Raw genomic sequence first — 71,723 nt, 5'->3', positions numbered from 1 at the left:
AATGTCACCACCTAGTGTCCATTTCTGATAATGTGGCTGTTTTTATACATCAAATGTTGCTGCATGAGATATGCACAGGCCTTTAAAAAGGACTTTACTCACTTAACAGAACTCTTGAAATACATGCCATGTTGTCATCATAATGGAAAGGTAAACAAATAGTAAAGTTTTACCAGTCATCTCAGTTTACAGAGACGGGCATAAATGCGGGCCTTGATACCAGCATGATTCATTATTGTAGTTCTCTACTTCAAAATACAATACCCAAAATACAATGACTGCAAAGCTAAGTTATTAATGGTTATGGCCATTTACTTATCTGAGATTCCAATGGATAAACCCTTGGAATTTTGAGGTCTTGGCATTTTCATCATTTTAATCACTCAAGTAAGAACAAACCCCATTTTTTTAATGTATATAAAGTGTCCTAACTCTTTGATGTATTTTAGAAATTTTCATTTTATTTGATGTCTTGACTAATTAAATGAACCTACATTCCACACAGGTGTTTTTCCCTCTCGTATTATGTGAAATGTCATTGAGTCCTAAATCGATACATTGTTGCACATCGTTTTTATATAATTGACAATAACACAGTATTTTTTTTATTTATTTCGATAACAAAGTGTCCGGAATCAAAACTCCCAAGTCTGATTGTTTCCAGTCGGCTTGTTTTTGGTAACGTACCAGTCTCGCCCAACAACGAATTCAACGGTAAGATTAATGGGGTAGTTGTGTGATAAATCATCTAAGCCTCCCTTTGAAATGTCTATTTTTGCTTTAACGATATGTGCTTTCTTGAAAGTATGGCGTTTATATAAAAAAAAAATGACATGACACTTTTTATCGTCTGTCGCGACTAGCCAGCTAAGGTTAGCCACTTCATTTCCTGAATCAAGCGAACTTGAGCTACCTCATAGATTGTCGTCGCGTGTTTTGTATTAAAGATAATGGACTTCCCTCCTTGTCTTTCTTTAAAAGCAGTACAGCAGAGCATCAATAAATAGTCATTCGTAGCTGTGGCATTGTGAGCTCACCAGTCCTCAGTGTTTAAAACAACTAATCTTCTTTCTCTCCCCTGTGACTGATGTGTCTCTTCTTCAGGTCAGGTCATGGAGTTTGCAGAGTTGATAAAGACACCCAGGGTGGACGGGGTTGTCTTACATCGGCCTTTTATGCCCACTGTGGAGGGGACCCTGTGTCTGACTGGTCATCACCTGATCCTGTCCTCCAGACAGGACAACACAGAGGAGCTGTGGCTGCTTCACTCAAACATTGACTCTATAGAGAAAAGGTAATCTGCGCTTCAATGTATATGAACTTTAATAACCTCATCAGCTAAACACAGGCGGGGAGAGACCACATTAATCAACCACGGATCCCCTCTGATCTCTATTTCTTCTGGTAGCCTTCAGGATATTCAAGTGACGAACATGCTGTTTTACTATTTCATTGTTTTTAGGATGCTTGCATTTTTAAATATATTTGTACAAATGATTGCATCTAAAATATGAAGTGTATGGTTTCACTATATCAGCCTTTTGATGGATAAAGTATGGTTTTTTTTTGTTTTGTTTTTAAGACAGCTCACCTGCTCATGTTGTAACATTCCTGACGGTGGCATCATAGGATCATTCATAGCGTGATGGTTTGAAAATCTGTCCCTTCAGACCGAAGCTTTAAATGTAGCATATTTACAGTTGATAGAATCAATCCTGGTTTTTGGCATTACTTTGTAGATATTGATTATATAACGTGTCACTGATAATGAAAGAATCGTGGTTATGACTTTCTTGTTATGACACAATAACGCCAGAATCACAAATGCATTGGTGTTAATAAAACTAGTAAGCTGACTTGCACACAGTCATTATAATGAGATTTTATTTAGGCTGATCAAAGAAACGGCAAAGGAGGTCAGTGCATTATCAAATAGTCTGTTCTTCTGCTTTATCAATGGGGTGATGACAGTGTAAATGACTTATTTTAAATCACACAGGGCTGAGTTAATTATCTCTGACAGCTGTTGGTTTGTTGAACACTGCCCAACCCAACTGTAAAAAAAAGTGCTTTATTTTTTTAAAGGAGTCCATTCCATTATAATTGGTGAAATACTTTTGGCAGGAGGACATAGAGTGAAGTAGAAATGTGTTATGAGGGTAACATTTGTCTTTAGGGTGTAACTCCTGTGGGAACCAGATAGAAGCATTTCATATTTTTGGATCGTTCTCCTACTCTTGTCTTCAGCGTGAAGAGAGGATCTGAAACTGTTTGGCAGGAACTTTGATTCTGACTGTGTTCTGTTATTACAACAGAGTTTCCCGCACGTTGGGAATCCACATTTTTGTGGTTGAGATGGGTGTGAAGCAGTCGATGACTCTGAGAAGGCACCTGTTGCAACATATGAAACCACGCACATTCAAATCTGGGAAGACACAATGTGTGAACGCAGTCTTTTCTTACAAGCCCATCCACTTGCTAATAAAGCTGAATACTAGACCATCTGTATTCGTTGTGAAAACCTCTTCCATATATTCCCTTCATATCTCATAACTCCACAAGGGGACTTGGTCAGGCTCTGGGGCTTGGGGTTTTGGCTGAATACAGGCATGAGCACTAACAGGAAAGCAACACAACATGAAGTGAACATGCTTAATCTACTGCATAGAAATGTCACAGCAGGAGGCAACAATGCAAGCATCAAGCCTTCTGTCCTTACATTGATCTTTGACTCCTCTTTCCAGATTTGTTGGCTCTCTGGGAAGCATCATAGTGAAATGCAAAGACCTGAGGGTGATTCAGCTAGACATCCCAGGCATGGAGGAGTGCCTCAACATTGCCAGCTCTATTGAGGTCAAATCATTTTAAAAGTGTGTTTTATTTTTCAGTGTCAAAGAATCCTTCATGTATTGTACTAAAATATATATGAATATTTCCTTTCTAGGCTCTATCCACACTTGATTTAGTCTCCCTGATGTATCCTTTCTTCTACCGGCCCATGTTTGAAGTCATAGAAGATGGCTGGAACTTATTTCTTCCAGAGGATGTCTTTAAAGATTTGGAGTCCATGGTACGGACACAGCTGATTAAAAAAAACAGAAAAACTTGGACTTAACATTCTCTAAGCTGTCACGTGTGCTTCCTTTGTACCCTTCTTCTGAACTGTCTTTATCTCTTATTTTAGACAGACGAGTGGAGACTGAGTGAAGTCAACAAAGACTTCGGTGTGTGTCCGTCATACCCCCCTCTAGTGGCCGTACCCAAAGATGTTGACGATGAAACGCTGAAGAAAGTAGCTACCTTCCGACATAGTGGCCGCTTTCCAGTCCTGAGCTACTACCACAAGAAGAATGGCATGGTGAGCACCTGGGAAATTAGTTTTTTTTTTTTAATAGTTGAGGAATAAAATTGTATTTGTGAAGTAAAACTGTGTAATTGCTAGACACAGTGTGTAAATGTGGTTTTAGTTATTTTTTGTATGGAAGTCGTATTTGAATCACTTTCACTTTCAGGTAATGATGCGAGCAGGGCAGCCTCTGACCGGCACAAACGGGCGACGGTGTAAGGAAGACGAGAAACTCATAAACGCCACCCTGCGGCCAGGCAAACGTGGCTACATCATCGACACGCGCACCATCAATGTCGCTCAGCAGGCCAAAGCTCGAGGCGGAGGATTTGAGACCGAGGCAAACTACCCACAGTGGAGGAGGATCCACAAGGCAATCGAGAGGTGAGGTCACCGAGGGCTTTTCTGGCCTTTTCTCTTAAAATCTGTATTTATGTTAATCCAAAACTTTTAGAAATGATGCACTTGAATGCCTGAACATTTCTGTCACTTCAGGTCTAACATCCTACAGGAAAGCCTGATCAAGCTTGTAGAGGCGTGTAACGACCAGTCCCACAGTATGGACCGCTGGTTAAGCAAGCTGGAAGCTTCCAACTGGCAGACTCATGTCAAGGAGATCCTCACCACGGCCTGCCTGGCTGCCCAGTGCATCGACAGGTCAGGGAAACAATGCTTCATAGTGTCTTTTTGTCTGCACATTTTCAGTCTTTCATTTTTACACTGTTAAGTTTTCCCGATGTTTGTGAAGCAGTTTGGTCAGTCCGTGCTATTTTAAACGTACTATATCAATAAATGTGACGACTTTAAGAATCGTAGACAAGGTATTAACAAGCAAAGAAAGCCAAAACATCTCTGTGATTCTGCAGTATAGACAGCTGATTCTGTGATTTCTGAATTATAGCAGAGTCCAAGTTAACATTGTGAATGTAATCCTGTGTGTATGTTGCAGAGAGGGAGCCTCAGTGCTCGTTCATGGCACAGAGGGCACAGACTCCACCTTGCAGGTGACCTCTTTGGCACAGATAATCCTTGATCCTGCCTGCAGGACCATCAGAGGCTTCCAAGGCCTGGTGGAGAGAGAGTGGCTCCAGGTGAGCCTCTCTGACCTTTGAAGTACAGCAACAATGTACTCCAAAGTACTTACTGAGAGTGATCCTGAATTGTTTTTTAAAGCTTGAAATTTCACACACTTTAGTCAAAAGATTGTTATTTAGATGTTGGTCATACAAGGAAAATAATGTGCATTAGCTTATGCTTAGTAAAGAAATAAACATCGTTTTTTGTTTGTATCCCAGGCGGGCCACCCGTTCCAGCAGCGCTGCGCCCAGTCTGCCTACTCCAACAGCAAGCCTCGACAAGAGGCGCCTAGCTTCCTGCTCTTCTTGGACTGTGTTTGGCAGATCCTCCGCCAGTTTCCTTGCTCCTTTGAGTTCAGCGAGAGCTTTCTGGTGCTTCTGTTCGAACACGCCTATGCTTCTCAGTTTGGCACCTTCTTGGGCAACAGCACAGCTGAGAGGTAATAAATACTGATTAACGTAAAGGAGCAGTTAATGCTCATCCATTCTGTTTGATTTTGTGTTTTGATTTTCAATATAACAAAATGAATAAAAACATATATAATATAATGTACTCAGACTTATTATGCATACCATACAACCTTTATAAAGCTGCATCACAGTATTTAGGCCATTAGTGTGCCTGTTAGATATGGAGCCTTGTCCTTCACATTCTTATTCACCGCCCACTAAGCAGCTTTACTAAAACGGTTGTGGAAGAGCTGACTTCTCCAAAGTCAATCAAGAAGTTTCCCTTTAAGGAGATATTTCCAACATGACAAAGTCCAGCTTAGTTTCATTGTACAGGTTACAAGCCTATTTTGACAACCTGCGAGAAACTACCGTTCTGATGGTTAACCCCTCATCATCTCACATTTCACAGAACCAAACTGTCTCTGCCTGAGAAGACCGTGTCCCTCTGGTCGTGGGTGAATCGGCCCCAAGAACTGGAGCGTTTAACCAACCCGCTCTTCGAGGCCAACAGTCTTGTGATCTGGCCCTCTGTGGCCCCTCAGAGTCTGCTGCTGTGGGAAGGTAAGAGGCGGACACAAAAAAAACATGCAGTGTCAGAAGCATTTGCAAGTAAGTGACAAAAAAAAGTGTCTGTATCAGAGAGAGGATGATCAGTCTGTCAAACTTCTGTCACTCTGCATTGAAAAATGAATCACAAAAAAAAACATTAGCTTCAGTTGTACTTGATAGGGAGAAGACTAAATGGTTCTTGATATAAATTATTAAAACCTTAACATAATTATCCCTCAATACCTCGGATGATAAGTAAGCAGGTGATGATATAGAACATGTGAAAATACACTCAGAGGTCACTCAGAGGCGGCAACAGCTGCAAAACAGGCTGTGATGGCTTCATCCGAGTATGTCCAATTAAAGCGCTTGGTTTCTCCGCTGGCAGGCTACGATTGTTTGGTTTGGCAAAATATTTTCAAAAGAATCCAGACCTGTTTCACAACTCTTACTCATATTGCCACTGTCAATTTCCTGCAACACCCCAACAACAATTTCCCTAAACCGTGAGATTACACAACGAGACTCCTCCTGAAGTGAGATTTTGATCCTGGCTAAATAAGACGGAGCCTTGAAGATATTTATTATCTGTAGAGAAGTTACAGTCACAGTTGCCTGCAAGCATAACATTGCAGCTATTGTGGCTTGTTTCATGGTTGCCTGCAGGCGCCAGGTTAGAAAATATGAGTACGAAGAAATTTCAGATTTCAGTGGTTTAAAAAAACCAGAGAGTCAGATATTTTTTTTTTTTTTTTTTTGAGAGATTATTGAAGTAGAGCTTTGGTTTGATAGGCTTGCACAGATGAGCAGAGAGTTGAGTAAATACATACTAAAATCCTAAATACTTAAGAGGTGCCTTAAAGTATTGCTCAAAGTCACACTAAGGTTAATATACTGTAACCTTTTGTCAACTCTGCATGATGTCTCATCATCAAGTATTTGAACATGTTACCTGTACATTGTTACATGCTTTTAAGTGCCTGTATATAAACACTTTAAGTGCTGCCAAAGAAGCCTGGGAGAAGTCTTGAAACTGTTCTTGATACAGAAAGATTCAGTGTGCCTAACCCAGCAGCATGTTAGTTTATGTGATTCTGAAGGCTTGCATCATATTTGCGGTCGGTTCATGTTTGGACTGAAGACAGGCCCTGAAACCAGTCTGAGTAACGAACGCCTAAATCAGTTTCAAGCGAGGGTTGGGAAAAGTGCTGTGACGGCCACAGGAATGCAGCCAATTATAGTTTGTTATATCATCTGCAATTATATTTTTGGCCCAGACAGACAATTCATGATGTTACCAGAAGGGGGCGCCATTGATTACATCATTTTTTTGACCTGATGAACTAAGTGACCCTGTAAGCCTAATACTCTAACCTATATGAATGCAGGTGTGCATACACATATTTAGTCAGGAGTTGGTAGCATTTACAGTGAACCCACTGCTGCCCTCTTGGCCAGGTCACCCTAGTGAAAGAGATCTTGATCTCAATGGGTTAATTACCTGGTTAAATAAAGGTTAAATAAAAAAATAGAACCCAGTTATCTTGATGTAGTGTCCACTTTTCCAAATGCATGACCTTTTGACAAAACATGACATCATAACCAAGTAAAACACATAAATACTAAATAACACAAATGATAAATCGTCAGTGTAAACAAAACATTGTCTTTCCTCCCCCTAGCTCTAAAAACAAAGCACAAGCAGCATGTTACAGAACAGGATCCAACACTGTGTTGCCATTGAGCTCATATGACTTGACACAGCACCTTTACATTTTCAGCATTCCTTCTTGGGCTACTTCAGGATGTGTTTGGCTGCTGTGTTGGTCTTATTATAGGCTGCACAGAGGGTTCTGTATCTTCACTGAAACTAGAAACCTGGTGTGTGACGGTGACTGGGATAGTTAACTGTTAGTTAGCAGTTAGCAGTGAATGCTAACCAAAGTCCTGGGGCTCGCTTTATTCTTGTCTTGCGAGCAAAGGTCTCTTCTTATTAATTAACAAATTGAAAGCTTGAGTTCCAACACAGAAAATGTAGCAAAATGACAAAATGAACTGATAATTGACTCAAGAATGTTACAAACGTGATCAGCTTAAAGTTAACATTGTGTTTGTTTGAAACAAACTGCATACACAGTGAGCAGTGACGCAGGCATGATTTGAAGTTGCTTAATAAAATCTGTGTGGGTGAAGTGAATGCATTCTGCACTTTCAGCTTTGAGCTTTCAGTTACACTGTGAGCATGGGATTGTATCAGGATGCCTGAAAGATGTCAATATAAAACATAGGTTCATTGTTGAAATGTCATTGTTGTAAACGTGTGAATCAAAAATGACCATGAATTGATTTAAAGCCACAATATCTTCTACTGGATGTTTAAGGTCCAGCATATCGCGAATCCTGGGAATTTAGATGACTTAGTTAACAATACATTAAATAGTCAGGCTGAGTTGCTTTGGCAAAATGATGTCTCAGTATTTTTTTTTTTTTTTTTTTTTTAAAAGACAAGAAAGCTGTTAATTTCGCTAATTGTGGGTTGAGGCACTTAACCCACAATTACAATAGTAAAAACCTGTGTGTGTGTGGGGGTGGGGGTTTGAACTTGCAGAGTGTCGAATCAGCTCAAAGCATTCAGATGCCACATTAAGTATCTTCAGCTGGATGTTAAACGTCCAACACAAAGTGAATCCTGGGAATTGAAACAAATATGTCAAGTGAAAAAATACAATGAAATTCATTTCTCAGAAATTGTTTAAGTAATAAAAAAAATGTTTATAACAATAAATGTGGGTTGAGAGACTCGTAAAAAGTCCTGGGAGGGTGTGGGGTGTGTGTGTGGGGGGATTGTCTGTGCTTGAACTTGCAGAGTGTCGAATCAGCTCAAAGCATTCAGATGCCATACATAATGAAAAGTTGGGGGATGGGTCTAGACAAATGAGGGGGTCATTAGGTTCAACGGGTCCGTCCTATGTGAGGGGGGGGCCCCCGTCCTGCCTTTGGCCTCAGAGCCCCTCCCTCTTTCTGTTTGAACGTATGTGAACAACCGGAGCACGTGAAAAGCAGCAGACCTCCCGCTTACGCAACCTTTTCAAAGAGTGACGCACACTCCCTTGAACCCCATGGAGGTCCAGATCTACCAGTTGTTGATGTTTACACTAACTCTGACTTATGTGTGAATCATGTCTTTATAGAACAGCAACAACATGCTCCCAAAGTTTTGACTATAGCATGTGACAATAGTTGCTGAGTCATTTGGAATGAAGTACGGCAAGATTTGTCATAAAATGCGCTGTAGTGGGAATCTCAGGCTGCCGTAGTATTTTTAATCTGTAAATCAGAAACAAAGAACATTTGATTCAAACTCAACAACCATCCTCCAGGTGCCCCCTCCCCTCCCCCTCCCCCCCCCCCCCCCCCCCCCCCCATTGTCTCCTACTGAACTGGAATGACAAAGTCAAGAGACACAACTTCTAATTTAGAGAAACTAAATAATGTGCATGTATATTAATTCAATATGAATTGCATGAAGTGAAATAAATGTTCTAATTACCTTTTATAAACATGATACAATTCTTTTCTTAAATTCAATAAAACAACTTGACAAAATAATCATGATCCTAATAATGAGCTAAACCCTTGAGTTGTATCCATATTGATTGCCCACACTTCCTTGTTGTTGCACACTCGCTCACATATTAGCTGAAAGGTCGCCTCCTTTTGTGTCATTAAGACGTGTTTCATTCCAGATATGCAGCACAGCTTTGTGGTCACACTTGTATTAAAAGTATATCAGTCTCGCACGTCTCTCTGTTAAAGTCCACCACCCACATAGAGATTCATAGAGTGGGAAGGGAAGGTTTCACTGTCAGTGCAAACAATCAGCGCTCTCTTCAAGTCTGTCAAACCTCACTGACTGCACATTCAGACTCTTTCACTTTTTATGTGCAATTTTCACACTCACACTCGTTGCTGCTGCTCGCTCATAGCTGCCACACTCGCACTGCAAATTCATTGTCGAGAGATCTTTGTTGCAGCATTAAGCTGCACTAGTACATGTGTCCATCCATGGTTACTACACCCTGAGGTATAATTACCAAATATACCCCTAAAAGCAATATCCTTCCCATCAGCCTTTGCTGAAATGATGCATCAAGTACCGTGAGAAAATGATGTTATGCCAACATGCCAATTATAAGGCTGACCATGATTAACATTGTTCATACTGTGTCACCATTTTGCATTGGGATTGCACTGAGCTGCTAGCAGAACTTAGGACAATAAAAGAACATGATTTGTTTTGTACCGTAATTCATTTATTACTTAATTATTGTCTGATTACAGGCGTGTTCCTTCGCTGGAACCGGTCCTCCAGGTGTTTCGATGAGGCCTACGATGAAATGGTTCATATAATTGAATACAACAAGGAACTTCAGAGCAAAGTAAACAGCCTGCGCAGGCAGCTGGCTGAGCTCGAAACTGAAGATCCTCTGCTACAGACGCCATAGACGGAGAAAGAGAGAGAGGAAGATGTGAGAGGTAGAAAGTGTGACATTACACAGAAATACACATAAAGATCAATGTCAAGCTGATTTGAAGCTTTGCTTCAGTTTAAAATTTTCCTTAAAAAAAGGGTGACATTTTGATTTCCTGCACTGACAAAAAAATGAAATTGAACAACCATAAGCCCAGTCTAACTTCAAAATCCATCATGCAGTTATCTTTCCTATATCTTTTACGCATACACATGGTACAACAGTTTACAAAAAGTTGTGAGTTGCATCCCTACTCTAATGTCTTTATTGCATTCTGACCTTTGTGTACCATTTTACAGTGTTACGCCTCAGCTCATATCACACTGATTGGCTCATTTACATCACAGATATCTCAAAAGTCAGTTTCCTCCAAATGAATTTGCATAGATTACCATAAATGTTGGAGCATTGATCTTGTTTAGGAAAGAAAACTGCGACTTTGAATGTTAATTCACTGCATGGTACCACACTTTTTCCTCATACATCCTATATATATATATAGATATTCCACGGAAGCACTGCAGAGTAACTATGGCAACATATAGGGTGCTATTACAAAGTGTGTGACTTTGCTGCACGTTGAGATGACATAATCAGCGTAGGTAGGGTCAGCGCCTACTCTTCTGTAGAATGAGATGGGCTGATGGTTTAATAAGGATCTTACCAAAATATCCTGATTCTTGTGTTTATCAGATTCTAACTTGACATTCCAGTGTGTGATGTAGCCAGGGCCATGAAGCAAGATTTGTATAACACAACATTATATAAAGATTCAATGTGCCGGCCTGATAATCTCTGGTTAGGTCAATGTCACTATGTGAAATAGTGAAGAACAGTTATTTTGTTAGTCATTAAAAAAAAATGCATATCTGCTGTTTTTGAAGTTAAAGATCCAAATCTATTGCACTTTGTTATTAAGGCATTATCAATATCAGAAATGTACAAATGGAATTGTCATTCTTGTACTATCATTTTTGTTGTTCATAGTCACCAGCTGCTGCAGGTTAAGACAAAACAAATGTACATATGTCCCACTGACTGGTACTCAGACTAAGTTAGCTCAATGACACAGACAGTGTGTCATGGGAACATTGACATCAGTGTCAATGTTTTGCACCCAAAGGTCATGTTTTCTTCAAAGAAACACAAAAACATATTTGACGTTTCTTTAATAAATCACCTACATTTTCTCTGCATACTGATGGCACAGGTCATCTTCAATGCTGTCTGTAACTAGTAGCTCTCACAAGCATCTTATACTCTTGAGAAAGCACTTTAAATATATAAATATATATATAAATGGAACGTTGAGGGCAAAATGAAATGCAGTGTTAATCCTTTGATAATTGTTTGTTTTTACCTGTAAAGCTATGTTTTCTCTGCTTGTTACCATGTACTCTTAAACACTTGATCTGCTTCAGAATGCTTCATAATCACACTAAAATGAAATAACTTCAGCCACTACATAAAACTTTTCTTAAAGAGATAGTTGCAAACAGCTCTATATTATACATTTGTTTCCTTTTGCCAAAAGGACATATTGCCTACTGTTATTTGTGTGCATGAATGACACAGTTAGTTGAGTCAGTGTAAAGATGTGAGTTGCAGTTGTACTAATTTCCTGTATCTGCATAATCCATTAGATTATCCTTATATAATCACTGCTTTGTCAAAGTCAATTAAAGCCTGAAAGACTGTCAGCACTGTAGACATATAATGCGTTTGTCTGTTGTTGTGTTGTGAGCTTTATGCAATGCCTTACTGCATATAAAGTGAACAGTTCTATTATCACTTCAGATGCCTGTAAAGTTATATCAATGTTTTTTGGTTTTTTTTAAGATTTCAAGCCATTAAAGATTATAGCACAAAATATATATATTCATTTTTTGGAAATCATTCTTCTCACATATAAATGTTCCTCTGAATGAATGGCCCATTTCCCCCCCATCATATTATTCCATGAACTTTAAAAAAAAATGAAAATCAATCCGATAACTTTGCCATATGAAACAGACCGTTTTAGTGTCTTACAGCTCATTGTTTTGGTTGTACATTTTTGGAACTCAAATTTTACTGTTAGGTTTTTTTTTTTCCCACTGCTCTCATCAACCCATGTTTTACAAAAAGCTTGAAAACCCCAGCACCAACATGGCAGACAGATAACTGACTAGCTGGTATTTAGCAACTAATGAGCTCGATATGCTAAAAGGTTCTCCATAACAATAAAATATGCTAATGTAATTAACTTCCCTGATGTGGCCAACAATTAATAATCCTGCTTTAAACATATCAGGATTGGTTATTTTTCATTACAACAATACATTCTTAAAGCGGTTTTACATAAAATGCCAACTTAAAGTCTCCATTTATTTTCCCAGCTCTAGTGACGTCAATCACTGCCCGTGACAGAGGTCCATGTTTCCATTATAATGGCAGGTGACTTTGTATTCCTCCCATACACAGCGACCTCATGAGACATGTTACTCGTGGCTGTGACGAAAGGATCATCTGCTAAGGCGATCGGGCCATCAGGCCACGGATCAGATGTTTCATGGAGGCATGTTGGCAGCCAGTCTTTTCAGTGCTACTACAGTGTCCATAATAATGTGTCCTTGGATCTGTCACAATCCTGACTGTGTACGTGGGAGACTTGCTTAACACAACCCTCCTGGAACAATGGAGGACTGCATGTGCCTTCAGTCAGGTGTCTAGTGGAAATAAGGTTTTCTCTTTATACCGTCCTCATTTGAATCCAGTCTGTGATATTTGGGAATGTATGTAATCAGTGTTTCCTGAAAGGTATCCTGGTTTTGTTTCTGGCAGAACTGTGTCAGTTTACATATTAACTTGTTTTTGAGCAGGTCATTTCCTCACCCGTGTTGACAGTCGTGGGGGTGTGCATCGGTCCTCCACTCACATTTCAGCACGGATCTTTTACACACCCTTCAACCTCTTTGGCCTTCCCTCATTTTACTACAAACAAAGCTCAAAGTCAAACAGAGGCTGCTTATATACTCGCATCAAACCTCTCCCTTGATAAACATGAGACATCCGTGACTTTTAACACCACTGCTTACTGGCACGTCACAAAAAACAGAAGTGCAGGCAGTGATTTGGACAGTGAAGTGCCTTCTCAAACAAAACCTAGCTGAACATCACACTTGTTTGATTACATAGGTTTGTTATACAGAAGCTATGTTTACATTACTCACTGACTTTTATCACTTTGTATAGACCTTTTATATCAACAGTTTAGACACGTGAGCTTATTTTGGCCTACTTGGCTCAAGCTCAGACTGTGCTGCCAAATAATCAAACCCCAATCAACTTAAGTTACCTGATTTAACAAAAACACATGTATGCTTTTTATTGAAATATGTTGGAAATAATACAAAAGTCCTCTAGAATATTTCCAAAGTTAAAATTATTTCCTCGGCATAAACATCCCAGCTTGAATGATGAGTTGGAACAAGGTAATGCAAGGTATTCATTGTATTGCATTGTTAGACTGTGTTGAACAAGATAAAGACAAGGTATTATTTCAATTATTTATGTAGATAAATAGATACAACCAGTCTAGGGAACATAAAGTTGGGTGTCATCTGCATAACAATGAACAATGGTTTGGCTAGATAGACTGATCAAGTCAAATAAAATGTGTGAAACATTTGATTATTTATACTTTGAGTTTTAATAAAAGTTTGAAATTGCTCTATGCTTAAAGGAGGGGTTGGTAATTTTTGAAAACTAGCATGATTTTGAAGTAGCATTCTCTCAGTGCTCTGTGAACACCTATCCCCTCACTTACATGTATGAGCGCTGTTACTCCAGAAGCAGACCTCAGCTCATCTCTAGAATTGTGAAGAAACTACGTTGTCCTGTCTCATTCAGCGGTAAGTAAACACTTTATCATAATACATGTAAAAAAAAAAAATATGACAAATTACTACTCACAACGGCCAACAACTAACTCACAGTATAAACTCTGTCATCGGTGACGCCCTTAGAATACGGGCTAGTGCACGCAAGGGGTAGAGAACGAGCAGGGAGACTGGGAGGCATGATTGGTTCATCAGATTGGTACCTCGTGGCAGACATTGGTCAAAGTATTTACAGGCTTATAACTGCTACAGATGACGGATTTTCTTTGTTAATTTTTCAGAACACATGAGTTATTAATTTCAGGACCTAAAGACAATTTCAACCAAAATCTTAAAAAGTGTATGTGGAGAAAACGACCAACCCCGTCTTTAACAGGGATCCATTGAAGCATTGCAATAATTGGAGCAATATAGTCTTGTCCCTTAGAAAGACTTTTGAACAGGCCGATGACAGTAGATGGACTTCTTGATGAACCCATGGTGAGAGGAAAAAGATAAATGACTTTTTTTTTTTTAAAGTCTGATTATAGTCAGAAGTTTTTTTTTGTTTGCAATAGTCTTGAGTTGGAGAAAGCGTTATAATACTTCCTCTGTGATTTGTATGTAAAAGTAACGCTTAAAATCAAAGATACATATTTTAAAGTTTTGAAAATAAATGTTGAAGTAGGCTATACAAAATATACTTGAATGATATTTAAGTACTGTATTTGTACGTTATTTGTCAAAGTATTGATTATATGACAGAAAGTAAATCAGCCGATGTTGTTTAAATCATTTTATTGTTTAAAAAAACAAACGTCCAGATCATCAGTCTTTGGTAATAGTCAACTTTATATCATCAGCATGTATAATATGATACACTGTGCTTTTAGTGCAGGTCTGTTTTTTTTTGTTGCTGTGATACCATGTCTCCACTTTAGTCTTGGCCACATCATCTAAAGACTAAACCACTGACATGGTATACACCCAATTTGAATCACTGCGGGCACATGTCCTCAGGGATGTGCATGTGTAGAGAGTCAGTTTATGGACACGACACGTTGAATTGAGATTTGATCGGCGGTGAGAGTGAATGGATACCGGCCTCTCTGCCGGGTGTAGATGACGATGCAAATTGGGCGTAGTCTGCGAGGGAGGACCGCACCTCCGAGGGTCAGCCAATCAGAGAGAAACCCGGCTTCCCCCCTGAAGCCAGATGGCCGCAGATATATAGCTTGAGGAGGCAGCTGATGCAACACTAGACGAAGATAACAAGAGCATCAAGTCAAAGCTGAAGGCTACAGGACCAGCTCAGAGGACGAAGATTCATCATACTTCCGTAAAACAGAGTCAGACAGGAGTTTCTGCTTCTTTTATTCCTGTAGATACCTCGGTGAGTAGACTACTTCCTTTTAGTTTCCTGTTCCTGTTAGAATGTCAAATGTCTTTTACATTATCTAGTCTATATAATCGTGTATTTAGTGTATAACGAACACCTGGTGCTTTTTTAAATTGCACCACTTTTATTGAATTCGAGTGAACTTCTTTAGAAATTATTTGTGAATGTGCTTCTTTGAGCTCCTTTGTACAATTCAACAATTCACTTATCCTTCAAGTTGGGACCCTTTCTTTTTGTTCCCAAAGCACAGTCCCCTTTTATGAATTAAATCAGTCTGCCGGTGCGGCTGTTACGTATGGATATTGGGCCGTGCGCCAGTATAGCCTACAACCTCGCTCCAGCTCACTGGCCTGGTTTCATTTGTCTGGTTGCCCCCCCCCCCCCCCATAATGCTTTATCTAAACAGTGTGTCGGTTATCCTGAAAATGTGTCGAACTCCTGCTCCTTGGCAGTCTGTTCTGTGTGGAAAAGCTGCCACGTTGAAAGGAGATCAGCGACACTTGCATTGGTGACGGTTCTTAAAAGATTCTCTCCATGACGCGCGCGCTGCATCGGGTCCGAAAGGGTAGGTGGGGACTGTTCCCCTGTTACACAACCTGCACATCCGTGTTGGCACAACAGTAGCAGTGGATGGCACGTGTTTTGAGGAGTGGTTGGAGGGGAGGGGAGGGGAGGGGGGGTGCAAAAGGTCAGCAAGATGACGCCAGAGCGCACTGACCTTTTCGCGCAAAATAGTGAGCAGCAATAACTTTCATATCTTACCTTACAACGATCGGTTTTCACAGTGTGTCCAGCTGTTTTTACCGTTAACAATTCATCTAAAATTGCGCTCCACACAAAATATTAAGAAAGAGATATTAAAAAAAAAGATAACAGATCATAACAGGGTGATAGTCGCCCTTGATCTTGGCACTGTTGCTGTACGCCCTCTCTCCCTGATTGGCTCTCAGAGTGGGCTGAGGAGTATAAATACACTCAAGTTACTCTCCTCCTTCCTCTTTTGGGAAGCTCGCTACACTCTCGGTAAGTACATCTACCTTTAAAAAAAGATGCGTTGTGCAAAAAGTCTGAGCGGCTCAGCGATGAAGCAATAAAGAGACGCGCATACAGGTCGCTGTGCATTAGATTAAAGTTCTTAACGCCTTAAACAAAAAAAAAGATGGAACACGTGAGCGTGCTCCTTTCACTGTACTGACTGTGGGGTCTGTTTTTCTGCTTCTTTTAGAAAATTAAATGCTTGTTCCAAGACACTCTCGCATTCATTTTCCCCATTTAGTTTGATGTAAGTTTACTCGATGGACTGTTGCGTCCATAGCGTTGCTATGCGCTCTACCTCTCCGCTGCGCCGCTTTGGAACAATAGTCTATCATTTGTATTTGAGTGTAGCGGACACTCTCCCCTGCTGGCATAGTCTCCCCCATCTCAAGCAATTTTCATTGTTTGTGACGTTTTCATGCAGATCTAATTGTATGAGCTTGAATCAAAATCACCCCCTCAGTGCCAGTTTAGTCTAGTCCTCTTTCTGTCCTTGGGAGCCCAAACCTCTTGACATAGAACTTCATGGGAGACAAACAATCTGAAGACCACCAGATGGTGGCAGTCGAAGACATTCAATTACTGTAAACTAATTATTGGGTTAAGTTTATTACACTGGTGAGAGTCCTAAAATAAGTAGGTCTTTTTTTTCTGCTGTTAAAGAAAAAAAAAAGAATACTTTTGATGCATGTAGAAGTATGATTGACACATTTTTCTTTTTTCAGGTCCCAACATGCCTGTCATCAGAACCCTCAGCAAGGTGGCCCAGCAGGCCCTGCTCAGCACCCCGGGGTGTGGCTGCCAGCCCCTTACGGTGGCTGTGCGCAACATCAGCTTCTCCCCTCGTCAGGTGACGTCTGACGCCAGCTTCCACTCTGTGTCCTTCTCTGAAACAGACCACCCCAAGGTTCTCATTACAGGTATGCAGCATCTCATTTAGTTTTTTTTTCAACAATAACCCCGCTGTGTTTTTGTCATACATGGGAATTGTAGTGGAAGAAATCAGAGCAGCATGACAGTTAACAACAGAGTGTAGGCGGTCAATGCTATGACCTTTTTTTTTCTTCTTATGGCCCACTCTCCTCCTTAGTTACTTCAGTCGCCATAGAAACCAGCTCTGATGATTAGTATGCCTTGCTGATTCAATGTCGGAGCACCCTCTGACATCTTGTGTTTCTGTCCATGTGATCTAGGTGGACTTGGTCAGCTCGGAGTTGGACTTGCCAAAATGTTGAGGTAAGATTTAGATTTTTTTTTTTTTCTCTAATATTTTACATAAAAATGTTCGAAACGTTTGTGATGCATTTTGTAGTTGTATAACGCTGACTTCTTGCTTCACAGGAAGAGGTTTGGAAAGAACAACGTCATCCTGTCTGACATCAGAAAACCTCCAAGCAATGTTTTCCACAGTGGTGAGTCAACTTGTAACCTCATTTGTCAGAATCACATCAGATACAGACATGAACAAGAAAGCTTTTTACAGTGGTTGAATGGTCTTAACTTCTGTTAATGGAGCTCTTAATATTCTTCTGGTGTGGCGTATTATTCAATTAATATAGTAAAACTAACTGCCATATGAATTAAGTGGCTTGTGTCCGTGTAGTGTGTGCAAGTGCGAATCAGCTGTCGGGAAAGAAAACGTAACATACCTGCCGCTCACAAGTTAACGTTAGCTCCTCCCCTCTTAATCCGCTCAGTGTTTCAGTCAGTCCTTATGTATAAAATAATTAGCAAATGCATAAAAAAGCAAACCGGTTGATTGACGCTGCTCTTGTCTGGTGACCCTACTAGCTGTGCAAGTACACCAGCAGTGCTTTGATTGTAACATTCTTATTGTTATGTTCGTGTAAAGATGAATTTAAATCTAACCAACACTTTTGTAGGCTTTTAATGGAGGCGTGTCTGAAAACATTAGTCAATAGATAGATTTAGTCCCAGCAAGAAACACTGAGCTCATTTAATCTACAGGAAACAAAATATCGTCGAGACTTTTTGACTCATCAAAAAGTTGATTGTATAAGTGTAGCAATGATTCAAAACGTCACACCTTTTTTTTTTTTTTTGTTTTTTTGTTTTTTTGTTTCTCAAAAGAAAATGTTCTATTGGCAGAGCAGGTTGGTATGTCAAATGTACCATAACTTTATAACCAAATACAGTCAGTTCAGGTCATTTAGATGCATTTAATATTTATGTTTCAGAGGGAGTTGTATTTTTATGTTTAAAAAAAAAAAAAACTTTATAAATGACTCCGAATCATGTTTGACACATGGGGACTTTAAACCTTTAAATTAAAGGTCTAATAAGAAAAATAACCTCTGGAATCGTAAATAAACACAAACTAAGAGTTGGCTAATTGTTGTTTCCTCCAAGAGAGGGAACTTAACTTAACTTAACACAATGGTTAATTAATAAAATCTTCCCTTTCAGGCCCATTCATCTACTCGGACATCCTGGACTACAAGAACCTGCGGGAAATTGTTGTGAACAACCGCATCACTTGGCTGGTTCACTACAGCGCCCTCCTCAGTGCTGTTGGAGAGGCGAACGTTTCCCTCGCTCGCTCTGTTAACATCACCGGTAAGAAAAAGTGTGACTTCTTAGTAACTTTGCAGAGTGAGGTGTTGGAATCATTACCGCAAGAATAATTTGGCCCATCCTAATGGTGTCGGTTTTTGGTCTGTTTCTTAGGGCTTCACAACATCTTGGACATCGCGGCTGAGCACGGCCTGCGTCTCTTTGTCCCGAGCACCATTGGCGCCTTCGGGCCAACTTCTCCTCGTAACCCTACGCCAGATCTGTGCGTGCAGAGACCTCGCACCATCTACGGTGTCTCCAAAGTCCACGCTGAGCTCATGGGAGAGGTAAGCTTACAGAATTGTTTCTTTCTTACCATTCCAAAACACAAAAAAACCATACAAGCCACTGGATTTTTAGACCTACTCCACTAAATTATTCCTTATTTTTTTAAAAAGTTGTATAAATTGAAAAACGTAACTTTCTCCGCAGTACTACCACCACCGTTACGGCCTGGACTTCCGCTGCCTCCGCTACCCAGGAATCATCTCTGCAGACTCAATGCCCGGAGGTGGAACGACAGGTGAGAATTCAAACTGTTTACACTGTCTCAATTTGAATGAAGGACAGTTCCTGCGCTGCCGCTGTAATGTCACGAGTTGTTATGTAAGTGACTTATACAACAGGGTTGTCATGACCTTTTTTATTTTTAGTCCAACTGATATCTTCATGCGACATCTCAATACTTAAACATGTCTGAACAGCTCCCAACACCCTGAAGCTGTCTTTAGTTTTATACCTGTCTCATTTACTCACGTGGTTAACTCAACAAGTTTTAACTCAAAGTCCCGCCTTTACAGTGTTGTCATTCCTGTCTCCCACCAGACTATGCAGTCCAGATTTTCCACGATGCCATTAAAAGTGGCAAGTTTGAATGCAACCTGAGACCAGACACACGGCTGCCGATGATGTACATCGACGACTGTGTGCGCGCAACGCTGGAGGTGATGGAGGCGCCGGCGGACACACTGAGCATGAGGACCTACAACATCAATGCCATGAGCTTCACCCCAGAGGAGCTGGCCCAGGAGCTTCAGAAACAGATGCCCGAGCTGGAGGTTACTTATGACGTCGACCACGTACGACAGGCTATCGGTACGTAAAAATGTATTTGTTAGAGCCACAGTTTTTGACCCTTACTTATTCACACACAAATGCACTTTGGACAAAGGCGTCTGCTAAATGAAATAGTCGAATTTTTCCATACAGGACAAATGCACACACGTTTAAGTTTAAGATTCTCTTAATGTCTTAATTTAAGGCCTAATTTGTGACATGTTAAACTACATATTAACAGGATTACATGTAGACAGCAAAGTCTACAACCACTTTCTATTTAAAGTAACCGTATCGGTTTTAAGTGGCTGACATTAGCCACCATAAGCTACATACCAGACCAAGTAGGGCTGCAACAGGAAGACCCCTGGGAGTATTAAATGTAGCATGGATGCTTTGTATTTCTTCTCAATTTTAATTATTTGCAAAGGAGAAGTGTTCTTTTTTTCTTAACCAAAAAGTTGCATATCTGGCTTTAATTTAAAGAGCCTATTAGAAAACACCGATTTTGGCAGTTAAATAATTTATTGACATTCTCGGGAGAAAACCCGTGATCACAATCTGATGTAAGCTGTAAATCAAAGGCAAACAGTTTTATTCTTTACATTAAAGGTTGTCTCTGTTTCTGTTTATTTCAAGCTGACACTTGGCCAATGGACTTCGATGACTCTAACGCACGGAACGACTGGGGCTGGAAACACGACTACGACCTGCCAGAGCTCGTCCAGACGATGCTCAATTATTTTGGTGTAGAATCGCTCATGGCGCGTGCTAGCTGAGGCTGCACAGAATCAGTATTGTTTGCTGAGCATTCTTTGTACATAGTGTAAAGACTGACCAAAGAGAATAGAGAAACATGGCCTGTACATAGTCGTTCTCTTACTTCTCTGTAAACTCAGAAGGGCTCTGCTTGCCTGGCACAAGGCGTCCTGTCTCCAGAATGTAAAGATTGGTGCGGGCCTGACAATCCTCCCCACACCTGTCTTATCTACCCCTGCTTTTTTCCCCTTTTTTTTCTCATTGGAGATGTGGTGAAGAGTTCAGTAAAGGTTGTCAGCCGTATCGGGGATAACATAGTTGGTGGAAAAGATGACTTGCATGCGCAAAATGTTGCAAATTTTTCTTAGCAAAATGACTTCAACAAACGAAGAATGTTGCATTGTGAACTTTTCACCCATTATTACATTGGAAATCTGTCGGGGTTTCATTTTCTGTAATAAAAATCTCCAAGGATTTTCAGAATGCAGGTATTTGGGGCTGAAAGCCTCCAGGGGGTAAAAAAAATAAAAAATCAAGTTTCTTTGGCTAGAGGAGTGTACGAATACACAAATTGTGTCATTTGATGCACTGTAGACGCATTCTATCTTCAAATGAGCCGAATCACCTGCAGGGGCGATTTCAGCATCTGTATTAGGAGCAGTGCGGAGCGATAATTCATGAGAATTGTTCTTCTGTTTATTCCACGTTGTGTTATTTATTCTGTTTGTCCGTGTTAAACAAATGGGAGCATTAAGTTAGAGCATTTCTTAACAAACTTTATTTCTAAGTGTTCCTGTCCACTTTTATTTTTTTATTTTTTGGGAATTTTTTTGACACAAAAGGGAAATGTGACACTGTATCCCACACATTCTGTATTTCAATATTTAGCAAAAGCTATGCTGGAACTAGTTTCTATACAAAAGTCTTGGCAGGATCTGTCTATTCTTTCTACCAATCATCAAGCTTTGGCAATAAAAGCATTTTCCTAATACCCCCGTTTGTGTTGTCATTTGATACTTTACCCAGCTGAAGAGATACTTTTATCCAAACAAAGTTACGTCTGTTCTTGCTGTCAGGGTGATGGAGAAATGCCATGGCAAACATGTGAGAACAAAATGTCCTCACACTCCAGCTGTGAACACTTCATCGCCTCAGAACGTGGATCCGTCTGTTGTAAGTCAAATAGTTTCTCTTTTTTTCTAATGAATAATTGGCCCGAAGCAGAATCCTGACAGTTGTGAGTTATGTAATTCATGAAGCTCTAGATAAAGATCAGTTCTAACATTTCTGAGCTGTGTAACACCACAAATACGATGAGTCAGCAAGCATTAAGTTATGTTGATGGGCACTCTGTAGAGATTTATGTGCAGTTAAGTGCAAAATCACTGCAATGCTGTTTTAACATTCAACACTTATTTGACAAGAATGTTGAAGAAAAGAAAATGTGAAGTATTGTATTCCAAGCAATTAAGAACAGGTTGAAACCAGTGTTGTCTGGGTGCAGAATATATATTAAAAAAAAAGCAGGTATGTAGAGAGACATTTAATTTCAGCTCAACACGTGAAGACATGCATGCTGTTGGCAGGTAAAAACCTGTAATGTGTTATATATTTAACTTTAGCTGAGGTCAAACCAAATGTGACAAGATCATGTAACCTGGAAAAGAATCCAAGAGTTGGAATTGCATGTTAGATTTGAGAACCAGCTGTCAGGATACCTTGAGACGGCCTTAACTCAATTTATCAGTCGTAAATTCACCCCTTAGTGCATTTCAAATTGAGTATCAATATGAAAATGTTTCGAACGGCAGCCTTACTCACTGTGTACTTGTGTATAGCTACCATTACACAACAGATAATAAAAACATTATTTGGACTGGATCTTTTATTTTCTATTTGTCTGTTTACAGAATAGAGTTTTAAAAGTACTGTATAAAAAACTTTATACAAGTTTTGCAATCTTGGAACCAATCAGTTGTGGTTGGCGAGACGTGGCCACATGGAGCAATGGCCATCTTTTTGGAGTCTCAGGTATAATCAGTCCCAGCACTTAAAAACCTTCTGTCATTATTTCATTTTTGTGTCTTTGCCCCTACATGGATTGTTTTCAATGACACATCAGTGGGAGAGAGGCCTGGTTCAACAAAGCAAATCCAGAGGACTATAAATACTCAAATCTGGTCTGCTGCCTTCAGATTCTATATTTATATACACAGTCTGTAAATGGGGAGATGCCACGTGTTTATATGGGATGTAAACAGGGGCATATCCAGACTTTTTTTGACTGGGGTGGCCCAACTGGGGCACTGACTTGTGCAGGGGTTGCCTGATCAATTAATTACCTTTTCTATCTCTACCCATGGTATCTACTTTGTACCAAACTAGAGTGAAAACAAATGTATATATTATTAGTCTTCAATGACACAACAAGAAGATGCTTGTTCAAAGTCTGACTTTAAATCACTTTGAAAAATCACTTGCAACCCCTTGTGCACTGTCAAAGTAGCAAAAAGAACATGAACTGGCAATGTTTTGATCCTGGTTAGTTAACTGAAAGTAAGACAGTGTGCGTACATACCTGTCTTAACAAATAAATGTGCAATGTATTTATTTACAATTTAAATTACAAACAAAAGAGAATGTGCTACATGGATATTTAAAGAAAACTACAAGCTGCCACTTGCCAAAAAATAAACCAGATTAGCCATAAGCCCGGCCTCAGAAAGGACCAAATGCCAATCACAGTTTAGGATTTTTGAGATGGCACTTGGGGTGGCCAATCAGATTTCGAGGGGGGGTTAATGCCACCCCACTCGACACATGTAAATATAAGTAAGTAGGGTTGCCATCATTATTTTAATAAGGGTATTTAAACCTCACCCTATAATCATTCAAATGTCAAAATCATGTGTCACAGAGTTACAATAAAACAGATTTGTTCTTGGCCTTAACTCTTACTGAACTGTCTTTTTTCTCCGCTTGTTCATTTTGTGTGTGTCAAGTATAAAAAAGTGTTTCCCAAAAATGATTGAGAACGGTGAAACAGGGTTCATCTTGCGAGCGAGCAGATATATACCGATGACAATGTTGAAGCTGTTGTGTAAAAGCCCTCCTCAGCACATCGATAAATGCAGCAAACCGAAGCTGATGGGATCATAACGTGTAACCCCTGACGACAGCAGTGTCCTTCACCGCACGCCTGATAGCCTTCGTTCAATTTCTCTGTAACGGTAATTGTAGCTGTTTCAGGTGACCTTGTTTGGTTTTGTTTTGCAGTCGTGCTGCAGAGAGGGAAAGAGCACAGAGGGCAGACAGACTTCCCTGTGGCACCCACAGACTTAGTTCATTCAACAAAACTTGAGGGCATTTTCAGGATGACCTCCAGCACAAGCAGCTCTGACTGGGCAGAATGAAGGCTTTATCTCTAATCATCATCCGTGAATGTGTGTCAGTTAAAACTGCTGGTTTACACTCCAGTTGGGATGAAAAATGATAATTATCTCTTTGCGAATCTAACCAAACCTTCAGACATTGAATGCAACTTAGCTTCACGCAGTAGGAGAGATTTCATACTGTTCTAACATCCAGGACAAGTTCTACAAATAAAACTTCTTTGTTTGCATCAGATGTTGCATCATGTGTAACAGGAGAAAACCAAACAATGCTCATAGTTCTTGGAAATTTCCTCTGAAGTACCTTAGCCCACAAATAAAAGAGTGTTCTGTTTCTTTATATGATGAAAAGAAGCCATTTTTGAGCGTTTTATTAACTATGCAAGTTTAAAAAGCACACAATAACTGCCAATCAGTCACTTGTGTTTTAGAAACTGGTTCCTGTGGTACACATTTATTTAATTTCAATAGCTAAATCTGTTTTGAATAGGAAATAATGTAAATTCTCACTCCTAGGAATGGAAGTCCTTCATTTCACTATACCGTGTCAAGCATGTTACTGTAGCAATATTATAAATAATATCATATAAATCAGTGTTTGCACTGGATTCCTTACCCTAACCCTACCAGTGTCAACATGTCTCCTTCAACATATACAATACGTTCATGTTAGCCTGTTTGTAAGCCCAAATATTGCCACTATGAGTTTTGTTTTTGTGGTTTCTGTCCTAACGGACAGAAGCTTTCCAAGTAGACGCACTGAAACAAAGAGGTCTGTGAAATGTAGCTTACTATTCTCCCCCCTCTCTTTTTTCTCTCTCTAGTAAAGGAGCCCTCTTATGTAAGAAGTCTCCCTGGGTGTGTTCCCACAGTCCCGCCTCCTATCGACCAATCAGGTAGCTCCCTCAGTGGCCTGGGCCCCAGTGTTTTGTTCGTCATCGTGTAACAAGATTCTCACCGCGTGCAGCGAGCAGCTAACGTTGGGCCAGTGTAGAAAGTGAAGGGTGAGACATGAAGAAAGATTGGGGGGAACGGTGGGTAAGGGGCTAACCGGGGGCTGGCGTTGCTCCAAAAATGCCATAACACTCTGTCTCACAGCTGTTACTACACATGGAGATGTGTTGCCATGGCAACAAGGCCTCTGACCTCCCTCCTCCCACCTTCTAGCCTCAAGAGAAATGTGAGGGTCCTCTCCATATCATTTCCTTATAGTAAAAACATTTTTTTCTAACTGCTGTTACATAATGGCAGAAACAAACACCTCACTTTTTATCATAAGGTTCCAAACTTTTAAAGTTTTCTATTGTAAAATTGGGGTTTTATTGTTTTAAGATTTGATGTTTTTATGCAGCATAAAAGTGTTAATTTTGAGGGACATAAAAAATAAACTAATCATCTTCTTTTTTGTATAATAAATGCTTTTGCAAACCATTAAATGGCCTCCAAACTGCTTCAGTCATCCAGAGAAGCTCTTACTGTGTTGGCAGAAGAATCTATTTTGGTCAAAATAATGAGCTTTTAGATTCAATTATCCACAAGCCATAGACCTTGAGTAACATTTGACCTTTAAATACGTTGAGTTCAGACCCCTGACCTGTGCATTTTCAATCAGGGTGTAATGGCTGAAATAAATCAGTTGAGGCTAGTGAAAAAGAAGAGGTTGAACAAAGCTTATTGGCAATATGATACCAGCCAATACTGTGAACTGTATTGTCAGCGTCTTTTTGGGGATAATGTGTCTCTGTCACTGATCCCTCTCAGGCTTCTGACACTGTTACACAACCTCACTTTAATCCCATGCTGCAGGTGATAACTTTAACCACAGATTTGGGGTCAGATTAGGGCTGCTCACAACTCACTCTTACCTGACTCTAGAGCAGCAGCTCACTTTAATCCCTTTGGAAAAATAAATTGCAAATAGAACAAGACTTAGTGGTGGCGTACAGTAAAAGATTGCAGTGTCTTAGTGAATACACTGCAGGTTTTCTCTCGACTGGCATGTCTATGTGAAAAGTTAATACTAGTGATTTATATATTGGATGTTTAGTAGCAGATGGAGGGATTGACCGCTGTCAAAACTGCACATAAAATGTTACAATTAGGGTATAACCGTGCAAACCTCCAAGCTGAGGATGGATGTAACAATTTAAAATGCTTATGATCAGTGTTAAGTCATCTCTATCTAAATTTCTAAATGTATTTTAGATTAATATGAGAAAAAAGGGGGAAATATTTTTGATATGACATCATGTTTTCCTTTAATGTATTCTCAGGAAAAATAGTTGAGTTTGTAATCCCTAACTTTATTTTTTAATGCTTGATTATTAAACTTTAACCATCTTCCTGGACCACTTGTAAATAAAATAATGTCTTCCATGTTTTGGACTTGGACACAAAGAATTGTAAACTCCTGGCCTCATATCAAGTCTATTTTCCCTCCTCTTGATGGAACTGGCAAATGTTCCTGGAATGCTTTTATAACTGATACACAACTCAAGGACACTCGTTCTTACAACTGCAAAACAACCACACATAACCTGAAATGTGCCATTGAAACCATTTAGACTTTTACAGCACAAAAATAGGAATTAAAAGTTAATTGGAAAAGAAAGTCAGCTTTCTACCACTGCTTTGTTACTGTGCATTTTTTAGGTCATATGGTTCCTTATCAGTATGACTACAAGTTATATAACAAGTCTCCAATATTCATGTTGATCCAGTTGGTCAACATTTCACTGTCTACTTTGTGGTTGCTGAAGCTCCTGCCTTCAAGTTTTTCTTGTAGGCTTAAGTTTATGAGTCTTATTTTTTGGGAGTGGAAGAAATAGATTTCATTTTAATTACTGTGAGTATTTGGAGCACTGGTTTGAGATGAGAAAAGGATGCTTGTCAAGTCTCATGTCCTTGACTTTTCACTTCTCTGCATCATGTAAAGGATTTTTTTATGTTGATGGGTATCTGTGCTTTTTGTCACTAGAAGTGTTTAAAACATACTGTTAGATAACTGAAGGTATTACACACATCCTGGAAAACGTTCAAAACATTATGACGTCAGATTGGAGAAAAGCACACCTTGTGAAATGCCTTGTATGAGCTGGGAAAATATTTGTTTAGTTTTGGACGATGCCTGATAAGTTAGTGGGCTCACATTTGCTGATAATGGATACATCGTGAATTCTTTATTGTGAAGCACTTTGTGATGTCTGTTCTTGAAAGGTGCTGTATAGATAAACTTGACTTACTTACTTACATAATTAGTGGCTTATATAGTGTATTGGAAAATGTGAAAATAAACTGCAGGAATTAAACATTTTTGTTTCTTTAATTTATTTTAAAAAAGTACAATAATGATAACATTCCAGGTATATAGAGACATTTTATGTCTTAAAATGATAAAACTGTGCATTAACTGTATGATATGATGTTATACTAAATATAATTCTTCAACTGTGAAAAATATCTTCTTAGCTACAACCTCTCACAACTATGACCCTGCCTTCATTACATAATATATTTTAAAAATATATGCAATTTCTGTATTTATTTTTCATCAATTCATCAGTATCAAACTTAGTACAGTCGGGATGAAGTGTGGGGTTCATTGAACTACAGTGACCCTGCACGTTTACACGTTTTCATGCTTTAGTAGTGTGGCTATATGGCGCCCTCTGTTGACGATTATAATTAATTTTCATTTATTTTTGTACATTTATTTTTAGAAATTAATTTAAAAAAAAACATGCAAACAAAACAAACAAGAATGACAGCATACTTTATGTATGTACAATTTTTTTTTTCATTCTGATCTAGTCCATCTTCGAAAAAGGATGTAGGATGAAGTGAAAAAACGTACCCAGTCCTACCCCTTTTTGTCTTTTAAGCTTTCTAAATTAATCCATGGCCGAAGCTTTCAAAGTAAAGTCAAATAATACAGCTAAGACGCTAAGTTTAATTTCGCAAAACATTTTAAAAGCGACTATTTACAATTAAAAAACATTGTTGTTACATTTTGCTATCAGGCACTTTTTTGGAAACCCGACTCGACTTCCGTCAAGCTGTTTAAGGACCCCAGGATGTCCATGCTTGCTGAACGTGAGTACATTTCTTGTTTTTATTTTCTACATATTTCCTGTTAATAGTAAACATTAGCGCGTGAATTTGTGTGTATTGGCTTCGCAAAAGAACCCCACGACCATCTGTTAAGAGACTTTCTCCTGATAATATCCAGAAATGTGTACTTTTTAAAGTCTTCGGTCAGCTAGCAGTAGCATTGCCATTAGCTCTGGCAGTCGGTAAACACGTGTCGTTGCTGTCTTTGACTTGACAGTAGTTTACTTTTACCTTCCTGTTTTTCCCAAAATGTCAGAATATATTTTATCCAATGACAGTCTCCTTTCATAAACTATTCTAAGATTAGATGAACTGAAGTTGGACTGTAAAACAACATTTACAGGCTCAACTCTTCAAAAACAGACTAGTGTGTGCATGTCTAGGTTTGTCTCCTGTGCTTCGTGGTTCCTGTTGTGTGTTTACATCCAAATGACAAGTAACTGGTTATTATTCTGGACTTTTTATTTAGCAAACTAATATACTTTGTGTGTCGGGTCTGCTGACTATTTAACCACATTTTAATAAACAGCATTTGACAACCAAGCGATTAACAATAAACATATTGAGTTCGGCCTTGTTGTTTCCCAGATCATATATTTTAACAGCTCACACTGAGTCAGTAAAGAAAGAGTGCATCAGCCTTTGTGCCTGGACCTGTTTACCTGCTGTAATTGTTCTGTAGTCTACCTGAGGGTGGCATCAGAGGATCATTTTTAAGTGAATCAATCACCTGTAGAAATTTGGCTATTTAGAATAAGAGTTAAAATAATATGATTGTTAAAATTCCATTCAAGTTTTTGCCGTGTAGATATTAAGTAATGATATTGATACACATTCTCGTGTAGTTTTGGTAGAGACATTTAAAAGTTGGAGAAATGTACATATTCTGTGGTATATGTTTATAACTATACACACACACTGTAACACTGTTTGAAGATAAGATGTTCAGAAAATATAGCATATAATTGTTTCACTTCTCCAAGTTTCAAATTTCACCACCGAAGCTCCACGGTGCACCTTTTAAGATTGGTGTGCTTATTTTTTTTTTTAGATCATAGCTGTGATAAAATGGTTGGTTCCTATAAGTAGAGGCAGGATTATCTTTGTGGCTACTAACAATAACAATGGAGACTGAAAACTTGATAAGAGAGGGCTGCCCTTATACTTTACTGATTGGGTTATGACAGCTTAAGTGAATTGCTGTGAAAACCAAAGGGCAGACATTTAAGCCCCATTAATTTTTAAAAAAGAAAAAGAAAAGATCATCCATCTCTGTATTCCACTTTGGAGTCATATGTCAACTTGTTAAAAATCACCCAAATACTGCAGTTTGTACAACTTCTAGCCGAGAAATATTATTAATGGATACGTTTCACAAGACTTTAAATGATCTGTATTTAATAACCAAATTGCAGGCTAAATCTGATATCTGTGTCTGCACAGAAGATCTTGAGTAAACTACTGCAACACATATAAATGTAATGTTACTGTTATGTGACGACCCTGCTGCTCTCTATCCAGCCAAGAGGAAACAAAAGTGGTCTGTGGACCCCAGGAACAGCGCCTGGAGCAAGGATGACTCCAAGTTTGGCCAAAAGATGCTGGAGCGTATGGGGTGGTCAAAGGGCAAGGTAAGGGTTGAACCTCATCTCTTGATATCCCAACAATCCATGATCCACGTCTGTGTCATGATATGTTTTCTCTTCTCATATTCAGGGCCTTGGAAGAAGTGAGCAAGGCTCCACTGACCACATCAAAGTGAAAGTTAAAAACAACAACTATGGTCTTGGAACTAGTGCCAGCTATGAGGTGAGCGCACATCCCTGTCAGATAATTAGTGAAGTTTTGATTTATTTCCCAAAAAGAAAATTTGAAATTCAAGATGATCAACAAAGTTATTATTTACAAACATCAGTTATTTGTAGATGTTGTCCATTAATATTTGTGTCAGCTATTAGGCGACAAGTTGTTTCACAATTTTGTTGTTAAAAGAATGATAGAAATATACATTTGGAGGGCATTTGGAAAAAGGTAATTAAATAACTAAAAAATACAAATCTGTTATAATGAGCCTGAGAACTTAAGTCGACTTACACCTTCATCCAAAACATTAGGTTGAAAGTTTCACAGCGGCCCTTCAAATGTATCTCCATATATATTTCTTCTATATAAGCGTCCTTGGGTTTCTATATAAATCCATGTTATTATTATTATTGTTCTAAAATTGACTGAGACTTTAAAAAGATGTCATTATCAAACAGATGTGTTCTTCAGTTCTGTTGTGTTGAGATGTGATGTGTTGACAGGATAACTGGATTGCCCACCAAGATGATTTCAATGAGCTCCTCGCTCAGCTGAACAACTGCCATGGTCAAAACAACACCACTGGTATGTACAGACATTTGTTCTGTGTGTCTTTTACACTGTTCCAAACATGTTAAGACAAATGTGTTATCTTTTATAGAATGGTATTGTGTCCTTTAAACGGTATCACAACAAATCAACCCTAACCCTGATATTAAAGAAAATATCTTCATTGTGAAATTTGACCACCAAGCTTCATCAAAGTGCAGCGTTCTCTGGTTGGTTGATTCTTCTATTGGTCAGTAGAGGGGGCTGCACTGCAATGTTCCGATTCAGCGGCTGTCATACAATAAGCATCTTCATTAACGCTGGTCTCATAGAAAACGGTTATATCTGAGTCTGTAAAGAGGTGTGAAGCATCTTATCTTTGTAACTAAGTGACCAATTTTTTATTTCTAATTACACTTTCTTCATCAGTTAAAGAGCCGCCATCAGAGGAGCAGAAAGGATTCAGCCTGGAAGCAAAGTCCAAAACATCCAAAAAGAGGGTCCATTACATGAAGTTCACTAAAGGTGGGTTTATGTTTTTGGCAGCCAACAGTTCTTTACAGCGAATAAAATTGGCCGAGTGTGGTGATAATCATGCGCATTGTGCTTTTGCTTTTCCATTTTTCCAATTTTTTCCAACAGAAAACACGACACGGGGCAGGGGATTTAATTTTTGCAAGGTTCAGGGTTACAAAGAAAGACATGCTTCAAGAGTATAAGATGCAAATTATATTGCAAATGATAAAATTCCAAATCCATTTAAGCAATCACCATGCATGGTAATATTCTAACATATAACCAACTGCATACAGCTCTGGTATTAGAAGTGGAGGAAATCTCTTTCTAATGTGTGTCCATGTGTTTGAATGACCTTGTGTCAGGATATGTCTGTATTTATTATGCTAGGCACCTTTTGCATGAACAACTCACGCATGGGCCTTCTTCTTTGAAGTGTTGAGCCTTTCATACAGTACGAGCAGACGGACGGACGGACAGCCTCCCTATGAGTGTTTGGATCAGAAGACAGATGCTGATCAGAGGATCTGTCAGCCTGTGCTGGGTCAGTTGACCCGGTCAGTGCCAGGGCAGGTTATTAATAACTCTTCCTTCTACTTTCATTACTTCTTTAGACGTCAGGAAGCCGAGATTTGCTGGTCAAGGCCAAAACCCTGATAACGAAGGAGGAATTTAGTGTTCAGGACCACTGGATCCAGATGAATAACCAAAAAGCTCATATTTTACTGCTGATATACTGTAGTTTAGAAGCAGTGTAGTTGAGTGATTAAAAGCACACATTTGATTGTTAGAGTATTTATAGGTCATCTGGCTTATATTAGACTTGAATTTCATCCTTTGGACTTGCCATACGCAGCTTAATACATTTATTTAAACTTATTACTAATACAGCATTTGGAAAGTCGTTTTCTTTTGTTTGTTTTTTTTAAAGGAAGTTTTGCAACTTCATAAATGATTAACATGTGTCTAAGTAATAAACCCATAATATATTTTGTGTTGGGGTTCAAATGTACCTCTCCAAGCCTGCATACATGGGAAAATCATCATGTCTCAACTTTTGCCTCACCTGGAACAGACTTCGACATTTTTTACGTCATTCAATAGCAACTTCCCTTTTCCTGTTTGGGGCATCTGGCATGTCCATTTACTGGCCCCCCAAAAATAACACCTCCCAGTGGCTGTGCGACCCATTAGATGACCCTTTCTGATAACAGTGTCCTCGGGCTCTACCCCAGCTCCTCTCACTCTGTTTTTGTGAGCTTAAATTGGCAGGAGCCAGAAAGAGACACAGTCCCTGATGGATGAGACACACCTCACTACGCATTTAAGACACAAAGTATGGACATGAGGGCTGTGATGATAACTCCTTCCTGCCCTCTGTGTTTATAGTTTACTGAAGCCTTACAACTTCAGTATAACAGCACATTTTTGCTCAAGTTAAAACTTTGTTTTGGCTGCGTTTCAGATCATTTAAGTGCTTTTAGATGTAAATCACACTTAACTTTGTTTGATATTGTTGTCAGGAACTTTTACTACAATTGCTTTGGAAAGTTGGATTTGTTTGCCTGCAAAGGAGTTTTGTAAAGTTAATTAATAATTGTAGATGTTTTGCTTTAAACTTATTGAGGATAAATCATCCAGGGGCTGCTGTGGATCAGTGGCAGAGTTAGGTGTCTCTATTAGTACAGTTTTCTTTGCAGTGAATTTGTCAAAATGTGTCAAAGTCCTTGAGTGAATCATAATTCTGACCGTGTTTTGGGCATCCCAATAGTGACACGAACTGACATGAAAAGCTACACCTCATCTTGGACTGCTCCGTCCTTGAATATCTAACAGCCTTTCCTAACAGCACATTGTGAGCGTCAGCGTCAAAATCAGCTTGATTCTATTTTTTTCCTCCTGTAGTGTCCCCACTGCCCGTGAGCGAGGCAGCCCGCGAGTCACACAGGTTTTACTCTGACGCCCCGTTTCTGTTTTCCTCTCTGTCACTTGCATAGCTGAACAAGGAACGGCGAAGGAGGGGGCTCTACAAGGCAGTGACACTCGGTTTTTTTCACGTTAGCTTGTTTTACGGTGCATTTAAAGATTTTCTAAATCCAAATGAATAATATCCACATCCGGCAATGAAATGTTGTGAAAAACGTTTTCTCTCGGCTCAACGCGAGCCGTTTATTGATGAGCCTCTGAGTGTTTTGATTTGAGCCAACAGATTGTCAATATAAAGCCCTACTTTTTTCACCATTGAATACACAAGCAAATATGTTCTACTGTATGGAAGGGGAAACTGAAATTCATAGAGAATAGAAGTACATATTTAATGGATGCGGTGTGGACAGCCAGCGTGTGATCACGCACGATGCGACACAATATCTAACGGTCGTGTGCTCTTAGGACCGGTGTAACAACACCGCTCCTTTTATCCCACAAACAGCCTCATCACCCCTTAAAAACTGCAGCACAAAATACCTTCTTGAGTCGTTTCAGCAGCCATGTTGTCTGGTGTACATCTGTGAAAGTGCTGTATGTGTGTGTTGACTGGGAACTTGAGCCTCTTTTGCCCTCTTTGCATTTGGACCTCTTGTACCTCTTGGGTCGTGAACTAATAAGATCTGATCCAACCGGACTTTAAGTTCTAATCCATTTGAACAGATCCCTTTCCATCATCACCAGCAGCTGCTTAAAGGTCAGGGGCAGCTAGGAAGAGGGTAGCATCTGATGCTGTTTGCTGCTTTAGAGTATATGCTATCCACCTTTTCTCTCTTTTTTTTTTCAGACTGTTTAAGATGATAGAGGGGCAGTTTAGGTGGGCATGTTTTCACTGGAATATAATCTTAGGACAGTGTGTGATGGTGTTGTATTTGGCAACATGACAGCCCTATAACCTGTTTGTCTTCTCGTTGTCACGCAGCAGAGCTGGCACTTTTTGTCTGAACTTAATTGGAAACCTAAGAATCAGTGCTCCGCCTGCCTTCAGTTTTCTGACAGGCTTTATCTTTGCAAACTGTCAGCTCTGAAATATTTTAATTTGGAAAATGTTTGGGTCTTTTTGAAAGTGGTGGGCAAAACAAGAAGTTTTTTTTTTTCCTCAACAATTTTTTCATCTTCTCCTTCTGTTGACATTGCCTTTCTGTGTCCAGCTTGTGGTCTGGATTGACATGGGCAACCGAGGAGTTACCTGGAAACATGTATCCTGCCACGCCTGTTTGCAGGCTGCCACTGGCTGCTTGGGAGCATGCGTTCCTCCCTGTGAAGCTGTTGCCAAGTTAAGGCTCAGTAATAGATTTAGTGTTGCTAAGCTCGTTACATGAGAGTTTAAACAAGTCAGGTACTCCTTTCATAACGCTGGGTGTGAAGAGTGCAGGCAAAGGTGAACCTTAGAGTTCTGCAGTAAATGAACTTGTTTCATTTATGTGCCAAATATTGCAAGAGGCTTTAGAATTAAATGATTTAACTGGTTATTAGCTCTGAGCATTTTTGCTTGAATCGTGGTCAAGTCAATATCAATATCCTCATGGATTGATTGTTTAATTGTCATTAATATCAGCTACATTGAAATATTGCGTCAGGATTCATGGCCACGGGAGCATTTAAAGAACCTTTTGAAACATCTCAGGTCCTCCTTGTTACTCTCCTGCTTCTTTTTAATCAATATCTCGTTCATGCCGGCTCCCTCACTGCCAGCGCTGAGGATTGATGGCCTTTGTTTGTGGGGAAAGGCACCAGAATCTCCGCTGCGTAGGTCCGGAGCCCACAGCATAAACCAGTAACCCAGTTTTAATTGCTGCCGCTATCTATCGCCTGTCACTGAAGCAAGGGTGGCTGATGCAGAATTTAACCACAGCTCCGTCTGATGCTATGTGTGGTTGGCTTTGGTGAGGCTCTCAGATAATCTTCTATATTTAAGTAAAGAATTTCAGAAACAATAACATTTAGTTTGTTTTCAAATTAAAATGTGATATCTATTAATATGTTTATTTTCTCTAGAGAATCTCCAAGATTTTAGTTTTCACTAGTAATTATCAGTACTGACAGTTGTTGCCATTTCAACCGTGTCCTTGGAAACCAGTGTGTATTCACTAACACTTTCCACCACATGTGAGGCTCATGGTATCCAGACACCTTTTTGAAGGTTTATGGGAAAGTGGTGTTAGGCTCCCTTTTATCACAATCCTGGTTTTTGCACTTTCACCCGAAGGCCTGAGAATTCTGACAGGTACTTCCTCTCACAAACAGAGGAAAGGTCAGTTTGGACATAATTTTACATTTGACCTTAAGTTCACTGCTTAACAAACACCACAACCACCCCCTCCTCCTCTCCCATTTGTTTTAATTTTCAACATACTTTCTTGGTTTATTTCTTAGACCTGCCTGTGCAGCGACTTTCAAAGCCAAGAGCAGGGAAGATAGAGGTTTAAAAGCAATAAATAACCAAATGTTATCAGAGCCGCGCTGAAGGAAGAGGATGCAGCTGTACGAACAGGACCCAGGCTCGAGACGGGCCACTGTGTGCTTCAAGAGTCTTTGAGGCCGGCTAGAAAATGGGAATCCGGAGGCGTGGCGTGGCAGACCTTTTAGTCCGTTTATTTGTCTTTGCCGTTTTATCCTAGGAGCAAGACTCAAACCTCCCTTTTCTTTTACTCCATACACCTTCACCCCTTATCCTCTACCCCAACACACACACGCACGCACGCACGCACGCACACACACACACACACACACACACACACAGACAGGATTCCTGGTCAAAACATTTCTCCATAAGTTTTGTTTATATAAAATTGACTGTAGTTATTTTGTTTCTTGTGTTGGACAATGATTGTTTTAAAGACGGTCCCTTGGAATAATTTTTGGTCACTTTTTGGTAAATTTTCAAAAGAAAAACAGCCATTAGTGCGACAAAGTAATGACTCTTTGTTTGGTGGATTTCTGTTTTTATTTGATCTTTTTTGAATTAGCATTTATTTCACTTGGTTGTCGTTATTGCTTGGTTTTAAAAATAATGTTGTTGTTGTTTTTTGGTTTTGTTTGCCTCTTTTAGGAAAGGATCTGTCCTCCCGTACAGAAACAGACCTTAACTGTATCTTTGGGAAGAGAGGAAGAGCTGCCAAAGAACAAGAGCAGGTATGAGACCTCTAGTTTCTTTACATCATCAATCAAAAAAAAATCTTCTTTTCAAATTTTCATGAGCCAAACAGCTTATACATTTACTAAATTAAAAAGAAAAACAAATGGAAATTTGACATAGGTTATGTAGATCACTCTTCACTACTTTTTTTTGCTGGCCATAATTATTGTCCTAAAAAATATGGAGACGGATCAAAAGATCCTGATATCATCCAAAATGAAAAGTAGGCATGTAAAAAAATAAATAAAGTGAAACTAATCTCCATATTTCCAGAGTGTTCACTTCATAGACAGAATCTTTGTTGATCCTTCTTTCACAGGCAGATTTTATAATCACACTCACTGTGCTCTAGGACCTGCTAGTCTAGTAATATATTATCACGAGTTAAACAAATATCCGTCATACCAAATCAGGGTGGATATTCAGTGAAACATTGCTTTGATAGACTGAGATAAAGGCACGGTGATCTGTAATCACCCAGTCAATGTCAAGTTTGCGCAGGGGTGGAGGCAACACTCCTCTGGCCAGGTGGCTTGAGCTTATCGCACTTGTGGTAGTAATTAAGGATGACCACTGGTGCTGACGCCTCCATCAGTAGCTGCAGTATCATGTGACCCTGTTGCTCCTATAGGGCTCCTACAGTCCCGAACAGCCTGTGGCCTTAGATTAGCCATGTCACAGCGTGCAGCCTTGACAACGCCAACAGGCCACTGTTGGTGGGAAGAGCACCTAAATCCAGTTAAAGGATTTGTACTCTTACCCTTTCCTCCTCTCTTTGCACTTCTTCTCTGCTGTTCCGGTGTCTTGGAGCGGCCACATCAGGTAGTTGGGATGCCACCGGGCATTATTAAGGGCAAATCCAAATTGGGGTGAGATGTGCAGAAACTTGATATGATGACACATGCAGTTAAGTTCTCCTTTTTCGCTTTTGGCATCAGTGGTCGGTCACTTCAAATGGCAATGTGCCATTTGGCGTTATACTGCCTCTCATGCTTTTGTAGCTTACAGGCCCAGGCAGGTGAAAACTGTATTTCAGGTCAACCTAGTTCTTTTGCTTACTTATCCCAAACAAAACCTTCCAAAGTCAAAGTATGTGTATTAAGTCACTGCATTTTATTTGCTTTTGCAATAAGATGTGGGGCGTGTGGATGGGATCGATTCATACAACCAATTGTTGTAAATCAGGTGAAATACTGTCAAATATGGAGAACCATTTATCCTTAACATCTACTTTGGAATTATGTAGACATGAAAATAAAATAAATGAAACACTAGGCGTATAGTATTACAATTTAAAAAAACTCCTTTTATATAACGGTTGTTTTTGGTGTCACAAGTTTTGCTGATCCCACACAGATCCGGCAGGACAGTGATAAATGCAGCGTCTGGACTTTGAGACACAGAAAAACCTCTTGCTGGCTTCCTCGGTTTATCTCAAGCATTAAGCTTGAAGGAATTGGCATCTTGAAATCCATAAATTGCGCGAAAAAAACCCTTCTCTATACCCCCCAAAGGTGCTGAGCCATAACATCACAATGGCTACTGCTGCTTCCCAGCTGATTAACATTGGAAATGCAGGCAATACACACCATCATTTTCTCCCTAATCGTTTGGTTATGGGTTGTTATTTTTCAGCCAGGAGGGACACCATTGAGCGTATCGAAAACACTGAACACAATCACAATGGCTTCCCATGAGGCCTTGTGCTGAAGCCCAGCATCATCTAAGGTTGCTGGGAAGAGGTAAAGAGGGTGATGGACCAATCAAGCTCTAGGCATTGTGCAGGATCTCCTGTGAGTGTGTGTGTGTGTGACACTGGCAGTGACCCTCTGTGCACCCTGAACTGTGCTTACCGTACAGTTATAGCACAATCCCACTTAACAAGATGCACACATGCAATCATCTCAATACCCCAAAGAGCTGTATTCTTAACCAGGGGCTAGCTCTACATTGGGGGCTTTACATGGGTGTACACATGTCCCGTTATCACATATCTGCATCCTGGCAAGGTTAGGCCGGGAGACTTGACCAAATCTGGAGCGGTTCCTCCTGAACCGCCCTCCTTCCCACTCATGAATCTTCCACCACCCACTGCTGTCTCTCCAGCCTCCCTTCCACTGGTCCCCCCCTCTGCTGGGGTTTTCCTTCCTCAGCAGTGATGTGCTTCCTGCTCGCCTCTTATCGCTGCTCACAACGCTCCCTGAAACCCAGACAGGCAGAAAACACACACACTCATACTTCTGTCCTACATGCCTCTTTGCATCAAAGGCAGCTCTAGATGGTAAAGAGCATATCAGTACATGTGAAATATTATCAACCCCCTAATTATATGCCATTTAATCTCATCCATTGTTATGTTTTACCTGAACTACTGTCCTGTGTAGACCTCTTTTCCAAACTTCAGCTTTGTTGCAGGTGGAGATTCCCCCTCTAAGTAAACATTCCAACGGGAAAACATAATATAGGGTACATCATTTACACAAGAATGTCTTGAGTTGAAACTAAAATCTATGACAGCTTTGAATATCTTTGTTTCATATCAATATAAAGAATCCAACCACTATTAAGCAATGAACGCAAACAAGCTTATTTTAAAAACATTTTTAGATTTTAATCAAAGTTGGGGCTCTGTAAAAGTTAAGCCAAGATAAGACGGAGGGATCTGAGAAAACGCTTTTTCTTCAGTCCAGCTCGTCAAAGGAACTGGAAGCGCCTGTAGCTTACAAAGATGCATCTATACTCAGGAGTGACATGACTAACCTAAGCCTAGCCGCAACCTCTGTATGTGTAACAACAACCTCTGTCACAGGGCTGTGCTGAATCACTGTACATCATAAGTTTACATGGTTTAGAAACAGCACTACACCTGATATTCACTATAAGGAGTTCAATTAGGAAAGAAAACATGCAACCTACTGAGTGAGAAGCAGGGACGATGGTTATGCACTGAAACAGGAACAGCTCCTGATGATCTAAGAGGCATGAGGAAGAGCGTAGAGTAAAGGACCCTGAAAAACAATATACAATATACAATTATCTTTAAAAAGCACTAAATACTGAGTGAGTCACAAATGTATCATAACATAGGGTTAGTTGTCTTTCAAGTAAAATATTCCACGATAGGAGTTAAGGGTATTGTTCCTGCAAATGTAGTTGAACCCTTTCAGGCGATCTCATACTTCAGTACATGTTGGATATAATCAAAGGAGAGAAAATAAGCACCTTGACTATCTGTGCTACTTGTGCAACAGTATAGCACATTGGCCGTAGATGTTCTGCCATTTAGTCGTGTTTTATTGCTAATGCTGAATACACAGTTTAAGATCATATTCAATCTTGAAATGATAAATTCCATGCTCTGCTCACAATTGACCGATTATTATTTAATTGTTAAAAAAGCAAATCAAAGTGTTCATTTTACAACTCATTTTACAACTCCTTCCTTTTTTCCTCTATAATGCAGTATTAAGTACCAGCATTTACATCCATTATGTATTACTTTAGGACACATATGCACACATAAACATCTTTCGTGTGTCTTCTCTATTAGGTACACCTGTTCATCCTTGCGCTATCTAGTTCCATCAGCTTCTCAATATAATGCTGACCAGTTCAATACCACAACTACCTTTGTCCTCAGTATTAAGCATGTTTTTGTATTTCCATCTATGTCAACAAAACACATCACAGTAGGATATCATTTGAAATGTTGTATTTTATTGCTATAGATATTTCAGGTGAACTTAATAAAGTGTAATGAATTGATAAATCCTCCCTTCACATACTGGCTAGTAAGTTTTAACAGTAGTGTTATGGTTGTTAAATACAGAAAATTATCTACAGACAAATAAATGACCACCATTTCACCTCCAACCTCAATCCACCTCACCCTGTCTCCACCTGAAAATGTATGCTTCAAACCATTATTTACACTCCCTGACCAGTGGTGGTTATCAGGTGGTAGTGGAGCACCTGTCCATCTATACGGCTCTCTGTTATCCATCACCCATCCCACGCTCTCAGCCCCCCTCCGTCTCCGGCCTCCTCCTGTGCCCCTCGACACAATTACTCACAGCATGACAAACGACAGGCCCTCTCAGCCGACATATCAAAAAGCCCCGGCCACTTCTAAATGAAGGCACTTTGGCAGCCCCGTGCTCCCTGTGCTTATCGGCGGGCGAGCAGTGCCCCTGGCCGTCCTGCGTCCCCCTCTCCTCCCCCTGCTCCTCCACCGCCGTGCCCTCCTCAGGGGGTTTAGTTAAGGGAGCCACATGGAGGGCCAGCCCGGCTTGATTTATCTACCTTGCCCCTCTGCCCGGCCACTCAGGCAGGCTGAAAGAGCCGACGAGGCTCCAACGGGCCTCTGCTCGAAAGCTCGGCATTAGCTGAAATAAACCATTCTGCCGCCCAGTGAAAAATGTCCTCTGATTGGCTAATTAATCAGTCAAAGGGGAGCGACGCGGCTTGTGACTTGAGGGACCCAAGCGGGCGACCGCAGAGGGCCTGCTGATAAATAGACTCCCCGCCGATTCATACATCAACAAAAGTTAGTCATTTTTTAAAGCCGCTAGCTCCGATGAAAGGTGGAAACAAACCGTAGCTGTATTTCTCCACCTATGTTTCCTTCTACATTTCCTTTTTGGGCTGTTTGTGTAATTTAAAGAAGACACAATTCTTTTGTACCCTTTTTCAATTTCTAAAGGTCCATTGCAAAACAGTTTTCCTGATCTTAGTCTTAGCTTATCTTTTTTTTTTTTTTTCATTTTGTTTCAGAAACCTGTTTTGTAAAGACTCAGGAATACATTTCCTATTCATTTTACCTCAGCTTAATGCCATCACTTTTTTCATTTTACCCATTCAGCTTTTTAATCAGCACTACAAAATATTTTAATGTATGACGACTTGACAGTTTGAAACATCAATCTCTTTGAATATTTACCTGTTCATTAGTTCTTTACTCCTTTTAAGCTGTCGGGGGAAGAAAAATGGTTGAGTATAATTTGTAACGAGGATTGTTTTGACATCTGAACCCTCCAGTCAGACGGTCGGTATGGCGCACCCTTCTCCCGGGTCATCATGACCCCCAGCGGCCTCTCCCACTCCCACTCGTACTCGGGCACAAAGAGCCGAGGATCAGGCTTCATCGGGTGGCACCTGTTGCGAATGTTTCCTGCCCACGCGTCAGCCACATGAAGGATCGCACGTCAGCGGGGGGCTCCCCCCGGTACTATCATCTAAGGAATATGGGACAGGGGCAGTGCGGGTTGGGGGCTCTAGCGATTTACAGATGCGTCTACAAAGGGCTGTGAGCCGATGGGCAGAGTTGAGCGGTGAACTTTGCTTACAGCGCAGAATGTTTTTGAAAAAAATACAATTTTCTGCAACTTTACAATACGTTTCACAGGTTGATACTGAGGCCTGTGAACAGAGAAGTCAGTTTGTGTCAATGATCAAAAAACCATGCGGTAAAGTGGATAAGGCTAACAATTGTAACATTTTACTGGTCTTAAGTTGCTATAATCATGTAGGAATAGATTTTGATGCTCTTAGGGGTGGAAATCAATTAGATGTAAATTGTTTCCTGTAAGATCAGGAACAAGATTCAGTCCTGTTAAAACACTAACAGGATTTTCTGTACTCACATCCAAGTTCCGTTGCATTGTATAACTAACAATATAATTAGATAAGATTAATACAGCACCAAGGAGAACCAGAGAATGACTCTTTGGCTGAGTTGTCCATCAACTCACAGGGCTGATCTGTTGACAGGTGATGCTAGTGGAGACGTGCGTTGTTGCAGTGTGGATTGCACTCTGTATCCATGCAGGCCGCTGAGCTTATTGTTAAGATGAAGAGCTGTATTACATTCTCAGATAACATCTAATTGCCTCAAGTAAAAGCTCTTCTTTTCTTAAGCACGTTTGTTGACAGGCCCTTTTGCTTCTACCGCCGAAAATAACAAGACCCGCCAACTTACCCCCCCCCCCCCCCCCCCCCCTCCCGCTGAAGACGCTTGCACCACACGTCTACCACCTACCTCCCTGGCAGTTGTGTAGGCTGCTCCCTCCCCGCTATGCCAGCTCGCTGACATTTACAGATTAGCGCAGGACAAAAAAGAAAAAAGAGGGCGTCCGTCTCTTAGTTACTGGCCTAAAGTAGAATACATGGGGCCGGGATAATTACCGCCCGCTGAAGCTAACCGCCCAAAGATTTCAAGCCTCTCGGCTGTTTATGGCCACAGCCTCCTGTTTAATCACTGACTCTTTAATCTAATAAATCACAGCTGGGGAAAATAATCACTGTTTCTCCCCTCTGTGGGGTTATGTGGGAGTCACCCTCTGCTCTTGAGGGGGGCATTGTCGGCAAACGTTAGCAATGTTGAACAAGCACAGGGCCGTCACGCTGCATGCATAATGTTGTCTTCATTTGCTACTCATGATAAACGTTCCTGCATCTGGAACAAAGTGTAATTTTTCAAAACCCATTTTTTTGTGTTTTGTCTGAACTACACACACAAAGTCTGCCTTTAGCAAAACTAGTGCTTCGGGTAAGCTTTCATGTGTAACTGAAATGTGCTTGTAGAACATCATTTTATACTTTTTGACTTTGTTACTCTATGTAATTATTATTTATTTCGAGGACAAAGATAAATGTAGTTTTCTTCAGAGACAGGGACATTACTTTTAAAATATTGATAGTCAACCGAAGGGTTTTCTTATTTACTAGGGAATAAGGTATCCACCTGTTTTTCTGTCCACCCACATCATGCTCATGAAGGATGGGGTGCTGGACTCATGTGCTCATCAGGGAGAGACAGCTGGCTAATCAGGGCCTGATCCATAGACCCGGAGTATCGCCAAATTTATTATTGTGGCAGGACAATGAGGGCACACTCATGCAATTACAGGCCCAACCGATATTGGCTGGAAATTATCGAAAAAGGAAAACGGCAAATAATGCAAACGGGCAGTTTTTTAAGAAAATTAATGAGCAACTGCAGCTTTGTCAAATGCTAATTAACATGTTAGGTAAAAGGAGGTGACTTTATACCTTCTGAATAATTAATCAATAAGACATAACTCATAGTATTAACCAGTTTTATTTACTTAAAGTAAATCTAGATCAAGTATACTTCCTAACCACTCTCATCCAGTTTTGCAGTATAACCAGATACCTTTTTTTTTATGATTTCTCCAATATACTGCAAACTATCAAGCACACTAGGAACATATCTGTATGTCCTAGATCCTGTTTTATCAGTGCATCAGGGAACTGGTTACAAAGATATTCACTTTTTGTTGCACATTTTGCACGTCTTCTGTGTTTGTAATTACAAATGGATTATGTGCGATTAGGAATTGCTGGATTGGTGACGCTATAAATTGAGGTCACACTTATCAAGTGTGTTCTTCATTTCTTCATGTATCTGTTATTATCAGTGACTCAGTCCACAGGTCTATTGTTTGTCTTTCATTTTTAAAAAATCACGACTAATGCGCATTAGGAATTTCTGGATGCCTTGGGATTCCTTTTTTTTCTCTAACCTTAAAACACCCAACAATGAATGATCGGGTTTTGATGTGAATCAGGCAACAGAATACATCCTAATATTTAGAAAAGACATAAACAACGATTCTTTGATTTCAAACCAGAAATAAAACATACAAGGCATTTCCTGTGCCAATCTGCAGAGCGGGACAAAGGCCAATCCAGATATTAAAAAAAAAACATTTTTTAACTCGACACATCATCTAATATTCTTAAGCTACATCAAAGTATGTATGTAAGACAATTCATCCGACGAATCAGTGTTCTAGGTCGTTTAACATCACATTTTACTATCAGATCAGCACACTTCTGACCACAACAGATATGAAAAAAGTGCCAGATAGTAACCGGTAAAATCATCAACTTTTGTGGAAGTAAAACTGAAAATGTACTTTTCTCTGTAAGTCGAGTCAAAGGCGTATTAAGACAGCTTTTTAAAATCATTTTGGCAATCTAAATTGCTTTGTCGTGACTCCGTGTGCTCTGACCCCAGACAGCCATGGAAATATTAAACAGAGTTCAGTAATTGACATTGAAAGTCTGCTGCTCAGTGCTCTTAATTGAGTTGTGAAGAGAGGAGCGGCCCGCAGTCTCAACAAGTGGTGCAAACTGAGCTGTTAAAAAGATGTTCTTATCACAATAGATCTACACTTGTGCACATCTCTAGTGAGAATATACACATCTTAAGAGGCAACTACCAAAGGGTGGTATTTACATAATGCAGATCAATTCAGTTCTGTCGAAAACCTTAACTTAAAGACTTACAATGTAGGGAGGCCTACTGTTGCATACTTTAGTACTTCATTGGATTCCAGTAAAAACAAATGGATGGATTGGGCTCAGTATTAGCAGAGGCTTAGAATTGGTTAACACATCCAAAAAAAAGGCAATCATATAAGAATTGTACAAATAGGAAGGCATTAAGTTTATTTTCTTGCTCCATAAAGGTTCACGATCTACTAAGCAGTCAGTACATTAAGTGGAATTCATGAGCATTCCTGCTAATCTTGTGTCAGAAAAGTTTCACATGCACTCAGGCGAACCTTTCCCATCATCTCTCTGCTGGCTCGATTGACTCTCCTCCTGAATGTGTTGGCCTCGGTATCTAGGCACCTTGGCACACGTCTTCCTGTTGGCTTTCCGTTGGCCACATTAGCAGGGACAGATAGAACTGGAGTGTCTTGAAGGAGGCGGCCTGTTGAATGTCTTCCCACCCTCTTCTTTTCTCTGGGACCCTCTGCGGGCCCTCCCTGTGTTCCCTGCCCAGCCCCGGCCCCCGCCAGGGGAGAGAGCGGAGCAGGAAGGGCCCGATAGCCAGCCAGACCGCTCCTCCACCGAAGGAGCCTTATCTCAAAACTGCACGCAGCGCACTGAGCGCATCCTTTTCCTGGGGTTCTGGGTCCAGGAGGAGGAGGAGGAGGAGGAGGAGGAGGAGGAGGAGGAGTAGACATGGCTAGATATAGGTGTGTTCTTCAACCCTTCTGTGTTTTAGCCTGGGACTGTATTTAAAATCACTATTGAATTGTTCCAGCAATTATGTAAGCTGATTTTATCGATTATAAATTGGTCTTCTGCATATATGAAAGATTAATTTTTTAATATAGAAAAACTTTAAAGTTCGGTTTGGAATTCATAATATTTTATTAAACCAATCTAAAAAAAAACCCATCACTTTGCGCTGTATTGATCTTTTTTTAAGTCTTATGATCCTATACACCATGAGCTGTACACCTAACCAGTTTTTTATGTGAAAGTCCTGACAAAATGTAACCTAAGTAATCTTTTTTCACTGCTAGGCTTTGTACGTCCAGCTACTTTAAGGAAGTGATGTGACTATTAATTAGGAATGTAGATAAATAATTTATCAATTTTAATGATTAAACTGGATTTCCTACGCACAACCAACCTAGGTTCTCAATTGCAGGAACGATTATTAAACAAATAATCCGCTGCACACTGAAAATGACTGTACTGTGACTTCATAGTGAGTGAACTACATGTATCGCTTCTGTGCTGAGTGAACCTGAGGAAGCTGTAGCTCATGGTAAAGTTATTGTTAGTGTGCGGCAGATTATTTATTTTCTAAAACATCAATTTTATTTGATGATGTGTTATAAATAAAATGCTGTTTTTTTTAAGTGACGAACTTGAAGTTACAAGAAATTGTTATTTCATAGTTTATTTAGTGTCTGAATACAATACACAAACATAACTGTGGTCTCACAGCTGTGTTCTCATAAGTACATTAAGTATGATAAATATACATTTAGATATATCCCAACTTATCAAATGACTCTTTTTGTGACTCTTGTATTGTTAAAATTATGTAAAATTTCATCTTGAAGCTTGAGTACGGATACACTTATTTCATGGGCACATAGAAAATGAAGACTGATGGAAAACAGTCCAGATAAAATCAAGATCTGAAACATGGTTGTTTCTTAGCTACATGTTGCCCCCTCAACACTCGCAAACAAAAATCTCCAGGGCTGCCAGAAATGCTAACCGGACCTGTAGGGTTTTATCTATGTATTCTGTGTGTGTGTGTGCACCTGTGTGTGTGTGTGTGTGTGTGTGTGTGTCCAGCCTTTGCTCTGCACAGCACTTTCCCTCCTGTTGGATCAGGGTCTAATGGAGATCCCCAGGCAGTGAGGACAACTCACACACCAACTTTGAGCCATCCCCTTGATGGAGGAGATGTTTCTCTCTCAGTCACTTCTCTCTCTCTCTATCTCTCTCTCTCTCTCTCTCTCTCGCCCACCCTCTCTCCCTCTCCTGAGAGTAATTTCACAGGCAGCTCTAAAGTGGCCCCCAGCCATCTTCCCAAATCCCAGTTACACGTTGTTTGGCGCTGTCAGCTCTAAGCCCCATCTCCTCTCTCCCAAGAAGCATAGAGGATGCAATTGTGCAGTAACAGGGAGTATAGATTTTCTTTGGGAAGTTGAAAAGTTTTGTTTAATGACACCTCACTTGAAGGGGCCGTATCCCCTCTTGTTAGAAGCTAGGGTTCCTTCTAGTCAAGGTCTTTCTGCTTTGTCATTTAGCCTCAATCAGGTGCTCTAGGCCTGCGTACATCATATTACATCGTTATTGATATTTATGTATTTTTTCTTAAAATTTGGTACAATTACATGGTACAAATAGCTGTCTGCAGTGTATAGCTTTTCTTCAGTGCTGGCCCTCAATATATGGGCTGAGCTGACCCTCATCTCCTGTGGATAAAACAGTTACTACACAGATTTCCCTGCCATCTTGACTGGCCGCATCACTACCTCATGACTGCTTGCAGTGGTGCTAATGATATGTATGTGTGAATGTATAATTATCCAATTGTGATATTATCATAGTGGGCCAAGCAGTGTGTATTGGTTCGTATTGGATCGTACGTTACTGTATTTTGAGATATCCTGCCATTCCCAACCCTACTTATTTTAATACTACTACCTTTAATTTTTTATCACACTTTTATTGACAAGGTTACAAGATTAAAAAGCTTCACATAAAAAAGAAAGCCAACTAAACAATACTCACTGAATTTTAAGCCCACAAATGGAGAATTTGAAACTGGGGTGTATTTGCTGAGCAATCATTTTGAACAATACAAATCAATATATAAGTCAACTAAACACTGGATGTTTCCCTTATGGAAATATATTGACTGTGAAGAGCTTAAGACTAATAACTTGTAGGATTTAAACTGAAGCTGCTTCTTAAACAGAAATGACATTTTTACGATTTATAGATCTATATAAATACATAGATATCTGTATAAAAAGGAAATGTAAGCTCCCATGGATACCCTGCTCATTTGTAGGTCCATATTTCAGATTATCAAATCCCTTAAGACCCTTTTGGATGTACAGCCACATCATTTCCCCAGCCCATCAGTTAACTTGTCCGTCTCAATCCTGATGAGGTTCAAGCACTGTAATCTGAATTTAAAGGCTCAAAGGTCAAACTATAAGAAGAGCTGACACCACCCTTTTGTCTTCAGTTCATCTCTAATCCTTGTGGTTTAAAAAATGCCGTCCACTTCCCCATCTGAGGTAACCTGCAGAGCGACAGTATTGTTTAGTGCGATCCTCAGGAGGAGCTTCTGTATTCTTCTGGACGAATCATTATGCATTGAGTAGGCCATTAGGAAAATGAAGACGAATGGTTCGCAGGGCTGAGGTGACAAATAGTTTGTGCTGTAGAGGTAAAAATGTAGACGGTGTTGTAATTCTCAGATGTAAAGTTTGCTTGGTTTAATAATGTAGGCTAAAGGTTGTAGATAGTAGTTTGTGACACTAATTTTCCCAGAATTACCAAAACACATTTACACTATTACTCTCCATCTTTTTCATCATCATCTTCTTCTTTAGCTAATTTGGTTGAATTTGAAGTAAACTTCTAGTCTACGCACACGCCATGCAGCTCGAAGAAGAAAACCGCCAACAACCCTCAAAGTCCGGTTCGTTTGGCTAGCTTGATCGTTTCTTCAGCCAGTACGGGGAAACTAGGCCCTTGTGAATGCACCCTAACACAGTGAGAGGGGGAAAAAAAAGGACTAGTTAAGTCATTTTGTTTTCTAGCGGAAAAAAGGAGAAGCCAACTTGCTTTACATAGAAATATTTGTCCCCAGAATAGATATTAAACAAAACGTCATACTTTTAGTTGTTGCTTGGTTGTTGTTGTTTTTTTGAGGGTGAAAAGCCTGTTTGAAACAAGGTGACAGGTGAAACACAAGAAGTCTGCATTAGCTCAGAATAACAGAGCTCACACACATTATGGATTGTCAGGAGAGGAGAGATGCCTGAAAGATGTTCAAGGTGTCACTGGGTAATACAGACCAAATCTAAAGAAAGGGATTTTATGTTTGAACATCCACTGACAGCACATCAGAAAACACAAGTGTTTCTGTTGTTAATCAAATAATAGTTTCAAGGCTTTCCTTTAAAATCTCAATGATTAAAGTGTAAAAATGTGTCATTTTTATTTATTTCAAACAGGGACAATGCCTATTAATGAATATAACCATGTTACTATGCCAAATTCTAGCCATAGACTCATTTCCATCTGTGGTCCCTTGGCAAGTTGGTGGTAAAATGATATCATGATTTATGTCCAAAAAGATGAATCCAGTTAGTTAAGCCAAGATTAAGATCTTCCACTTACTTTATACCAGTGGTTCTCAAACTTCTTGGACTGCGTACCACCTCCAAAAATATTTGGCTCTCCCAGTACCACCATTATGGTAGACGTTAAAATACACTGTAGGCCTATTTCTACACACATTTTACGCAAGAGGCAAATTAATTCATAAAAATAATATTATTTATTGTTGACTGTTGGCAGCCACACTATAGGACTACTAAGGGCTAGAACTGGCAACACTGACATTGGCCCAAATCAAAAAAAGTGCAGCACAATAAAAATTACAACTTTATACCAACAACCTGTTTGAGGATATTTAGTCTCCAGTGTTTCCCACACAAAGACGACACCTGGGCCCAAGTATATTTCCGACCTGGTCTTATTTCATTTTTCATTTATTCATAAAATTGCTGTGTGTGCGAGAGAGAGAGAGAGAGCTGGGGAGAGAGCGTGTGCAGGCTCTGTGCAACCAGAGCCTCTGTATTATAAGTCTCTGTGTTCAACATAGCAAAACCCTTCTGGACTCCTGTGCATAGTTAAGACAGCAAAATAGTGCAGAATCACATCAGCTTCACAGCAAGAGAGAGAGAGGGGGTGAGCGACTGTCCATACACTCTTGTAAATGCATCACAACGGAAGCATCTCCTGGCTCCGTTTTCAAAATGTTAATGTACAGCTGCTTGCCACCGATTCTGTGCTGAACTCTAATAAATAACAGAATATCTGTTAATGTAGGCCTACAGCTGCTTTCTCTTGATTCAGTACTGAACGCCTATAAATAAAGGAATATCGAGTGGCACTTTTCAAAACGCGCAGCGTACTCCTGGTGTTTATGTCTGTGCTCGCGCGAGCATAAATTGAGAAGATTAAAGTTGTTTGTTGCAAGAACTGGATTAATTTAGAGGGGAAAACACATTTGATATAAATACAACCCAATAGATAAAAGACAGGTAAGATAAGAGTACGACAAAAGAAAAATTGGCGTTTTATGCTGAACGTTTTTTTATTTTTATATTGTGGAGATTTCTTTGCGTACCACAACAGGGAGCCTGCGTACCACCGGTGGTACGCGTACCATAGTTTGAGAACCACTGCTTCATACTATTGTCGTGTAGAAACTGTTCATCTCTTATTTTATTTGATTGAACCTTTATTTAACCAGGAGAGAAACTTGATGAGATTAAAAACTCTTTTTCAAGAGTGTCCTGGTCAAGACAGGCAGCAGCACAATATACAGAGCCACATAACATACAAACACATGCAGCTTTGAAACCACACAACTGCTTCAGACATTGGATTTGAATATTCACAATTAGTTTAATTATTATAAATAACTACCATGAAATTTTTCGAAAAGATAATTATCAGAATTTACTCCTCTTTAGTTGATCTGTCAGCACTTTTGATTTAACATTGTTGAAGGTGGTCGGACAAAAAGACATTATCAGACACTATTGTCTAACACTTGAATGTTTTACTACTGAGGAGCTTTTAAATAGTGGTGGCTGTTAAGGAGATGACAGTTCAAGGACACACAGCTGGATGTGCGTAGCGACATTTTGTGTTAAGAAGAGGATGATAAATGTCAGATGTATGTCTTATTTTAAGTCGATCCTTTAACACCTATTGTCACATCAGCATCCTATTTTGGGCTCTTTTCACTCACTTAAAATCTGCCTGCTTAATCTCTGTGTTGATTGATGGTCACTTAAAACCCCTCAGTCCACTATTGTGTCTATTTCTGTGTAGATTCTCTAAATGCGGCATGGTATCCTGACTCCTCTTGTTTTTTTGTTTTTTTTGATCTAGGAGAACAGCAGTGATTCTCAGAGCGAGACAGAGAAGACAGTCACTCTTGCGCCTTCTGAACTGGATACGGAGTCCATCACCAAGACCTTGACCAGCACCCTCACCATGCAGGAGTACTTTGCTCAGCGAATGGCTCAGCTGAAAAAGGCTCGAGGACAGGCCCAGAATACCGAACCTTCAGAAACTGAAGAGGCTAACGAAACGTCAAGTCCTTCTGATGAACCAGATCCCATCCTGGCCAGCAATGATGACTCAGAAGAGCCCAAAAAGAAAAAGAAGAAGAAGAAGAAGAGCAAAAAGTCATCGGATGAGTTGGAGGTGGAGGTAGAAAACGTTTTACCTCCCATCGTTATAGAAGACGATGAGGACCAGGAGCAGGAGCATCCAGTGAAAAGGAAGAAGAGCAAAAAGTCATCAGATGAGTTGGAGGTGGAGGTAGAAAACGTTTTACCTCCCATCGTTATAGAAGACGATGAGGACCAGGAGCAGGAGCATCCAGTGAAAAGGAAGAAGAAGAGCAAGAAGTCATCAGATGAGCTGGAGGTAGAAAACGTTTTACCTCCCATCGTTATAGAGGACGATGAGGACCAAGAGCAGGAGCATCCAGTGAAAAGGAAGAAGAGGAAATTGGTAGAAAGCGAAGAAGCTACAAATGAGACCTGTAGCGCCCCCTCTCTTGTAGAACAGAACTGTGAGGAGCTGCCTCTGTCCAAGAAGAAGAAAAAGCATCAAAAACACAGTAAAGATAGTGAGCTAACAAACAGACACGCACAAACTGAGGAGGAACCTGTAGAGTCTGTCACTGTTCACAAAAAGAAGAAGAAACACAGAGAGGACGTGGACAGTGTAGTAATAGAAAACAACGAGGAGCTTGTAGAGAAGAAATCCAAAAAGGACAAGAAAAAGAAACATCAAGAATAGGAGGATAATAATAAGTCGGCAGTTTCACCAGTCCTTCAGGCTTCAGACAAATAACTCATCTTCATGGAGTTATTGGCTTTAATATCAAAATAAAAGGTCTCATGTATATAATAGTTAATTCATGTGCTACAGTGAGGAGAAAAGGGAGGTCAGACATTTGATTACATAAAAACTTGAATCTATCCTGTGAAGTTGTTGTTTTTGTAGTATGGCGAGAAAGGATGTAGTCTTCATGTTAACATGGTGAACAAAGGTTTTGATGATAAGTCCTTGATTGGTTGATTTGGGCATGGGGAGTGAATGGTTAGAGTAAAATAGATTATTTGATTTATGTTCAGTACAACCACAAGTAATTGTGTCCTCTTGGATGCAACACTGTTGCACTGTATTATAAAATACCTGGACCTAAAGAGTTTGACATTTCCTGTATTTCCTGTATTACTCAGAGTTATACGAGAAGATCAATCCTACTCAGATGTCTGAACCATTTATATGAAGTTCAGACATAGTACATAACTTTCCACGGGAAAGGAAAAAATTTTTTTTTATAACTGTTTAATGTTCAGATAAAAAAACAAAACCTAATGTAATAATCAGAGCTAAGTCTGAAGTCTTCCAGTATCCAGTTTACATGCTAAGCTAAATGTACCAGCTGCTGGTTGCTGGCTTCATACTCTGCATACATACGAGAGGTATTGATCGCACATTCAACTCAAGGCCAGACTCTAACCTGTTAGATACTTTCCCTCTTTGTGACTCCAAAATGTCTAAAATGTATTAAAGAGTTTATCTTCTATCCATCAAGTTTTCAGCTGGCTGAATGAGAGCCGGCATGTGTCTGTCATATGACTTCATTGCTCAATTGGCACAAATTGCTAAATTCTTAAATACTAAAAAACAATCAAGTAAATCTTTTTTATGTATTGCAGTTTCTTTCCAAATATGTTTCCCCATCACAATCATCATGCATCAGCATTCTGTTTATTTAAACCAGATATTTTACTCTTATTAATGCATCAAAGTAACTCCATGCCAATTTTGATTGGCTGAAAAAAGACGCTCAGAAATGTGTCTTCTCTTCCATGATGTGTGTCTCGACAAAGCTGAACAGAAGCAATTTGATGGTGGGCATATAATCTGAAATAAGACGACACCTGTATGAGCTGTAGGATAACAAATGTTGACAATTTAACGGATGCAAAAACTATTTTTAAATAAATCAGACAGTGTTGCAGGAATGTTTTGTTTGTTGTGTTTTTTCCTCACGTCAGGTGACATGTTTGAAGAGATATTTGAAGGGTTGAGAACAGTGATCCCTTTGAGATCTCATGACGATAGTCACCCTTTCCATTACCAAATGTTGTTCACGACGTTACAGGATTTTTTTCTCTGACGCGAGAGATGAACTTCTAACAAGCCGGTCTAGTTCAGCGAAGATGGTGAGTCAAAGGAGGAAAAAGGAAACTACAGCTGTCCAGTGTCACACGTCAAAACATTGCAACCTTCCTCATCACTATTCTGGGTTTGTAAATTATGAAGACTCATTTATGTTCCTTCTATTGAGACAGCCTGACTATGACAGTAAGCACATCCAAGGTGCAGCTGTTGTCTTTTCTCTCTGTTCCCTTACATGCTTACATCACATCAGTATCAAGTTTTTATCCAGTTTTATTACAAGTCCCCTTATTTAATTTAGGAGATCACTTATAATTGCATGTTAATTAAGAGTGTAAAGAATACAAGTAGGCTACATGTTTTAGAAACTGGGTCCTTTTCTGCAATGGTTTAAGGTTACATGAAGAAGCAACATTTTATAAAGACTTGTTTGAATGAATGACCCCCCCCCCCCCCCCCCCCCATCAAAAGTCACATAATGTCAAAGTATGAAAAAAACAAAATATTCTGCCATTATCAGTTACTGACATATTTAAACATAATGATGCTGCTCCCAATGACGTAGACAAGGATACGATAAACTGTATAATGATGAGAAATAATAATAAAATTGAAAACTTTAGGTTTGGCTCGGCCCCCTAATGATCAACAATGGAATCTGTACTTGAACTGTTATTGATGTGTAAATTATGAAGAAGAAACAAAAGAAGTTATGTCACCATGGTGAAATCTGTTTCAGTCCAAACCCAAAAAAGCCCTCCTCGAGTCTCCAGCAGCCACATGTCTTTGACTCTGAAATGGTGAACAACAGCAGGCTGATACTGCGACCCACCCACACAGTGGATTACACACACAGAGCCATTACTCATTTCATGAACCCCCGACTAACACTGGTTTAATTCCATCGACTATGATGTGAAACTCGTGTCTCACACTTTGCCAGTCTGCTGTCTTACTATACACCCTCTCTCTCTGCCCCTCTGTGTGTCTGACTTTCGCTGACTTCACATCAGCGCGGCTCAAATCACAACAGCGGAGTGAGTACGGCCCAATATATCACTGATGTGTCTGCTCCGTGCACAATCTGTGGCTTCAGGTGCTGTATCCTGTTCCTGTTAGGGGGTGAGGGGGGGGGGTTAGTTACACATAAAGCTTGAGCTGACATGTCAGTTTGATGCTTAGGAAGAACTAATTCCACTTTTTATCCATCCAGCAAGAAAAAAAGTTTAAACCACAAAACATGAATTTTACAAAAATGAAATCTGACATTTGATCAGTAGCTGTTGAGCAGTGTGTGTGTGTGTGTGTGTGTGTGTGTGTGTGTGTGTGTGTGTGTGTGTGTGTGTGTGTGTGTGTGTGTGTGTGTGTGTTTCCTTGTGGTTGAGTATGAGCCACTTCATGGCTGCAGCCCAAGAGTATCCTGTCAACAGGAACTCCTGGATTTGATATGCACCCGCTCCTGACCACAGAAGGAAACTGATTTGTTTGTAGTGAGTGTCGCTGGTTTTATCACTGCCCTCACCCACAGATGTGTTGACAGTCTTAGAAAACTAATCTGCAACCAACAGAAAGGAAGCTTTACCCTCTCTTGGGGAACAAAAGTGTAATGTTTGCATTTAAATGTACAACGGGGACTATATGTGGCAAATATGTGTAAAGCTATGCATGTTTGTTGATTGAAATAGAGGAAATGGGTTCTTCTAAAAATGTGACCTTTGTGTTTTTGTTACAAAGATTTTGACACCTGATTCTTGTATGCTCAGAAGGTCAGAAAGAAACTGAAAACACTTAACCGGCATGATGTCTGAGTTTACTGCAGAACAGGTTGGATAAGTTTGCCTGGTGATGGTTTCCTTGTTTACAAGGAAAAAACTGAAGTTGCCAAATGCCTGTTTGAGATTACAACAGCGTTAAGGCTAAAAATAAAGTATATTCAAAATGTAAAAAACTGCTTTTGTCTCATGTGAATTAAAGCCTTTCAAATCTGAAACCATGAGCTGCACGTTTGCTTCATGTTGAGCAAAGCTTAACAGAAAAGACATTATGTTTCAGTGGAAAGTTGTTTTGTTGTGAGGTCGTTTTAAGTTGTTAGTAGTGTTGAAATGCTGTTCTCTCTCTCTCTTTTTCACGGGGCTCAACATGCAATCAAGGAGGAGCCGAGAGTCCTCCGGGGCTTCTCCTGGAACCTGCTCCTCAAATATAAAGCGCTCCCCCCATCCAGCAGGAAACACTGAATCATAAGTCACAGGCAGGAGCCGCTGCATGCGCACATCTGTCCTGTCTCTTAAACCTGAAGGGACACCTGACTGCTGTACTGATCTGCCCGAGTGAAACACCACTGGATTTTTTTTTTAAAGATAGTTTCTATAGTTTTTTTTCCCCCACTGCTTTTAAAATTCAACTAAACAACTTTGTCAAAGAGAGAGCGAGAAGCGCTTCTGAAGTTTGGACAGGAGAGCGCGCGCACATGGCAGCCCTCATCAGCGCGTACTCGTCGTGGCCCGAGTCCTTCGAGTGCACTCCAGGAGACGGGGACGTGTCTGACGGACATGGCCCTCACAGGAGCCCCGCGGACAAGGCTCCGGAGCCGCGGATCAGACGGCCCATGAACGCGTTCATGGTGTGGGCCAAAGATGAGCGCAAACGGCTGGCGGTGCAAAACCCAGATCTGCACAACGCCGAGCTCAGCAAGATGTTAGGTGAGAACAAAAAAAAAAAGTTTTTTCAAAGTTTTAAAATGTGTGGAAATAAATACGTATTTTGAATTCTATTATCGTTATAATTAAAGCGAGAATACATTTATCTTTTTTACATTCCAAATACTCTCAAATCCCTCAGGCCTAAATTGTTCTGAAGTTTTTTTTTTTTTTAAGTTGACTCGGAATTGTTATTATAATATAAACATTATAAGAACAGTTATAATGTTTCAAGAAAATCTGACAAAAAAAGGCGTTAATTGAACTTTGCTTTAAGTTTAAAGAGATGAAATAATCACGTAACCGTACAGCTCATTGTATGCAGTACAAAGCGATTATCGCCTGAATTTAAAGGTCAGTGCGTCTTTCACAGGCCTCATATTCGTTCAGACGACCTGCGCAGAAAAGAATGTTTAATTCTAGAGATAATTTAGGATGTTTGGATTAGTGTTTAGCCTATCTTTAAAACCCAAAATCTGGCAGGGCGCTAATCGTTTTAATGCCAATTCGAGACTAGAATTTGTGTCCAATGCTTTCTAAAATGAGGGAAAGTGTCCCTTTTGTCTCTCTTATAATGTGCCGTTCAATACTTTAAGATACATCTCTTTAAACAACTTAGAACAAGAGAGGAAGTTGAGTTAAGAGTTATAATTTAGGGGAAGGGGAAATTTCTCACAATTTCTGCCTACAGAAAAAAACGATCTGATTTGTAGATTGAGTTTAAAGTTGTTTGAACACGTTATCCAGTTGCGTTTAAAATTTAACATTTTAATATTTTATTATTGTTATAAATTGTAACATTTAAAAAATATCTTTGAAGTATTAATGGTTATTTTAAAAGTTGAAGAAATTATAAGAGTGTGAGAGAACATCGTCAGCCTCTTTAATATTGTTAATTTTTCACTTACTTTTCAGTTCACAACTTTAAATTTCAAAAAGATGCAATTTAAATATGATGTGTTTTTTTTGTGATAATAAAAAAAATCTCCTTTTTTTTGCAGGAAAGTCATGGAAGGCCCTGACCCCCCCACAGAAGAGGCCCTATGTGGAGGAAGCAGAACGGCTCCGGGTACAGCACATGCAGGACTACCCTAACTACAAGTATCGTCCCCGCCGGAAGAAACAGCTGAAACGCATCTGCAAGCGCGTAGACCCCGGCTTCCTGCTGAGCGGCCTGGCCCCTGATCAGAACGCCCTGCCTGAGCAGAGAGCCCTCTGCCACCCCCTCGACAAAGATGAGGGCAGCCCTAACCCTGTCGGTGGCAGGTTCTCCAGTCCCAGCCCGGCTCTGCCCAGCGTTAGGAGCTTCAGGGACCCGGCTGGATCAAACAGCAGCTTCGACACCTACCCCTATGGCCTGCCCACCCCTCCTGAGATGTCCCCCTTAGACGCCATGGACCATGAGCATGTTCCCCCCTCTTATTATTCTGGTAGCTCCTCTGTCTCCTGCTCCTCCTCAGCCACCTGTCCAGATGACCACCACCAGAATCACGCCCACATGGGCAGCCCGCCCCCGTACCACAATGACTACATTCAGACCCAAATCCACTGTGGGGGCTCACATTTAGCTCACATCCCCCACATGCCCCAAAGCCCTTCTGGTGCTGGACTCATCCCTGGTCCTCCTCCGCTTTCCTACTACAGTACTTCATCTTTCCCCCAGATCCACCACGGGCTGCACCAGGGCCACCTGGGTCAGCTGTCCCCCCCACCAGAGACACAGGCTCACCTGGAGACTTTAGACCAGCTGAGCCAGACAGAGCTGCTGGGTGAGGTAGACCGCAATGAGTTTGACCAGTACCTGAACTCAACTGGGAACGGGTTTCACCCTGAGCAGAGCGGCAGCATGACCGTCACAGGACACATCCAGGTAGCGTCCACCGCTACAAATCCTTCATGTCCCAGCAGCACTGCAGAGACCAGCCTCATTTCAGTGCTCGCGGATGCTACAGCGGCCTATTACAACAATTATGGCATCTCATAAGCGAGGTCATGGCACCCATTAGACTTAAGACACTACAAAGTAGGTGAGGAAATGTTAGATGATGCCGCATATGGGAGTTTGTAAAGGAGAGATTCTGTGCTCTCATCTGTAATTTTAAATATCTATGTAGCATCTCTCACAGAAGGCTGCCTACTGCAATAACCACGACATCTCGTAAGCTGGGTCACAGCACCTTTTACACTGGGGACTCATCAGAGACGCTACAGGGTGAAAACATTTTGAATGGGTTCTAGTAAGGAAAGATTTCTCTGCTCTCACGTGTAATTTCTAACTCAAATAAGCATCTCTAAACAACCTCATTCCTGGACTGATAACTGAGCAATATGATTGTCTGGAGCCGAGGGAAGAACAAAGAGGATGGTGAGGAAAGGGAGATGGACAACTCAGGGACAAAAAACTCTAGTGTTCACCACCTCCAGTTGTAATGACATTTCTATACCAGAAGAACAATCGTGAAGGACTTGTTGTCCACTTGTAAATGTTTCCGTAGCCACTGCGGCATGTACAGACGCTCTCTAGAAGCTAATTTAAGTCCCTTTGATGTTTCGCCTAAATGCTAACTGTAATGCTTTCTTGACGCTTTCCATTCAAATGTTTGTATTCTATGTTCTCACTCTCATTAGTTTGAGAGTTTTACCTCAGTAGTTGTAATTGGATGAGGTTTTTAGTTGGACATTTCTTATGCAATTTAACAAAAATGGTGTATTATGATGAAAAAAAAGGCGTTTATATTTCCTCTCACCTACTTAATAATATATAATCATAACCTCTACGATGAAAAATAATAATGGTAACTATAACTGTATGCTGATCTAGGTTTGTGAAAGAATAATTTAAATAAAGTTCAATTTTTATATAAATAAAGTTGCCTATGGATTATATACTTTTATCATTTCATTATTAAAAAAAGCTGATCTGACACTTTGTAGTAGCAGGTTAACACACTATAAGACTAATATATAGCACATTATTAATGTAAGTAGATTCCTGAATAATAAAAGAAAATAAAAGACTCCTGCAATTCATTTTTTGTAACACAAATATTTTCACACAAATATGTGGAAAATCTGGTGTAAGCCATTTGTCCATCGATCATCTCATTTTGTCTCATTTTGTATTCCATATTTTTTGATCGGTGTAGTTGTTTTAGAACAAGTGTCCTATTCTGACTCCCACTTCCCTTCTCGCTTTTTCCAACCCTCCATCTCCTCATGCCTTCGTTTCATCCCAGTTCAGAGGATTAGTGTAAAACAGGCACAGCCGTCGCCATCCGCCTCCATCTCAACCATCCTTTGTTTTCTTGGAGTCTTATTCTGGGTGCCATTCTTAGGCACTCTAGAACCCCCACCCTCCTCCACCCGGTCCCCCCCACCCCCTCACCACCTATTCTATCTTGCTGATGCAGGCCTTTTTCATAATCTGTGCAAAATAAATAAAAAAAATAAATCCCAGGGCCTCGTTCACTGTTTTACACCCTCTTCGTTTTTTCTCCGTTCCCCCCCTCCCTCTCCTGTTCTCCTCTCACCCTCTGTGTTCTCTTGAATTTTTCTTTTTTCGATAAAAGGAATTCAGGGGGCTTTTGACAAATCCTGGAGTCTGGCTGGTCTTCCTGCATTTTTTGGGAACCGTTGAGTCGTGCTTCTTGTAAAGAGGATGTGGCGGAGAAGCGGTGTTTCCTGACTGATAAGGGAAAAGCCTCTCTCCGTCAGGATGTTTGGGCCTGGCTGGGCCCTGCATTAAAGAGCCAGAGAGAGGGAAGGGAACCCACTGTTCAGCAAGCGGGAGGAAACAATGCTGTGCTGATTAGCATCTTACTTGCCCATCTTTACTTACCCACATTTTCCAGGAGAGGCTTCGTCAACCTGGCCTGTGGTACCTCAGCCACGGAAACATTAAAATATCCATAAAACAAGCATGTTACAGAAAATCTAGAGAACAACTATTGTGTTGAACATATGTCCCAATAATGAACTTTCTCTATACCCACACCTTTGCTTTTTTTTGTCCAAGATTTATTTTTTTGGGGGGCTTTTTGTGCCTTTATTGGAGAGATAGGACAGTGGATAGAGTCTGAAATAAGGGAGGGCGATTGGGGAATGACATACAGGAAAGGAGCCACAGGTCGGATTTGAACCTGGGCCGCCCGCTTGGAGGACTACAGCCTCCTTACATGGCGGGCGCGCACTAACCACTGCACCACCAGCGCCCCCATACTTTCACTTTTGACACATTTTACTGTGAATGTGATTAAACTGAAAAGAAGGACAACATTCATCAGTGTTCCAGTTTTTGCAGTCAGCCGGTCGTGTGTTTGTGTCTTCAGGGTTAAATCATTACCTTCTGTGTCTGCAGTGGTGGGGTCTGCAGAGGGCCCATTTGAGGGCAACCATGTTTTGGACAGGGTTGTGCCCGAGGCATACGGGTTGAGAAAGTAGTCCTTGGTGCAGAATCAGTCCCGCAGTTGTCAGGGTCAGCTCAGGGTGCTGCTGCAGACACCCAGCAAATGTTTCAGCAATCACATCACCTCAGGGTAGGACACTGTGACACGCACAAGGACAAAGACCACAGAGGAGCAGGTTTTCATGAAAAATGTTATTTCTTATTTCTAATGTTATATATGCAGTGATCTTTTTATAGTAGTTTATTTGCTACTTGTAGTAGGCCTATATAAAAAAAAAATAGATATGTTTTGACCTGAAAGCAAATGCAATCAAGATTAAATATTGTGTAAATGAGAAATTCCTCATGACATATACTGTATATTTCACTGTGACTATAAAGATTATAAATAAAATTGATCCATTTTAGACTCAGTTATTCATGATACTTTTTTATCATTTATGATCAAGTGTCACCTAACAAGCCTCTGCAGTGATTATTACACAACAGCTGACCATCAATTATTGTAGCTTAAAATGAAAAAGTGCTGAGTCTCAACTTTCTTTGACAACAGCACTAAAAAATAAAAGCGCAGCAGGAAAATACACAAAAACTTGGGGGATCCTGTCACTTTTGATTTTTTTTTTAGGAAGTAGCAAAACACTCAACCTTTTCTCAAACCTTTCCTAGAAGTTACCTCATCGTCATAGTAACCTTTAGTCTGAATGTTCTGCTGGAAACCAGAGGCAGCCATCACTGCTGTTTTAGCTGCAATAAATCAACAAAGGGAAAGGGAAAATAAAGTGTCAACACTGGTGTGACATTTTTGTTAGCAGCATTGACTTTGCACTCATTCACTCACATGAACTGCCCTCTTCTTACTCTCTTGTATCTGACTAGTCAGGTTATTCAAATACTTGCAGGATCTCAATATTTAGAATATGTGTAACATAAGAATAAAAGCTGAACAAACAAGAGTCTCCACTTGTTATTTCTCTCTGATTGCTGATTGGCTCAGTTCCAGTCTCAGGTCAAGCCCGTGGAATGAGTCTGTCAGGTAGTCTGTTGTGTTTCCTATTTCCTTCTCTACCGTCATGTCACTTCCTTGAGCAAACAAACATCTCTTCAGTCTAACTCAACATCAACTGTCAAGGTAACTGCGCCCGGCTCAGTGTGGTGGACCCTGTGTGACGCTCGCACAGCTGTGTAAAGTATTATCCATCTGCTGGGGCTGAGGTGAGCAGGGATCACTTTAAATATCGTGTCCTCCGGAGGCACGCAGGAGGCTGACTGTCTGGTTGGTCCAGCGTCCATTGTGTATCCAGCGAGGGAGCATCCAATCGCATTAGGGCTATATGACGTTCTTTGTGTATTAACTGTAGGTCAAGAGGAAGTGGCTGATTTGAACTACGTGACTAAGGCATATCGTTGTCTGAGAATGAGATGCCTTATAAACCCTGTAAGTGTAGATGTGCTATGACGTGTTTGAGTTGAGTTTTGAATTGGCACTGCATGCGGAAACTGGCATATCCCTTACGCAACTACAGTATATGCCGTCGCTTGCATATATCATTAATTTATTATAGTCACAGGCTGCCATTTGTCCTCTGACTAAAGGTGCAAAGCTCAAATGCTGTTAGGGCTGTGTTTGGTAACATAGTCATGTAACTCCTTCATGATTGATAAGCTAATGAATGGACAATGGATATTTAAAAAATAGCCACATCTCACCATATTTACAAACTTCTTAGCAACTGTCATACAGAAGCTAGGTAATATGAGAAGCTTGCTATCATGTACACCCTTCCTCTGATATCATGTAACATGTCAGTATGGTAATGTTAGCATGTATGAATGCTGGCACCAATGATGCTACTAAGTTTTCAAACTTGTTGGTATACATTGAAATATGGCCTGATATCCCTCCAGATTTTCAACATTTATTCTTCTTTTTTATTTGCTGATTAATTCAAAAGCAGTGAAACGATAAGGATCCTCATTGCCTTAGCTTCCTACCCTGAGTGTGATGTCGGATTAAAATGGCCGTACAGTCAATTATTTGCAACTGGATGACACAAAGTTATTATTCCAAGAGATTCTGCTGGAATAATTATGTCTTTCCTGTTAAGCCTTGCAAACGGAAAACAACAAACCCATTACAACATCCTCATCACAGTGAACACAGTGAACTCTACACCAAATTAAACTCGTCTGTGCGATGGGTAAAGACACACTTCCATCAGTAAACACTAAATGTTGACAGAGTGCATTTCCAGTTGGAGTGTGTTACAGCAGAATAATAACCTGTTTACAATTTGTACTTGGCCCTAAATCTGGCCAAAGGAGGAAAAGAAGGAAGAAAAAAAAAAACAGACGCACACATCTCACAGCAAGGGATTATGGGTGCAGCTATTCTTCATCTCATTGTGGCTCAACAACAGGCAGAGTGTGGGGTGGCAGGCAGGCGTGTACATCGCCGGACGAAGAATGGACCAGACTCGTCGAGGGACAGGTGCCATGTGGCAGAGGATGTGCGGGGACACAGATGGGGACCCCTGGAAAACTTGGGGGACTGTACGAGCAGCCAAGGGCCTCCCACCCGTACCTGTGCTGTGAATGCTGCAGCTGAACAGGATCCGGCACCTGTTCTAAGCAGATACAGGCACAGAGGGAGGCCAGCACATGGCTGCCAACCCAGGAAAGGAGAAGGCTAGATTTCCATTTACCCATAAGCGCGGCCTGATTAGCAAATCGGCACAGGCTCTGCTGCAGAATGTGCGAAAAAGGATAGAGAAATGTGCTCTTCCAAAACTATGTGCATTTCAGTTAACTCTACACTACACTAATATAAGCGTTCACATTAATGCTGCAACATGTTTGTAATGCTGCTGCTGTAAACATCCGTAATCTGCGTTGGAGACCATTTGTTTAGTTCTCCCCCCCACATATGTATCTATCTTTATATTTATACGTTTTTATTCTTTAATATTGAATGTTACATGGTTATTCTTACGTAAAAATGTATAGTTTTTATTTACTGTTGACCTTGAGTTTTTGAATTCAATTATAGTTTTATTATTTATTAGTGCTTTCTTTTTGACCAGGATTATTAAATTAATATACTAGCATGTTCTATAATGACAATACATTTCCTTGAATGCTTTCTGTAAAAAAAAAGAAGTAAGAATTTAAACCAAGATAGAAAAGGGAATGAAAGTCAAAACGTATAATGCACAGATTTATGATTTATAAATCATGATGCTGTGCATGTCCAATTTTCTCCGCCTGGCCTGCATTGGTCTCTCCCTCACTCTCTCCACGTGCATGGCTCTCACCGGTCTGTGTATGCTGCAGCGCTATCTGGCTTGTTTTTGACGCTGCAGATTCTCCCAGGGGTGGTATAACTCTTCACCTCAATGTGAAGGAGGAGGAGGATGTTCCTATTGTGCTTCCTAATTGCAATGTGGTTGTTCCATTTAAGGGATAGAACATCCTTATCTGATCAGTGTGTGATCCCCTATTTTGGGAATAAATGGAAGAGACTTTACGTATTGATTGATGTTTTAATTTAGATGAATATGAAGCGCCATGTTTTTTTTCCATCTAACAGCTAAGCCTAATCTAGACCTTGGTGTGATTTGCAGTTTAAAACAAAGAGAAGCAGCTCTTTCCTGCAAGATTCAGAAAGCTCGCTATTGGTTGTCTTTAAAAACACAAAAAACATCAGCAAATACCATGACTAAATATTAATTAAATTCAGATATTTTTCTTTTAAAAACGCAAGACGCTGCATTTCTTTGATCTCTGTCGACTCATGTCTTTTCCATGTTATAGGGCCCACACTCAACTCTGCCGTTGTGGCCGTTGTTATCCTGCAGCAGCAGAGCTTACTCAGACTGCATCCTGAAAAGCAGACGCACTAATGACTTAGATGAGTGATGTTATAAGTTCAGCAGTGTGAGGGAGCCCCTTTTAACAGCTACTGGGGAGGATAGACAAAGCAAACCAGCAGCCTGCCTGATGACAGCTTGCAAATATGAGGAAATGTTTAAAATACTCCTTGATAAACTTTAAACAGTTAAAAATTACTTAAATTGTCCTCATTATGTGTCTGAAGGATGATTTTATTTTACATATTTACTTAGACAGTTTTTAAAAATGTATCATTTATAACACCTTGTCATGTTTCAATTTATACAGTATTGTTTGTGTTTTTAAATGTTTACAAATTTTACAAGATTTTTTTTATTTAAAGCTTATATTGATTGATTATATAGATAAGTCTGCCATTTTGAGAACATTTGGTTTTTGATTATTTTGTTTCTTTCTTTAAATCAAGAGAAAATATGATAAATAATAAATTAAATAATTATAATTAATTATAAAAAACAATTTCAAAATGCAATCCCGAATTCAAACTAGAGATGTACAAGGTTGCAAAGACTTTTTCTCCAAACTTTTCAGATACAAAAAATGATCGACAGAGGATTATTCAGCTAAGTCAATTTCTGATGTGAGCATGATAAAAAACAAAAATGAACTAATATGGATAGAAACATGATCCCCCAATGTTTCACGCCTACACAAAACAATTCTAGAAAAGAAGACTAAATTCAGTCTTTCTGTAGATTTACCACTTTTTTGCTCTAACAGCAAACGATGGATTCAATAATGTTATAATTCTTATTTTATTTGACCCCTTCTGGTATAATGTTGAATTTGATAATACAAATGTATCCTTACTTCACTAAAAGCTAAGAAACATAAAAGAAACAAACCATGTGTTGGGTGTAATACATTTTAATGTCAAGCACAGTTTTTATTCTACAAAAAAGTTTAAGCTTCATGAAAAAGCCAAATCCCCTGTTGCATTTAAATCTTTGATGGTGATATGTTCCACTTGGTTTCTTAAATCAAGTAAAATTATTTAATGTGTCAGTTTATGTGTTTTTTTTATATTATTGTGAACAGAGAGTCAACATGTCAATTCAAAATGTGTTCTCTTTTTCAGTTTGGAGGAAGAGCTTTAGTGCCCACTTTAGATTTAAAAAAAAAAAGACAGCCACACAAATCTTAGACCCTCAATGAGAACAACGAAAAAGTCATTTAAGGAGAAACCTTGGGAGGGCCTACTCAGAGAGGGATACCCCTCGGCGTTCAGCTGGTGGGTGTCAGGAGTGGGCTTCTGGTCAGACTTATATGATGATCTCAAAGCGCACTCGGACTAGGCCCAGTTTCCCCGTACTGGGCTGAAGCACGATTGTTCCCTGGCCCCATTCCCCCGTTGGCCTGCACTCACATTGCTCCAGGCCTAACCAGGCTGCAGCTACCTCTGTTCATACGTCATCATATCGTAAGCACGGTCTTAGAGTCAGCACATTGGAGAACAACACAGAGAACATGACTGAAACTTTACTGACTTTGATGCTCATTTTGAGTCATTTTGGTCAGATACGGCCCTCTGACACTCATGGATCTCTCCATAATGCAATGTGACGAATGATGATCGATTTGATGTCCACGTTATGCACCAGTGCTTGTGCTTTGGCATGACCAATCATACCGTGCCCAAGCACACCTCTTTCAACCATGCCAGGGCCAAGGAAGTCAGAATCAGAATCAGAAATACTTATTAATCCCAGGGGGAAATTCGGAAAGTGTACTGTGCTTGAGCATGGTATGGAGCACTCACACTAGTCAAACAAACTGAACCTTTGGGGGTAAATTTGGGAACTGATTGCCTAGTTCAGTCCTACAGAGCTTTAAACCGGGTTCACACAAGATCTGGATTTTGGACTGGATCAGATATAAAAACAGTTTGGGTGAACGTGATCAGTCGGGTGCTGAGAATCATGAGTTATGGGTTAGATGAGACTTGAGAGGTAAAGTGAGGGAAAATGATTCCTACTGTGTTATGATCTGAAGTTTTTTAAGCTTCTTTTTTCTTCATCTCCTTCGTCATATCTTTCCCTCTTCTTCTCTGTTTCTTCAGAAAGCAAATCAGCAGGAAGTAGGTACGTCTCTTCCTCTTCTTCTTCTTCTTCTTGGATTGTCCTTCTTTTGTCCTCATTATCAGACCGGATACTGCTGTCATCATTATCACAGCCGCTGTCTGAGTCACTGTCCATAAACTCATCCCACCACCTGAACCCTAAGTGGTCACTCTCCTCATCATCTTCTTGATCCCTTGTTGCTTTAGGAAGCAGCTCCTCCTCTTCTGCTTCTGCTTCGGCACATGCATCACCCTCAACACTGTTTTCACCTTCATACAGGATGCTGTCCACATCGCTGTCCATGAATTCATCCCACCACCTGAATTGCTCTTCAGCGTCTTGATACTCCTCTAGAGCATACATCTCTTGTACAATATGCTCAACATCAGGACCTGGCCCAAAATCTGCAACATTATTGTTGTTAATGTTGTTATTGGTGTTATGGTTAAGAAGAGCAGGATGCTCTGCCAAAATCTGCCCCTCAGGGGGGTTAATGTTCTCTAGGTCAATGATACCAAATTCTGGGTGCCTAAAAAGGAAGATGTGAGTTCTCATTGGGTCCACATTGGGTCCATCTCCTTGGTAGTTAATCTTCACTGAGGATTTGAGGAAACAAATAAGCGTTCTGTGTTAAGTCTTTAAATTGAACGCAAGATCCCTGATCTGTAAATCTACAGAGAAGTGAAAGTGGACGTTGTTGAATAAAGGTGACTCTTCTATAAGCATGTACTTTCACTTTTGTTTGTTTGATTTGTATAATCTGAATTAAGAAAGCCTTCTTTATTTATTGAAGTACGATGAGATAATTCTTCCTGAGTCTTTGGTTTCATGGTGACATCATCAGAAACAGAAAACAGAAGTTGAAGAATTTCTACCTAGTACCGGCTAGCTAATGCCACATGAATAAGCAAACATAAAACTAATTACCCCCTTCAGGACCTTCAAGGCTTTGTATTCACCTGGTAGCACAAAATGATATTAGGGGGGAAAGTGCTTTGATCTGTTGGTTTCCTTTAAACTCCTTTAAGTTTTAAAATAAATATTTATTTGGGTGGATGTGATGTGACGCAGCCGGAGTCACTGCTCCTAAATTCAGCCCACCACGGGATACGACAGTCTTTCCTCAATGTGCTCGCGCACACACATACACACACACACACACACACACACAGACCTGCTTAGATAGGCTATGTCCAAACTTTGAAAAAAATATATATATACAGTGTATATAACACACACACACACACACACACACACACACACACACACACACACACACACACACACACACACACACACACACACACATACATACAAATATTATGAGAACTGACAGATGGTTGTGAGCTACTTTGACAAGGGCCAAATTGTTTATGCTAGAAAGGTTCAGAGCATCTCCAACTGCAGCTTTTGTGCCCTCTATTCTTCAGTGGTCCCTCCATGACCCCATGGGTGGCCAAGGCTCATTTATTAGGAGCGATCTGTCTGGGCCCTCCAGCAGGGAGAGGCCCCTGGCTCTTCTTGCTGGCCTACCTGAATGGTAGAGGCCTTATACTCTCATTTTAACAGTGGAGGAGGGTGGGGTAGTGGTGAGGGTCATCATCACTGATAACCTTGTTTCTTTCATAATCTCTTTTCATAGTTCAGGACAGTCATTCATTCAGCAACCTGGCTGGAAAATGGCCTGTTTCCCCACCAGTATCCATATCTGAGCCATCTGAAGAGAGCATCTGTCTCATTTGGAGGAATGCCTACAATGTTCCGGGCCTTGTCTGGATAGTCCACTAGGTTCAACATATATGCAGAATTTGATTCTAAGCTAAAAAGAAAGAACACAGTAAAGTTGTATGGACCACAAACTCTGTAACTGTAAATCTAGATAAACTGTGTAATCCCACCAGTCACTATTGTTTCCATCAACATGCTTACTCATTCTATGAACAGGTCAGCCATATCTTGCCTCTGAAGAAAGTCGGTGCTCACCGGTTCAAGGACAAGGAAATACTTAATGCCTGAAGAGGAAGAAATGTGGCACAACATTTTGTCGGTCTTCTCGTCCACTCATCTTTTCTGGGAAGTGATTGAAACAAATAGCTGAGTAGAGGCAGACACACTTAGGTTGTTACTCCAATAGAACAGTGTTATGTTTAGAGGACTTATGAAGATGTCTTGCTGAGTTTGGCTTCTGGACCTTGTGTGCTATCAGTCACCTATTAAGCTGTTTTCATTGGTAGGCTCTTTAGCGCTTTCCCAGGTCTGTTAAAGTCATATTTATCTGATCAAGCAGCTCATTGACAACTCAAAAAGTCAAAGTCCTACACTGGGCTGAGATAATAAGATGATATTTTCTTAGCAGATCTGTTATTGAGGACGCGAAAGGAATATGTTTGGCAAGGGGAAGTCAATTAAAGCAGGTAATATCAAACATTACAGTTAATAAGTGATCAGAGATTAATCATTTAGTGTGAGAAAGGTGTGGTACGTGACACATGAGATATGCTGTTTCACATTCAGCGTTTGAGAATTACCAACATATTTAGAAGCAAAGCAAATACTGGGGTCGTACGAGTTAAAATCTTTAACATTTTTTAATCCCTACCAACAACATACACTCAGGGAAATCTAATAAAAAAAAGCTACTATTAAGTAGGAGGGTAGGTACATAAGGAAGGCAGGAGTTAAACATCATCACCTCAAAGGAGGCAGAAGTCTTCTTCATGGGAATAAGGCAACAACCTGCATTAATTATTAACAGCTTTAGAAAAGCAATCTCCACATCCTGTGAACTATAAACATACCTAAGTGGAAAAAAAATCAGAAAAAGATCTGAAACATATCATCAGCTGAGGACAGATCTTTAAAAAAAAAAAAAAAAAAAAAAAAAATCATCTGAATTTAAGATTGTTACAAAATAATATATATACTGTATATAAAAAAAAGCAAATTGCAGATTTTTTGAAAAAATTTATCTTGAATTACTAAAAAAAATGGACTGCTGATTAAATTATAACAAAACAAATTTTTTGTGCAGCCTAAATTAACATTAAACGATGTCATTAGTTAAGACAGAACTTTATGTTTGAAGACTTTCAGCCCAAGGCTTTGTTATAATTGAAGTCTCCATCACCCAAGGGCCTAAGTACAGGAACAACAAGCATCAGTTAATGCTTCTTATTCAGAAGTGCGTCAGTCATGACACATGGCATTTCCTTTACCTTGATGTGGACTATTTACACTCAGAATTTCTGGGTAAGAGTGCCCCTAACTGACCTTGACAGAGGTTTACTCCAGCATCATCCTCACTCCCATTCCTCCAACCTTACGTTACGGGTGTAATACTCGGGATGTTGTCGATGTCTGAAGTTGGAGGAATTCCTTCCTGCTGGATGCTCAGCCTCATTTCCTTTAAGACTCAACATCAAAAATGAGACACATGGAAATGACTCACACAAGTTGTCCCCAGAGTTCAGACACATCAACTAAAGTACCAAGTTGACAGGTTCAAAACAGGATATGAGGTATAGGTCTATGTTTATTACAGATGGCTGTATGGTTAAGAGCAGTGATAATGGATGGCTCTGATTAGTCAATGCAGCAACCACAGTCATGCATCTACTGTGACCAACAAGTGGTCACGCCATAAACTGCATACAGTTTATGGGTCACACATAGACCAAGCTTTGATTGAAATGTGAAGACTACTTTTCAAACATGCACAGAAGCCATCATAAAGCACCTCAGTACTGCAACATTGACTTATATTAATACAGTACACTAATAAATATAGTCAGCAATACATCGATACATAAGGCAACATAGTGATATCAATGCATAGCCTAATCTAAACTCCGTTAACCCTATCCTCTGACTTGATCCAGAATTTTTCAAAATTGTGCTTCTGCAAAAATAAACTATTTACCTCAGGTCCTCATCGCAGAGATACGGGTTCGATTCCAGCCCGGTCCAATTTCTGCACGTCATTCTTTTAGTCTTTCTTTCGGTTTCACTGTCGAATGAAAGGAAAAAGTCCACAACAAGTTAATTAAGTCTTATAGCTACATAGACGAGGTGGCTTCTGTGTTCCTGACTGCGTTAAGAAATAATAAAAGGAATGTTGCGTTTGAGGACTGTCGGTTTCTAGCACTTCACACCGCTAGGTAGGTGTTAGCTTACTTGAGCCACTCCGATACAAAATTCTAATAGCCGACAAGTGTTGGCTTTAGCCAATAAACAACTTCCGGTTCCGAACGGGTATGTTGTCAGGATGGCCGAGCGGTCTAAGGCGCTGCGTTCAGGTCGCAGTCTCCTCTGGAGGCGTGGGTTCGAATCCCACTTCTGACAATAACATTTTCTCCTTAACAGATTGACAAAATCCAGTTTCACTCTTAACACACGCATTTAAATTATTAATTAGTAAGTTTGAGACAAGGTTTATGAAGGTTTAGCTACATGTCCTTTTTTATAAATATAAATAAACCAACAGCTAATATTTGTTATTCTATATAGCCTAAGCCCACTAGGCTTATTATTATGGGCTTATTTATTTTTATATTTAATAGCAGGGAAACAGAATTTTGTTTTAAGATATGAAGTTATTCTTAATCCAACAAATTTCAAGAAATTATGTGGCATGTAGGGACATTTGTTCACTGTTTTTAATGATATTTGTATATAGCCTACACACACACACACACACACAGAGAGAGAGAGAGAGAGAGAGATTTTGTTTGACTATTTCTTATTTAAGAATTAAATGATTATTATGCCAAAATTACAAACTCTTCAATCACTGATCTTTATGTTAATTATGATTATACTTCCTGCTATAAAAATGAGTAGGCTGTTTTTATGTTGACTGTCTGCAACAAGAGTGACTGGTCTAAAAAAAATAACAGTGATGTGTCAGATGAATATTTCCATGGAGTGGTATAAAAGGCTGGACAACACTGCATTCACCTTTTTCCTCTTTTGCTTAATGCAAAAAATGTTTTTTTCAACATCTTAGAAGGAAATAATACAAGCAAAACTGCAGAGGGATAAATCCAGCAAAGTTCAAATTAGTATTCTCCAGAGGTTTTCTTTAAGTACCGAAGCAGGATTTGTCACGCAGTGTGGGCCTGCTGCTGTGGGATTCTGTAAATGTGCTTTGAGTCTAAATGTGCAGCCAAGGCTGCTTCTCATGGTTATATTTACACTCCCAGCCTGTGATCCTCACTGTGACCTCACAGCAACCTGTAAAGGTTAAAGTGTGAACCAAGACCGGGCCTGTCTCGTCACTTGTTATCATGAGACTGACACAGGTTCTTAATCATATAGATTAAACTCTCTTGACAAAGGCTTGTATCCTTACATCGTCTCTCTGTTAATTTAAATGTATTATCGTCTTGTATTAACAGGGTTTGGCAGGTGACATTTTCTGGGTGTGTTCTTGTTCATCCTCAGCTTGGAAGGATAGACGGCGGTATAGATGAATAAATGGATTGACAGCTTTCATAATTGCAAGAGTTGCATTTTTTGATAGTGTCATTAACATAAAGTTGATGCCTGCATTTTACTTAAAAAAAAATACAGAAAATAAACATCCTAGAAATCATCACCTTCCCAGAAACGTGTATTATCTGTATCTATTTGCATTTTTCTATTTAAAAAATGCTGAATTTAATGCTCTCCTTTATGTTGTGAAATCCATTGTTTTAATCCTTATTTA

The 71,723-nt window shown here is 40.0% G+C and overlaps 4 protein-coding genes and 1 non-coding gene across 6 annotated transcripts; all 5 read left to right on the top strand.

The window, feature by feature from the left end:
- Window positions 1-697: 697 nt before the first annotated feature.
- On the top strand, window positions 698-11,830 carry mtmr9 (myotubularin related protein 9). The gene is made up of 11 exons (XM_061052179.1): window positions 698-714; window positions 1,105-1,294; window positions 2,745-2,853; window positions 2,945-3,070; window positions 3,185-3,358; window positions 3,513-3,730; window positions 3,842-4,003; window positions 4,296-4,437; window positions 4,642-4,862; window positions 5,285-5,436; window positions 9,766-11,830. The coding sequence occupies exons 2-11, from the start codon at window positions 1,113-1,115 to the stop codon at window positions 9,927-9,929; spliced, it is 1,650 nt and encodes a 549-aa protein (XP_060908162.1). The 5' UTR covers window positions 698-714; window positions 1,105-1,112; the 3' UTR covers window positions 9,930-11,830.
- A 3,220-nt stretch (window positions 11,831-15,050) lies between these two features.
- Window positions 15,051-21,630, top strand: tdh (L-threonine dehydrogenase). 2 transcript variants are annotated; one of them, XM_061052177.1, is made up of 9 exons: window positions 15,051-15,209; window positions 16,976-17,170; window positions 17,444-17,486; window positions 17,592-17,662; window positions 18,678-18,827; window positions 18,939-19,111; window positions 19,257-19,347; window positions 19,650-19,919; window positions 20,520-21,630. In XM_061052177.1, the coding sequence occupies exons 2-9, from the start codon at window positions 16,984-16,986 to the stop codon at window positions 20,657-20,659; spliced, it is 1,125 nt and encodes a 374-aa protein (XP_060908160.1). In that variant the 5' UTR covers window positions 15,051-15,209; window positions 16,976-16,983; the 3' UTR covers window positions 20,660-21,630. The 2 variants fall into 2 exon arrangements, with proteins under 2 accessions (XP_060908160.1, XP_060908161.1); XM_061052178.1 differs by lacking the exon at window positions 15,051-15,209 and adding an exon at window positions 16,095-16,238.
- Window positions 21,631-28,040: 6,410 nt separating this feature from the next.
- On the top strand, window positions 28,041-52,786 carry pinx1 (PIN2 (TERF1) interacting telomerase inhibitor 1). The gene is made up of 7 exons (XM_061052176.1): window positions 28,041-28,123; window positions 29,663-29,772; window positions 29,858-29,950; window positions 30,448-30,529; window positions 30,923-31,018; window positions 36,048-36,130; window positions 50,628-52,786. The coding sequence occupies exons 1-7, from the start codon at window positions 28,105-28,107 to the stop codon at window positions 51,546-51,548; spliced, it is 1,404 nt and encodes a 467-aa protein (XP_060908159.1). The 5' UTR covers window positions 28,041-28,104; the 3' UTR covers window positions 51,549-52,786.
- Window positions 52,787-55,159: 2,373 nt separating this feature from the next.
- On the top strand, window positions 55,160-58,667 carry sox7 (SRY-box transcription factor 7). Its single transcript, XM_061052175.1, has 2 exons — window positions 55,160-55,642; window positions 56,641-58,667. Exons 1-2 carry the CDS (start codon window positions 55,411-55,413, stop codon window positions 57,621-57,623), a joined length of 1,215 nt encoding a protein of 404 aa, XP_060908158.1. The 5' UTR covers window positions 55,160-55,410; the 3' UTR covers window positions 57,624-58,667.
- An 11,607-nt stretch (window positions 58,668-70,274) lies between these two features.
- trnal-cag (transfer RNA leucine (anticodon CAG)) lies at window positions 70,275-70,357 on the top strand. Its single transcript has one exon. It is a non-coding gene; the product is annotated as a tRNA-Leu (tRNA).
- The last annotated feature ends 1,366 nt before the right edge of the window (window positions 70,358-71,723 follow it).

Source organism: Labrus mixtus, chromosome 12, assembly GCF_963584025.1.
Source record: "Labrus mixtus chromosome 12, fLabMix1.1, whole genome shotgun sequence".
NCBI classification, from domain to species: domain Eukaryota; kingdom Metazoa; phylum Chordata; class Actinopteri; order Labriformes; family Labridae; genus Labrus; species Labrus mixtus.
The sequence above is the reverse complement of the archived record's forward strand: the minus strand, read 5'-3'. Positions and strand labels throughout refer to the sequence as shown.

Coding starts and splice junctions, on each gene's coding strand:
- pinx1 (XM_061052176.1), top strand. Junction 30,530..30,922: donor TGGTCAAAACAACACCACTG/GTATGTACAGAC, acceptor TTTCTTCATCAG/TTAAAGAGCCGCCATCAGAG. Junction 36,131..50,627: donor CTGCCAAAGAACAAGAGCAG/GTATGAGACCTC, acceptor TTTTTGATCTAG/GAGAACAGCAGTGATTCTCA.
- tdh (XM_061052177.1), top strand. CDS start 16,984: ATGCCTGTCATCAGAACCCTCAGCAAGGTGGCCCAGCAGGCCCTGCTC. Junction 19,348..19,649: donor GCCCGGAGGTGGAACGACAG/GTGAGAATTCAA, acceptor GTCTCCCACCAG/ACTATGCAGTCCAGATTTTC. Junction 19,920..20,519: donor CCACGTACGACAGGCTATCG/GTACGTAAAAAT, acceptor GTTTATTTCAAG/CTGACACTTGGCCAATGGAC.
- mtmr9 (XM_061052179.1), top strand. CDS start 1,113: ATGGAGTTTGCAGAGTTGATAAAGACACCCAGGGTGGACGGGGTTGTC. Junction 3,071..3,184: donor TTAAAGATTTGGAGTCCATG/GTACGGACACAG, acceptor CTCTTATTTTAG/ACAGACGAGTGGAGACTGAG. Junction 3,359..3,512: donor ACCACAAGAAGAATGGCATG/GTGAGCACCTGG, acceptor TTTCACTTTCAG/GTAATGATGCGAGCAGGGCA.
- sox7 (XM_061052175.1), top strand. CDS start 55,411: ATGGCAGCCCTCATCAGCGCGTACTCGTCGTGGCCCGAGTCCTTCGAG. Junction 55,643..56,640: donor CGAGCTCAGCAAGATGTTAG/GTGAGAACAAAA, acceptor TTTTTTTTGCAG/GAAAGTCATGGAAGGCCCTG.